Genomic DNA, 60,948 nt, shown 5'->3' with positions numbered 1-60,948 from the left:
TTTGATATGCAAAAAACACGCAAAATACCTATATACGGGGTGATAATAGGCACACTTTAATAATGTGCCCTGGAACAGTGGCTGAATGTCACAAATATACACAATATCCCTTTTCTTGTAGGAAAGCCTAGATAATAGACTCCAAATAGATAAACTTAATCCAAAAAAGCGGAGCTACTCAAAATTAGTGAATAAAATGTAAATCTTTATTGTCCACAAATCACAAGGTTAAAAAATACATAATTAAAAAGGAGGAAATATACACAGATAGGTGGTGAACCTCGAACCTGGTACATATCCATCCTCCTATCTCGACCTAATATCCCGACCTCATATCCCTTGTTTCGGTCTGCTGACCTTCGTCCAGGGTAGACCCTCCCTCCCCCTTCACCCCCTTCCTCCCCTTCCCCCCTCCCACTAAGGAGGTTTCCAAATGGATTAGTAATAACGGAATATGAATATATTCTTCTCCAATTTGATTAACATTATAATCCCCCCCCCCCCCCCCCCCGGGACATACAAGTGCTTAGAGCATAAACAGGGTGCAAAGAGTGCTGGCACAGGATAAGATGATGTTTATAACTGCTGAGATTATAAAACTACTACAGGCTCAAGTCTAACCAGGGAGACATAGAGCTGGGTAAAAGTGCAAGTGTATATACATATATAACTTAAAGTAGAGAATCACATAATACATGATCAGGCTAATAGATACATACCACAGTGCAGAGTAACTACCACAAATCGCAGGATGCCGCCACCCCTATACATGGACTGCCCAGAACACTGCTCCTCCCCTTCAGACTGTATTAAATATAGCCTTCCCACTAATTTATAGCACACTCGACAACATTTAACCTTTTAACTGGACTGAGGTGGTCGGTCACAGCTATTTATTAATATAAAATCTTAACAACAATTTAAATGTAAACAACTGCTTAGCAGTTAACATATTAACATAAAAACTCCGGCTCGACCTACTGCTTCTCGCTGAATCAGTATGCCAGCTGCCGAGTCCCCAACGGGCATTTGTGCCTTCAGCTTCCCTGATCGTAGGCCATTTTCCATCGCCAGCTGTGACTTGAAGATAAAACCTATTATACCAGAAAAAAAAGAGAGAAAAACAGTACAGCAAAATACCAAATAAACAGTGCACAGAGAAATAAAGTGACATGGCAAAACCACAAATACTGGAATGTAGATAGATATATGTTCCCCCCCCCCCCCCCGTAGAAACAGGGTTAACAAAAGCAGGGGCGGACTAACAAAGAAACGCCCCGCAGAGTACAAACAGGTACAAAAAGAACAGAAAACAAGGGAGAGAGGGCGGAACAAGATTCTCCTACGCTGGTGAGTGATCAAAAGAGGGGGAGGGAAGTGCAGAGGGGGGAATATATAACCCCGTAAGAGTGCTCTAAAGTCCCCTCCCCCTGGACAGGATGTTAACCCACTAGTGGTCTGGCTGTTAACCCCTTCTTCTCCCAAACCGGGTCTCGGCAGTCAGAGTCACCTAGCCCTAAGTAGGCTGGAACACTGCTCCTCCCCTTCAGACCTTCAGACTGTGTTAAATATAGCCTTCCCACTAATAAACAGCACACTCAACATTTAACCTTTTAACTGGACTGAGGTGGTCGGTCACTGCTATTTATTAATGTAAAATCTTAACATAAAAACTCCGGCTCGACCTACTGCTTCTCGCTGAATCAGTATGCCAGCCCCTGACGGGCATGTGTGCCTTCATCAAAGGTCGTTCCCCCCAGCATGGATAACCAGTACCACAGGCGAATGTACAGTGCGAGCCAAATCTACCACCTCGGTGAGAACCCTCGACCATTTCATGCTGCCAATCCCCCTCCAGTGCACGGCAACATTGGGTAGTCCCAGACACCAACCACCAGGATGGCACTCCACCCTTTGCACCGCCCGGTGAATATAAGAATGGCCTAGGAAACACACCGTGGTCACTGGAGCATCTGCAAAGAAAAACAGTTAAAGCAACAGCTCAGGCCGAACATAGCCAGCATAACAATCAGACTTCCATCTCCCAATACCTTGAATGTCCACCACTGACAGGCCAGCCCGAGAAGCCTCCGTCGCCACGCCAATTCTAAAAGAACTAGGCACTCGGATACGGTGCTCAGGCTGAGCAACACCTTTAGTGGCCAAAGAAAGGCGCCTGGAAAACACTCGTCCCATGGGCATAACTCAACATGCAAAAACCAGATGACCCAAGAGAACCTGAATCTGCTGCAAGGAAACCTTACAGACACCACAAAAACTCTCCACCAAATCTAACAAGCTCTGCAACTTGTCAAAAGGCAAACGAAAAACCATGGAAACCAAATCAATTTCAATACCAAGGAAAGAAAGAACAGTGGATGGAACCTCAGTCATAGATTCAAACAACGGCACCCCAAAATGCCCCATAAAATAACGAAAGGTGTCTGACAAAAACTAACAATGCGAGGAATCACCAGAAGCATCAAACAAAAAATCATCAAGATAATGGATAATGGAGCGACAGCCAGTTTCATATTGCACCATCCACTCCAAGAATGTACTAAACATTTCAAAAAAGTGACACCGTATGGAACAGCCCATGGGAAGACAAGTGTCAAAATAAAATTGCCCATCGGCCCGGCAACCCAACAAGTGGTAAAATTCCGGTTGCACCGGCAAAAGCCGAAAAGCCGATATCCGATTTGGCCATCAGAGCCACTTGACCCGCTTCCCTAATAAGGGTAACCGCCCTGTTAAAGGAAACGTAAGACACAGAGGCATCCTCCTTAGGAAATCCATCATTCACAGAGGACCCTTTCAGATACAAAAGGTGGTGAATAAACTGAAACTTCCCTTGCTCCCACTTAGGAACCACCCCTAGGGGGGAAACACGAAAATTGGAGAAAGGGAGGAAGAAAAGGGGCCAGAAATATGACCTAAGGAAATCTCCTTGCCAACCTTATCCCTCAACACATCCGGCCGAACCCTGGCCGTCTTCAAATTATCAGGAAAAACATCAGAGGGAGGAAGCAAAAAAAAAGGGGATGAAAAAAATCATATGAAAAACCTTCAAACAAAATAACAGCATCCTCCTTGTTAAGGTACAGCTCCAACCAATGTGACATCATGCCCACGTCCACTGGTGTCTTTCCCATCAGCTGCACCCCCTGGCCTCGCCACAGGCTTAGCGGCCCAGGGACATCTGACGGCAAAATGTCCACAGCCATAGGAGGAACATTCATGTTTATACTTGCACAGGGAAAGGAACTTACAGTGTCCCTTGTTAAACAGCCAACAAGCGCCAGGACACCGAACGACCACTGGTCCCGGCTGGCCAGTGACCCAAAACTGAAAGAGAGGGGCCTTCTGCGCCATTATAAGATGCAGCCACACATCCGTGGCTTTAAAAGCCCAACCCACCTCCAGCTGCAGTGCCAACCTACGCCGAAACTCCTCATCATACCTCCACCAAGCACTGCCACCACGTGCCTTATATGCAGAATATACAGAATAGTGTTGAGCGGCATAGGCCATATTCGAATTCGCGAACTTTCGCGAATATATGGACGAATATTCGTCATATATTCGCTAAATTCGCATATTCGTAATATTCGCGTTTTATTTTTGCATATGCAAAAATTCGCATATGCGAACATTTGCATATGCAAAAATTAGCACAAATGAAAATTTGCATATGCAAAAAGTAGCATAAGCAAAAATTCGCATATGCGAAAATTAGCATATGCAAATTTTCACATGCCACGCCAGTCTCGCACAGTAGTATTAGAGCCTTCTTTACACCACACAAGCTGGAAGCAGAGAGGGATGATCACTGTGATGTGTACTGTGAAAAAAAAAAAGAATATTCGTAATTGCGAATATATAGTGCTTTATTCGCAAATATTCGTGAATTCGCGAATATGCGATATTCGCGAATAAAATTTGCATTGCGAATATTCGCGAGCAACACTAATACAGAATCTAAATAAATGAAAAGCTTGGAACAACACTCTTGGTGGCGCTGTCCCATAATACATCCCAGAACCAAAAAAGCCTGAAGCCAATTATTCATGGTCCGGGACACCCTGGGCCTCCTATCCTGCAATTTGTCAGCATTAGGCCTACAGTCTCTATCAACCGACACAAGAGACCAGATATCCACATACTGGTTAGACCATGTCTTTTCCTTCATGTCCACGTGAACTCCCAGGGGACTGATGCCACAGAAAGAGGATTCCTAATGGACACCAGACCACTGGGACACACGTGACAAGACCCAGAAACCATACGACGGTTCTCCAATTTTGCTAACAAAGCCCTAAGGGCTGGCAACACATAACCATTTACTATAGCAGAGCACGTGGAAGCAGGGGCAGAAGAAGCAGGAAACACTGCCCCAGGGTCACACTGTGGAGGGGGAGGGGCCAGAACACTAATGGCAAGTACTGCAGCAGAGGCTTCCACAGCACCCCCACGTGGTGTGAAGAGCACAGCCTTGCGACCCCTCTGTCTGCTGGCAGAAGAATGGGGAGGACTGGGGCTTTATCTAGCAGGTGGTCGGTACTGCTGGGTGGTACGGCAACTGACCAACCCAGAAACAGGGCTACTAACCTGGGAAAGATCTGCAGAAGAAGCAGCACCAGCAGGGGGAGAGTCTAGTTCAGCCAGAAGCCTTGTCATAAAGCCTGCATCATCCCTCAGCTGCTCCTGCTGGTAAGTGATCAAAAGTGGGGGAAGGAAGTGCAGAGGGGGAATATATAACCTGTAGGAGAGCTCTAGAGTCCCCTCCCTCAGGACAGGATGTTAACCCCTAGTGGTCTGGCTGTTAACCCCTTCTTCTCCCAAACCCAGGTCCTGGCAGTCAGAGTCACCTAGCCCTAAGCAGGCCGGTGACTATCATTTTGGTCTGCTGACCTTCGTCCAGGGCAGACCCCCCCTCCCCCTCCTTCCTATAAGTGATAACCCTAGCAAATGGCTTAGTCCTGGAGGGGCTTTAAGCCCTGAAGAGAATTGGTTTTGAATTTAAGTAAACCCTGGGTACTCTATCGGAGATTTGGAGATTATTATATTATGAACTACACTAACTTTACAGCCCCTGTAGCATAGTCAAATAAAGAAAAACCCTGAAAACCCATTTAACTGCAAATCTATCTATCTATCCATCTATCTATTTATATGTCATAAAGCAGATAGTGTGAGGTGTTCAATACTGTAAGTACTGTATAGGGAATATATAGGGATTTTTTTTTAAATATATGTATTGTTCTCAATGTAAATAGATACTAACTATAAGTCACTGGTGTTAATTGAAACATACACTTTACCCATCTCCCATTCCTGACAGTTCTTGATTTCTTCTTAATAATTAATATAAAGTAATAAAAAGCTCTGACAAATGACCTTGAACATAGATTTCTATAAAGGAGAAGAAATGCTCCCTCTGTGACCCTCAGAGATTACTTATCTACTTGTTCTGTAGGAAGCTAGAGAGGCCCCAGTGCTATTATACTTGCCCAAGACTAAACAACTATTATAAATAAATCATTCTGGCTGATATGTCTCTGTTACACAGGGCTCCTCAGGGGAAAGGATACTAGGAACAGAGTTTGAATTCTGTATTTTTGTAACATCCCTATAAATGTGCATGACACACCCTCTTGGGACCTCTCAATAATCAATGGTTACCAATGTACTGTATATTAACATCATAAAGCAAGTTAAGACGGTCTGTGTGCAAGTTGCTGATCCTTAAAAAAAATAAGTACAATTTGAGCAGCAAAGTTTATGAGTGTGCTTGCTACCTCTGTACACCATATAGGCATAAATTATAGATATGTCTCTAATAGATGTAGAACATTTTCCATGAGGCATAATTGATGATGATTCTGACATCTATATATGTATATATATATATATATATATATATATATATATATATATATATATATATATATATATATATATAAACTCAATGGCCCTCATTTAAGAGTGGAGTGGTGTTGGTTTTGTGTTTCTTTTTTGTTTTCAACCTTTTTTTCACTTGGTATTTACTAACTGTCAGGGAAAAAATTCTGTTGCAAGTTAATTTCTGTCGCATGGTTCTGTCGCACGTTAATTTCTGTCGCAGGGCTTTCTGTCGCACTGTAAATTCTTTCACAGGCAGGTTTATTTCTATCGCAGGATTCTGTTGCATGGTAATTTCTGTCACAGGGTTTTCTGTCGCACTGTAAATTCTGTCGCAGGCAGGATTATTTCTGTCGAAGGGTAGTACAGAAATACAGATGTGAGAGGTGGGAATCCCAGCAGGGGTTTTCCTTGACCTTCCTGTGAATATCCGACTTCAGCACTGGAGTGCTACACCGGCGTGGTGACACAGGAGTCGGGTATAGATTCGTAATAGCTTTTTATGGCCGGGTCTGAATGCCATTGGAGGCTGAGTATGATGTCAGCCTCCAGGGTCTATTGGTGGTGTATAGGAATGAGGCTAGATCTAGGACATTGTGATTTTCGGCCCATTGAAATCAATGGGCCTATTGTGGTCTATGGAGATCTTGCAGCAAATAGGGTAGAAAGTTAAACAGCAGGGTCCTGGTAGTAATGTGGATGGGAGACCCTGGTGTAGGTTCAATTCCTGAGTTGATATACACAGTGTTGGGATTCTACTTTAATTAGGATAGACATGATTTTTGAACCTGGGAACTAGGTCAATTGAATACCACACATTACCTCCTGTTTCAATTCACCTAGTTACCCATTTATGGTATCCAATTGTTCTAGGTCCCACGGTTCAAACACTTTCTTAGCTATCAATTGACCCATATATGTCTATCCTAATTAAAGTATAATCCCAACACTGTGTATCAACCCGGGAATTGGATCCACACCAGGGTCTCCCATCCACATTACTACCAGGACCCTGCTGTTTAGCTTTCTACCCCATTTGCCGCAAGATCTCCGTAGACAACAATGGGCAAAAAATCACAATGTTAGAGATCTAGCCCATTCATTCCTATACACCACCAACAGACCCTGGAGGCTGACGTCATACTCAGCCTCCAATGGCATTCAGACCTGGCAAATGTCAAATGTTTAATGGGTTAATGTATTCATGGAAATATGTATATATAAAGTACTGAATCCACACACTGTAACTCAGACCTGAGGAAGGAGGGAGACACATATAGATAGATGTACTAAATGAGAATATATATATATATATATATATATATATATATATATATATGTTTTCTTTTTTTTTTGGGAATCACCATCATTACTTAATCAATAGGGGAAAAAAAGCATTGAAAAGACTCATAAAAAAATTGTTAATAAAGCTGAAACCTTGCTTAAAAATTAAATTGTGCAAAAAAAATAATTTTTAAATTACAATTAAGACTTGCTTAAAAAAGACAAGGCAGGCAAAGGAGCAAACAGCCAGAGCATTTACTCCGCTTTCTGAAACTTTATACATGTTTTAAAGTGTCGGGTTTTCTTCCCAGATAATTCACATGAATTTCAGAGTTGTTTTAGAAAAAGACGAGTGATTTTGGCCGAAATGTAGGGAACACACCCCTTTTCCAGAAAACAACGCCCATTTTGTAGTTTTTTTTTTTCACTCTGAGTGATTTAGATTCTGTCGAGTTTTTTCTGTCCGTGCGACAGAATTTAGATGCAAAACCCGACAAAAAGAGTCGGAATCATGTTAGTAAAAGAGGGCCATAGTGTGTATGTGTGTGTGTGTGTTCATGTATGTGTGTATGGGTGTGTGTGTGTATGTTCCAGCATCATGTCCAAACATGTGTACCAAGTTTCATGTTTCATGTTACTTATATGTCAACAACAAACATAGGATAGGTAACTTAACCCTTACCCACCTCCATTTGCCAGGGTCGGGGTTTTTATTTAAAGTCCCATACAAGTCTATGGGAAATATATTTTACTGCATAACTTCTAAACGGCTGGAGATATTTTGATGATACTTATACTCATGATGATACTTGGTCACATGTTACTTATATGTCCACTTTAACTATAGGATAGTTAATTTAGCCCTTAACTACCCCCATCTGTGAGGGTCTGGGTTTTTGTTTAAAGTCCCATGCAAATCAATGGAAAATGTATGTTCCCACAACGACTTCCATATGGCTGGAGATATTTCAATCATACCTGGTACACATATTACTTACATGTCAAATAAAAAGATTTGATAGTTAAATTAACCCTTAGCTACACCCTTATATGCAAGATGGGGTTTTGTTTCAAGTCCCATGCAAATACTTCCAGTACCTTACTCCACAAGTTCCGCATCTCCTGCTAAATGTGTCAGTTTGGCTTGCAAAAAACACACCATCTCACAAAGACACGCCCACATTTTAAGCCCAACCCTTTTATTATCTACCCTTTTTGTGCATTGGTCTGGCTTGCAAATCACGCCCAGTCCCACAAAGCCACGTCCCCTTCTATTTTCAGCTTACAATATTTTCATCAAAAATCAGTCAGATGGGATATGAGGATGGCATATAAGGATGGTATATGAGGTCGGGATGTGAGGATGGGATATGAGGAGGGGATATGAGGTTGGATATGAGGTTGGATATGAGGACGGGATATGAGGTCGAGACAGGAGAACGGGAAATGAGGTTGGGATATGAGGACAGGATATGAGGTTGAGATATGAGGATGGAATATGAGGACGGGATAGGAGGTCGGGATAGGAGTTCGAGATATGAGGATGGGATATGAGGTTGGGATATGAGGACGGGATATGAGGTTGGGATATGAGGTTGAGATAGGAGGTTGGGATAGAGGTCGGGATAGAGCTCGGAATAGGAGGTCTAAATATGAGGTTGGGATATGAGGACGGGATATGAGGACAGGATATGAGGTCGAGATAGGAGGTCGGATATGAGGACAGGATATGAGGTCGGGATATGAGGACGGGATATGAGGTTGAGATATGAGGACAGGATATGGGGATGAGATATGGAGACATGATATGGGGTTGGGATATGAGAACAATATATGAGGATGGGATATGAAGTCAAAAGCTTCCTCCTTTGTTTATTTTCCTCCTTAACAAGGATTAGGAAGGAAAAACCAGGCAACGCCGGGTAATCAGCTAGTTATATATATAAAACTCAATGTGTATGTGTCAAATAAAAAGATATGATAGTTAAATTAACCCTTACCTACACCCTTATATAAAAGATGGTTTTTTGTTTCAAGTCCCATGCAAATATATGGGACTTCCAGTACTTTACTCCACAAACTCCGCTCTGCATCTCCTGGTGAATGTGTCAATCCGGCTTGCAAGCCACACCCATCTCACAAAGACATGCCCACATTTTAAGCCCCACCCCTTTTATTATCTACCCTTTTTGTGCATCGGTCTTGCTTGCAAATCGCGCCCAGTCCCACAAAGCCACGTCCCTTTCTATTTTCAGCTTACAATATCTTCAACACAAATCAGTCCAACCTGAGGACAGGATATGAGGATGGGACATAAAGACGGGATATGAGGTCGGGTTATCAGGACGGGATAGGAGGTTGGGATAGGAGGTCGGGATAGGAGGTTGAGATATGAGGATGGGATATGAGGTCGGGATATGAGGAGGGGATATGAGGTTGGCATATGAGGTCGGGATATGAGGACGGAATATGAGGTCGGGATATGAGGTCAGGATAGGAGATCGGGATAGGAGGATGGAATATGATGTCGAGATATGAGGATGGGATAGGAGGTCAGGATATGAGGCCGAGATATGAGGACAGTATATGAGGACAGGATATGAGGTTGAGATATGAAGTCGGGATATGAAGACGGGATATGAGGACAGGATATGAGGTAGAGATAGATGGACAGGATAGGAGGTCGGGATATGAGGACGGGATATGAGGTCGAGATAGGAGGTCAGGATAGGAGGACGGGATATGAGTTCAAGATATGAGGATGGGATAAGAGGTCAGGATATGAGGACGGGATATGAGATTGAGATATGAGGACGGGATATGAGGTTGAGATATGAGGATGGGATATGGGGTTGGGATATGACAACAAAATATGAGGACGGGATATGAAGTCAAAAGCTTCCTCCTTTGTTTATTTTCCTCCCCAACAAGGATTAGGAAGGAAAAAACGGGCAACGCTCGGTACTCAGCTATTTATAAATATAAAAAAGTTAAAAAGGAGATAAACACAAAGGGGTTTATGTATAATTGCAATTCTTTTTTAAGTATATATTCGCTCAGTTTTTGATAAAAACTCCAGATGTTTTGCAAATATGTGCCTATTTTGCTAGCATTTGCCGAATTGGTGTGACTTGCCGCAAATAGGGCATAGCTTAGGTGAAAGGGATGTGTTTGCACCAGTTTACCATATTTATGACAGTTTAAATTGCTATTGGGAAACCAATGTAAAATGCTATTGAAATTTCCGGTAGCTAAGAGCTAACAGAGATTTTAGCACAGGTGCACTGGCTTGCATCTGCCTCTACATAAATCCAGTGAGCCTCTGGACTGGTGGGGCATTTTTTTGACCACCATGGTCTTGATAAATGACTCAAAATCTTAATTTCTGATTAGTTTAAAAGTTTAAGGCTATAGACATGGGATTTTTTAAAATTGTTTATTTGTTTGCCAAGTGCAAAATCAAGAAACTTAAAATCATCTTCATGAAAAATTTCCTACCATTCAGCTTCTAATCAGAGAAAGATAAAATAAACTCATTAAACTCATTTCTAATCTTTCGTTGTTTGAGATAGCAGCAGGGAGTTACACATTAGCTTAGATACTGGAAATGGGGAAATAATACCTTGTAGGACAGTTCACATGGATAAAATATATATACATATATATATATATACCTAGCAGCTCTCTAACGACTGATGCTGTCTCCGCCTTTTCGTGTTGTATGCGATGATTTGTGGCTTTGACAATGTGGCTTCCTGCTAGTGGGGCTGGCAAGCCAATTGGTAAGTCTCATTAGCGTACTTTATTGAGTGCTGCCTTGCTGATATTATAATGCTCTGCCTGAAACTCTTTGTCTCTTGATTTGGACTCCCATGACTAGCTGATCCTGGATTTGCCTTGACCTCTGGAATTTTTGACGGCTTGAACACAACTCTGACAACACAATTTCTGCTAATTTTGTTACTTTGTGACCTCCTGGTACTGACCTTGATCGTTAGACCCTGTTTTCTTTTACTGTTAGTCTTTGCAACCCTTGCATTTAACTCGGGGATGAACCATCACAGTGGTTCAGGTTTCCCTTATCAAGGCAAGTGCTCCAAGTAAGCAGGAAAAGTGGTTCCTGTACAGAATAGGTTGGGCTGTAGATCTCTTTCCCATTATCACACACATAGGTTGCAGTTTGCAGTGGAGAATATTGTCTATGTACAAGTACAGAGAAAATAGAGCTCACGCAATAAATTGCAGAGGCTTTAGATGGGAAAGTTAGAAAGATCTATGGAAAATGTTTTTTGCTCCATACTTAGTACAAAGCAAAAAAAATAAAAAATCATTGGTGTCTATAGCTTTTAAAAGCGTTGTCCCATGTCGTAAGTTGGCCTTTTCTGTCCACTTCTGGCCTATCTATAGTCCTGAATCAAAATGTCACTCATTTCTTGCATCTATGGCCTATCAAGCATCTGAAAGCTCCTCAGATGGTGGTGCCCTTTAAGGGGAGCAACCCAGTCATCCATAGATATTTACGGGGAGGAGCCTATTCAAAGATTTCCTAGAAATTCATGGTGGAGGAACGTGCAGGAGAACCTCCAAGTTGTGCAGCCAAATAAGTCATATTCCAGAGAAATAATGCCATGATGGCCTATATGTGTGATTTCTGCCTTGTTTTGTATGCAAACCTGTCCATAGTGGAAAAAGAGATAATAGTAGAACAGCCCCCAAACAGTATGACATAGAATGTGGGTAAGAATGGTCCAAATAGCACAGAGGCTGGAGAGGCACCTCACATGTCAGCCCCGAAACTGGAAATCCGGACAATCCATTTAGTATGTGAACACATCCTAATAAGTCATTAGCCATTAATTTTATAATGTAATGGTCTTGTAACAGTAAATGCTTGAAGGACCATTGTAAAAAAGCTTTTATCATTTGTATTAATTTGTATGCATCTTAAGTTAAATTATTAAATCAATCACATTTATTTTAGTGGTGCTTTAGGCTTATTAGGGGATACAATAGAGATCTTCTCTTACAGTTTAAATATTTTACATTATAATTATTTGCATTAATTTGATTTGAGTCATTTTCACATGAAAAATTTATAAGGCTTAATTATATATAATTTGCCACCTTATGCTACTCTTAAGATACACGTGAGGACAGCCTTAAAGGGGTACTCCAGTGGTAAACTTTTTTTGTTCTTTTTTTAAATCAACTGGTGCCAAAAAGTTAAACAGATTTGTAAATTACTTCTATTAAAAAAAATCTTAATCCTTCCAGTACTTATTATCTGCTGAATACTACAGAGGAAATTATTTTCTTTTTGGAACACAGAGCTCTCTGCTGACATCACGAGCACAGTGCTCTCTGCTGACATCTCTGTCCATTTTAGGAACTGTCCAGAGCAGTTCTTAAAATGGACAGAGATATCAGCAGAGAGCACTGTGCTCGTGATTCAGCAGAGAGCTCTGTGTTCCAAAAGGAAACAATTCAGTAGCTAATAAGTACTGGAAGGGTTAAGATTTTTTATTAGAAGTAATTTACAAATCTGTTTAACTTTCTGGCACCAGTTGATTTAAAAAAAAAAGTTTTTCACTGTAGTACCCCTTTAATGAAGCCACTTCCAATATAACTTCAAACTATTTTAGTTAAAATTTGAGTATTATTTTAAATATCCAGAGATGTTGTTTATTATCATGCAGTAATAACTCAATTCTGAATTATTTTCAAAGATATGAATTATGAAAAATGTAAAATTTTGAAAATAATTACAAATATCAAAATTATGATCTGATGAAACAATACAATTCACATCTGAGTCCAACTTTTTCCTCAGATATCAACAACTTATTTTTATGACGGGATGACATAATGCTTAAGGTTGTAGTTTTGCAATATAAAATAATACACAGGTATTATAAAAGTATGCAGATTTATTGGTTATAAGATTATAAACATAAATGAGTAATAAAAACAATTATATATGCAAATGAATATAAATTAGATATATTAGTAAACATTACAAGCTTGTTAATTGACTACATATAGTAGAACAATACATGTAAGTAGTAAGTAACTTGTTACAATAAAACAAAAGCTACTAGGTTTGGATTATCATATAAGTAAAAGGTTACATATCACTGTGTCAAGATGAAACCTTATGATATCAAGGTGGGCAATATCTAATTATAGACATCTCAATATGGAAAGCTAAATACACTCCCTGTCCCCTTCTAACCAACTACAAATCACATGACTCCATGAATGGGGAAATCCATCTAAAGATATAAACATGGAAGACCTATGATATACTTCCGCCCCATTCTGGACTATTTTCTATACATGATCTTGGTAAGACTATTAAGACAAACAGCAGAGTTTTATGATCTTGCTAGACTATATTTTAGGAGGAAGAACTTGAAACAAGTTTCCTGTGTAGGAAATATACTTATAACACTTAGTTTGGAGAGTAGGAATTCTATCAATATGTGTAAGCAATTATTTAATGCTTTGATAGATTATGAGTCTTGATTCTTCTGCAGGTAGAATGAACTCTCGCAATATCCTAAAACTGTAATCTCAATGTGGAGATAATTTATTATTTTATTTTATTAATTTATTCACCAATCTAAATGGTATAATTCCATCCACATAATCCAAATTGGTCTTGAATGGAATACCATTTTTATGTCTGTTACCAAGTCTATGCAAGAACCTTGTTTCTGGTCCGAGGAAAGCTGAACGGTCCATCTCATCATCATGTATAGCCATTGGTCTGGTACCGTGTGATCAGTCCGGCTTGCTGGGATCTCACATGACTTTTCCACCTTGTTGAACCTCTTTCCTGTGTATGGGAGAGAGTTCTTTGTCTTTCTGTCTTACTTTTCTCCTTGTCTCTCTTCCTTTGTGTCTTTGTGTGTTTTACAGTGTCTAACATCTAGTTTACCAGACTTTTTAATTAGTTAGACACACCTCCCTAAATTGGAATTCCCCAATGACTGTAGGTTGGGCGTGTACATATGGTAATGACTATGACATCACTATATTACCCAGAATGGATTTATGGTTCGTGTAATGACAACTACCCATCCGCTAGGGGGTGCAATTGTAGAGTCAATTAGCATCATTACCATTAAGGGTTAACTGTCAATAACTGGTCTCAAACCCACATTCCACAATTGAAGTATGGAGCCTCAAATTATAAGTATCGGGATTAGCTTCTGACACTTCACATGGTCGATCCTCAGACATCTTGGGGCCTACGTAGTCATCCAATTTCATTGGAGAGATAAGAATACCACAGAGGTCTCTTTCACACAGACGTGTGAATCTCTCTGTGTCTAGTCAAATGGGTAATTAATTGTTAGAATAACATTCACAAGACTGGCTAACTAGCCTTGTACAAAGACTCATGATCAAAGTCTATACTTGAGACCTTCTTACCAGGTCTTAGGAATGCAAACACTGAGCAATGCTCCCTGTTAGAATCATATATAAGATAATATATATATATATATATATATATATGTATATATATATATATATATATATATATATATATATGTATATAATGATGTCCTTTACAATACTAACAGTATATGACAATATCATATATCCTACTGATTACCATATATATATATATATATATATATATATATATATATATAAAGAATTAATGTTCATTTGGATAAGACAATTATTTCACAGTTTCTTATCTCAACCCCCCTTCTGTTGTCTAGAGAGTGTAACTAGCCCCCTTATCTGTCTTATCTATACAGGCATAAATATCTAAAAAGACAAGAAGTATTCTTCTCCCAGACTGGTACTTGTAGAGAAGAACTTTAAAATACACTGTGGTCTATTTAGAACATACAACATTGTAGATACATCATGCTATTATTCTTTTAAATATAGTGATTAATTTTTTGGGCCTACAATAAGTATGACAAAATATTGTAATTTATAACAAGGAATAAGACAGGTGCCTGTGAGGGTAGATAAATATTCAAGACTATTACATAATTACCCAGTTACATAGCTAGCATGGTTGAAAAAAGACACATGGCGTAAAGGTGGACCAAGGGGTGGAGATCTGATACTATGCACAGCTAATTTTGTTGTTGAAATGGAAACCATATAAAATGCTGCTTGTATATATATATATATATATATATATATATATATATATATATATTTATATATATATATATATATATATCTTTTAAACTTAAAATTAAAATTTTGACAGCAGTACATATAGAGAGCAGTTTTTGTACAACTTTTTTTGTAGTTACATTAGTTACATTTTCACAAATACAAAATGTTGACAGAATGTTATGGACAAGTAGATCCAGTCTTGCACTATTGGTGCATAGACTCAGTTCACAATAGGGAACAAAAGGGCTATGCCAATTAATGATGAATCTGAAAATCACTTTTCTGAAGGTGCTCAGTTAAATAGCTCCAGAATACAGTATAGGCCTTATAATGAAGAAGAAAAGAAAACGGAATTACACTGATTTTTCGGGACTAGTTGACTACCTAACATATATGGAGGAATCCAATCAAGAAGGATAGAATATGTTGGTCTTCATGCCAGATCCCTTTATTTTTGCTAAATAAAATCTACCACCATAGATGTATGACTGCAGTTTTATTTCCTCTACCCTTTGAAAACACAGTAAAACTCTTCCTGATTTGCCTGCCATCATTGGTAACGTCCTCTTTTTTCTAAGTCATGTAGCTTATATCACTTTTTATCACTCTAAAAGTCTATTTATTTGTCTTAGACCTGGCAGGGTTCTGAATGGCAGTGATTATTGTTGATGCCTGGAATTATTCATGATTATTCTGAATGGCAGTGATTGTTGTTGATGCCTGGATTATTCATGATGCCAAATAGAGTTGATGGGTGTGTCAAAGTAAGTATGCAAAAACCAGCAAAACATATGAACATAGAAGAAAATGTGGTTAAAAAAAGTTACATGCATAGGACAAAAAAAAGCACTTGAAATGTAGCCAAAAAACACTAAACCATGCATCCTCTAATGAATTGTAAGGGCACCAGTAAAGGTAATGCAATAGCCCAGAAGTTCCTGAGGTACCTGAAAATTCTAAGTGTTCAACTCCATCCCATGGTCCAAGACTATGTTTCCAGGTAGTGATGCAATCTTGTATCGAGGAGCATGATGTTCAGCATCTTCCCTGGCTAGCCCAGTCACCAGATTTTATTGAGCTTTTGTGAGTAACTGTTGAGAACAAGTTTAGGATAGGCACTTGTATTAGTTGAGTGAAACAAAACTGACGAGAGAGAGAGAGAGAGAGAGAGAGAGAGAGAGAGAGAGAGAGAGAGAGGGAGAGAGAACCTGGTAATCTATCTATCTATATATCTATCTATCTAGCAACAAAAGCCTAGTAGCGTGCACCTGCAGGCCAGGTCCATATAATAGTTTGGTATCAACTAAAGTGCTGGCTGACTTATTCTTTGTCTGTATCTATCTATCTATCTATCTATCTATCTGCACATTATTTTTCATTTTGTCTCTATCACAGGTATTCAGTCTTAGTATAGGTATATAATGTGTCACTGTGTCACACACCTACGGTACTGTACTTTAAGCTCTTTTCTGGCAACATAAGGTGCTCCCACATTGCCAAATTATCCTTACACATTTTTCATCTCGGAACCAGCAATTAAATTTACTATGTGCTCAATTTCTTAGTCTCCCTATGGAGTTCCTACAACTAGCAGAGCAAAACCCATCAACGCTTATATGAGATCAGACAATCCAAGGTATGCAGGTACAGAATAGTGTGAAGAGGAGTAGATATTTAAAAGTTATACCTATGGGAAAGTCTATTCAAAATATTTGTTCCTGAATGGAAAAAACATTGGGGGAGATTTATCAAAACCTGTGCAGAGGAAAAGCTGCCCAGTTGCCCATAGCAACCAATCAGCTTGCTTCTTTCATTTTTAACAAGGCCTCTGCAAAATGAAAGAAGCAATCTGATTGGTTGCTATGGGCAACTGGGCAACTTTTCCTCTGCAAAGGTTTTGATAAATCTCCCTCATTGTCGGTGATCAGGATGTTTATCTCTAAAATACTGAGCTTCTATGTTAACTTGGGAAGCTACATAAATAAGTCTCTAATGTCATTAAGTTTAATTTACAGGGTACCAGGACCAGACTAAATAGATCAATTTTAAGGTAGAGGTTATCCCAACATTCTTAATGGGTACTCCCGTGGAAAACTTTTTTTTTTTTAATCAGCTGGTGCCAGAAAGTTAAACAGATTTATAAATCGCTTCTATTAAAAAATCTTAATCCTTCCAGTACTTTTTAGGGGCTGTATACTAAAGATAAATCCAAAAAAGAAATGCATTTCCTCTGATGTCATGACCACAGTGCTCTCTGCTGACCTCTGCTGTCCATTTTAGGAACTGTCCAGAGCAGCATATGTTTGCTATGGGGATTTTCTCCAGCTCTGAACAGTTCCTAAAATGGACAGCAGGGGTCAGCAGAGAGCACTGTGGTCATGACATCAGAGGAAATGCATTTCATTTTTGGATTTCTCCTTTAGTATACAGCCCCTAAAAAGTACTGGAAGGATTAAGATTTTTTAATAGAAGTGATTTACAAATCTGTTTAACTTTCTGGCACCAGTTGATTGAAAAAAAAAAAGTTTTCCACGGGAGTACCCCTTTAATTCTTTTTGATACCATAACAAATAATAGTTTTAAAAAACATAGGCTTCTACTATACGGGTGCATTTTAACTTTAGTTTTATTTGTGCCAAAAAAACAATACATTTCACATCCCTCTCTAGCCAACAAATTGGAAAGGGGAGGGGGACACAGGTCACAAGTATGTTTAATATGGATGCTCCATATGCTTATATCTTCTTTTTCCATATGCTTCTTATCTAGATTTTTTTTTTCTTTTTGTCAGATTTAAAAAAAAATGCTTTTAACTGTCTTTCTAATACAAAACTTCTTGGAGCACATAGAATTCCTTGCCCTGCCATACAGCCTCCTGCACCTAGCCCTTCTAAATAATTCAATGTTTACAAATATTTTTTACTCTATGTATAAGAATATGTCAGCAAAACACCATAATAATAAATCATTGTTCAGCAATAATACAATTGTGAGGCTACTACTGTCTGTCTGTCGATGTGCATGTATAAGAAACATTGCTTAGAATTCACATTACTAGCTATCTCCAAAATTCTCTCACATAGTACTCTTGTTTCCTAAAAGATATGTTTTTCTATTTGCTTTCAATGATGTTATCAACACAATTCTCAGTACATTTCCAGTTTTGCAGGTTTTTATTCGATCTTGCATTTCACTCACGGAAGATATACAGTACTCTAAAGCAATCTTGATCAATATGTTTTTTATGTGGTTTTCTGTAATAATAATAATGCCTGAACTATGACATGACTGTTTTTATTAAACCTTTGCATTGTCACATACCTACAGTATATTTATCACACAGCTACTGCCACATCACTGTATTATATGTACCTGTACTCAGAAGCGTAGCTTGTATCATTTGGGCCCCGATACAAAATCTGCAACAGGGCCCCATATGCCAAATATAATACTGGCCTCTTATGGGGCAGTTGTGCTTTGGGGCCCCCTTAGGCACCAGGGCCCTGGTGTGACTGCTACCTCTGCTACCTACTGAAAATGCAACCCCAGTACAATAGTGCCATTTCCTACGATTACAATAAAAAAAAGAATATATATATATATATATATATATATGTGGTATCCCTTGGGGGGTGTATGGTAGTGGTGGTATGGTATAGGTATATAAGGGGTTAATATTAACCCTAGAGTTCGTGACGCCAGGCTGAGGGCTGGTATGCAGAATCAATGATCCGGCCTATCGCCGCCCTTCCCAGTAACGATAGGTGCATAAAATAACTTGAATAACTTTTACTGAAGTGCTTGCAATATCCACGGCACAGTAACGGTCTCATACAAACAGTCTTTAGGTTGCTTAGTGACTGACAGTAGTTGTGGACCTTGAGCTAGATATACAGTCTCTGAATTTAGGAAGAGATTTGCAGATCCGTCCGGATTTAGGGGAGTTATTAGGTCCGGTGATGCTGCAGAGTGTTTGGGAAGTGATACACTCTATAATTAGATTGTTCAGCCGTTGCCGCAAGGCTCAGGCCTAACTCACTGCGATAACTGCTGCGCAGATCCTTCTCTCATGACAGCCCACGAGGTAAGAGAGAGAAACATGGCTGCCGCTCCCTTATATGGGCAGGGGGCATGGCGAATCTGATTGGTCCGAACGTCCGCCATTCACCATTACATGGTGTGATGGGATTGCTTACGTCACAGGGCCTCCAAAGGTCCTTAAGCCTAAAACCATAGAGTTCACCCAGTCACATGACCCGCAGGTCCTGCAACGCTAATGGAAACAAGTAATTAACCATTTATTTACACATATTATTCTATTTACATTAACCTATGAATAAATTACTTTATAAAGTACAATAGAGGCGACTAGGGGTAGACTGGCTGACAGGGATCCCTACGTCCTAGGGATTCTGGCTATGGGGACCCATACATAAATAAGTACCGTATAGAATGCGGTACTGGGACACCACAAACCCCCTTACTAAAGATAAGTCGGCCTCGACATCTGTCCCCTGAGACAGAGGGACTAGGACTAGAACAGGAGGGTCTATAGAACAGGATGATCTGAACATTTGCTATACATCCTAAGTAGACTAAACACATTTTGATGCTATCTAGACATTTGAATGCTATCTAGACAATTGAATGTTATCTAGACATTTAAATGCTATCTAGACATTTAACCCCTTAAGGACTCAGGGTTTTTCCGTTTTGCACTTTCGTATTTTCCTCCTTACCTTTTAAAAATCATAGCCCTTTCAATTTTCCACCTAAAAATCCATATTATAGCTTATTTTTTGCATCGCCAATTCTACTTTGCAGTGACATTAGTCATTTTACCCAAAAATGCACGGCGAAATGGAAAAAAAAATCATTGTGCGAAAAAATCGAAAAAAAAACGCCATTTTGTAAATTTTGGGGGCTTCCGTTTCTACGCAGTGCATATTGCGGTAAAAATTACACCTTATCATTATTCTGTAGGTCCATATGGTTAAAATGATACCCTACTTATATAGGTTTGATTTTGTCGCACTTCTGGAAAAAATCATAACTACATGCAGTAAAATTTATACGTTTAAAAATGTCATCTTCTGACCCCTATAACTTTTTTATTTTTCCACGTACAGGGCGGTATGAGGACTCATTTTTTGCGCCGTGATCTGAAGTTTTTACTGGTATGATTTTTGTTTTGATCGGACTTTTTGATCACTTTTTATTCATTTTTTTAATGGTATAAAAAGTGACCAAAATACGCTTTTTTGGACTTTGGAATTTTTTTGCGCGTACGCCATTGACCGTGCAGTTTAATTAATGATATATTTTTATAGTTCGGACATTTACACATGCGGCGATACCACATATGTTTATTTATTTTTATTTTTTACACTGTTTTATTTTTTTTTTATGGGAAAAGGGGGGTGATTCAAACTTTTATTAGGAAAGGGGTTAAATGACCTTTATTAACACTTTTTTTTTACATTTTTTTTGCAGTGTTATAGGTCCCATAGGGACCTATAACACTGCACACACTTATCTCCTATGCTGATCACTGGATCTCAGGCACGGAGCAGTCATTCGTCGATCGGACACCTAGGAGGCAGGAAAGGGCCCTCCCGGTGTCCGATCAGCTGTTCGGGAAGCCGCGATTTCACCGCGGCGGTCCCGAACAGCCCGACTGAGCAGCCGGGTCACTTGCAGTTTCACTTTAGAAGCGGCGGTCAGCTTTGACCGCCGCTTCTAAAGGGTTAATACCGCACATCGCCGCTATCGGCGATGTGTGGTATTAGCCGCGGGTCCCGGCTTTGATGAGCGCCGGGACCGACGCGATATGATGCAGGATCACGGCGCGATCCCGCTTCATATCGCGGGAGCCGGCGCAGGACGTAAATATACGTCCTGCGTTATTAAGGGGTTAAAGAAGCTATCTATCCTTTAGTTTCTAGCTTCCTATACAACTCTATAAAACTTATGATACATTTTGAAGCTTACTGGGCAATTAGGTCTTCCTAGACAATTAGATAGCTGCCTCAGACATTTTATTAGCTCTCTGCACATTTTAATGAGGCTAAACTGAACAGTAGCACAGCTCTATTTACCTTTTGCATCAAGCTGCCTAGACATTTGTATTATCTCACACATTCTATGTGCCAAACAATAAGTTACTTGTTAGTTAGTACACAAAGGGTATACTGGCTAGCCGGAAGCTAGGTCACAGTAAGGGTGGCTGCTAGGGTCTATCGACTACACAGCAAGCAGAAAGACACTGGTAGACGACACTCACAGGTAAAAACTTGCGGTTCCTTTATTGTGACAAGCTGGATACAAAGCAACGTGTAGTCAAGCGGCCGGTTTCGTGCTGCACAGAGCGCTTAGATGTGACCTCTGACCTTAACAATCCCCTCCTCCCTTAAATACAAACAACTTTAATGACATCAAGTGGTGTGTACACACCTATAATAAAATCAATGACTATAATAATAAAGAAAAAGAAAGGGTTAAAAACACAATTAGTTACCATATTATAGGAGATACTACAAGTACATAATAGTTACAATGTATTACGAAACAGATACTTTTAATAACATGCAGTGTGAGCCAGCGCAGGGCGTGCACCGTAATTATTACGGAAACACATTCAAATCCTCGCGTTGGTTCAGACCGAGCGGTCCTAGTGCGTCCGTGCGTATAATAAGCTCTGTTTCTTTTTGCAAAATATATTTATGGCGTTGTAATGGTTATCATTCATGTAGGCGACAAACTGGTCGAACTGGTCCGGTGTCCCGGACCAGACGATCAGGACGTCATCCACATAGCGTACATATAGAGCTAGGTCTTGTATGAAGGGGTTACTACCAGAATAGATTAGTTCATCATCGAGGACTCCGAGAAAAATATTTGCAAAAGTGGGGGCCACTGGGGTCCCCATCGCAGTCCCCGCCCTCTGGTTATAACAGGAGTTATTGAATTGGAAAGAATTGTGATTTAACACAAATCACAACAATTCACAAATATAATCAATGAACTTGTCATTATGTTGTTGTGTCTGTGCTAGTCGACGTCGGACCGCCTCCACACCCGCATCCTGAGGAATGCGAGTGTAGAGACTTTCCACGTCGATACTAGCAAGTGTCCAACCCTCTTGCCACCCAAAGTCCTCCAGGATGTGTATTAAGTGCTGGGTGTCTTTTAGGAATGCAGGAATAGTGGATAATAGTGGTCGCAAGACCCAGTCCAAGTATTGGGACAGGGGCTCAGTAATTGAGCCCCTGCCCGCAACAATGGGGCGGCCTGGTGGCAACCTAACATCCTTATGGACCTTAGGTGTCCAATACCAATAGGGTTTTGTAGGAAATTCCACGAATAGTATTTTTTGCAAAATTCTCTGAGAAAATATTACTTTCTACCCCTTTTCTTAATAATGTTCTAACCTGATTTTGGTAATGCATAGTGGGATCCTTAGTCAATACAGTGTAGGTAGTTGTGTCTTGCAACTGTCGGGAAGCTTCTTGTATGTTGCCCCCCTTATCGGCAGGCTTCACCACAATGTCGGATTGCTCCGATAACCAGTTTAAGGCTACTTTTTCTTTATCAGTAATATTAGGAACTGATTTTGGATATATTAGAGCCTTAACGTCCCGAATGACGTTTTCCATGAAATTATGGATGGTGGAGCCTGCGGGCAAGGGGGGACTAAAAGTGGAAGGTACACCTGCCATAAATGGTCCATGGGTATCACTAACATCACTAGTTGTGTCTCCCGACAATTGCAATAACACATCAACCACATCTTTGTCTTGTTCTGTCCACAAGGGGTTAACCATAAATCCTAACGGACCTATCTGAACTGGTACCTGACCCTCTAACTGCATATTACCACTTTTTTTTTTACAAAACTGTTCTGTGAGAAAGAAACGGTGTAAATTTTCTGTGCACAGAACCTCATACAAATTTACTATACATTTATCAACACTCCAACCTCTTTCAGGTGCATTCACCCGATAAGTGCAACATTTGTCATAAGAGTTCTTATGAAGTTGGTGGTATATCCATGAAGCAGGCGTGTAAGGATCAGCAGTCCACCTACACTAGGAGTCCAAGACAATATACAAGTTGGCGTGTAAGGATCAGCAGTCCACCTACACTAGGAGTTCAATTGAAAAGTGAACACGGCCTTATCCACAACTCATCCTGGTACAGTCCTTGATGAATCTCCTACAGGCTAGGAGTCTCTTGACTTAATAGTCAGGCACAAGCTTAGTGGTTACGTTGTTGAACTTTAAACTGAAACAAACTTAGCACAGTCCTGCTAGGCACTTTTCTTGAACTTGGTTCCTGTAAGACAAAATGGTTAGACAGAAAAACAATATGACATTACTTTAGAGTCTCTTTAGAAGATGTTCTTCTTCACTCTTGTAGTGCCTCTCTTGGTTCCTCTATATCTGCCAACATCAGGGTCTGGATCAGACTTGACATAGCTTTGCCACACCACATTGGTGAGGATAGAGTGGTGGGAAGCAGCTTGAGAAGGGGTTATAGGCTTACTAGCCTGGATCACAGTGGAACAATAGGGCTTGAGCACCATCTCCAAATTAGGAGCAACCCATGACCCTTTCGTTAGTACCTTAGGAATTGGCAAACTCTCACTGCTCCGAGAGGGCCTTTGTACATCTGTGGGTACCCCAGGGTTAGACAAACTCTCACTGCTCCGAGAGGGTCTAGGTACCGACTTGGGTGGCCGCAATTTTGGCCTGTTTTCTTCACCCTGTGTAGAACTTGACTCTCGATGGTATGAAGAAGATGATGCGCTTGACTCTTTACTGTACATAGAAGATGATTAACTTGACTCTTTGTTGTACAAAGAAGATGATGAACTTGACTCTTTAGGCTCCTCCTCCTTGGGTATGTTGGTGGAGGCTTTAGGAGCAGACCTTGTCGGCCTCAAGTTGAAGGGATCGGACTTCCAATCCGTTGACGGGAAATATTTGAAAGGAAGCTGTGTTTGGGCTGTTGGTCTGGTGACCGCTGCAGCCCATTCTCCACGAAGGCTCTGGACAGGGGTGTACTCCACAATTTCACCCACCTCCAAGGTGTTGAACTTCTTATGGAGATATGGCCTTTGCACTGCTTGCCGGTTTACGAGGATGGTCTGCCCAGTGTGGCAGTCAAGAAGTGTCCCATAACCTCTGACCTTGTCGAACTTGGCCACAGTTGCTCTTCTCCTTTCTAATGGCTCCTCCCCTTCTCGGGGGTGATCCCATTTACGGATGTACAATGCCTCCATTTCTTTGGTATTTTCTTGATACCACACTCTTTCTTCATGAGGCAAGTGTACGTGCTTTGGAGCATAGAGTTCCTTGTGTCGGGCCTTTAACTTTTCCATCAATTGGGCCAGCTCGGATTCTTGACGGGCCCTTTCCCTTTCTGCAATTGGGATTGGTGGGAGTGTTTTCCCAGGTAACCGTTGAAGTACTCTGTGCATGTACTCGATCAGCTCCAGCTCATCTCCGAACACCCATTGCGGCAATTTTGGTGAGCACGGACGTGCACTTGGCAAGCTTGATCGAGAAATGACCTCAGGGCTGGAGGAGGAATAATAGGCCACCTCTGGCGGGGTACTCACAGCAGACTCCTCTGATGGGATCTCGGCCCACGAGCCCCAGGTTCTGTGGTGAGGGGACAATCTCACCGGTGACGCACTTCCAGGTGTGCCTGCACTGTTCGCTGGAGGTGTTTCTGGCCAATCGTCATCATCATCAGGCAGAGGGGGAAGATTGCAGGCCCCCTCTTCGTCCAATGACAACCACTGCAGATGGTCAGCAAGCTCTTGAAAAAGTTGGGCTGCGACTGCCACAACTTTCCATGTTTCCGGCGCCATTTTGCCAACTTGACCACGTGGAACGCTGCTCTCCGCCATGTCTGTACTCTCCGGCTCTCTCTGCAGACTGAAGAGGTTGTTCTGCGTGGCGTCTTTTATAGTAGGCTTCTCCAAAATGGCACTGGGCAGGAAGGATGCTATCGGTGCAGCCCCGACTTCCGGTCCCTCCAGAAACAACTCCTGCATCTCTGAGTTCCCTTTCGGCTGGGATACAGAAACTTGGCATCCACGCCCAGGGGCGGGGCGTGGTGCAGGGCGGGCTTTCTTCGTGCGCTTTTCCGGCAGCAGTTCGGCTCCGCCTGTGCCGACCGGACCAGAGGATCGCAGCATGAGCTCATTACGCAGTCTACACATTTCAGCTGTAGACAAATCTTCGCCTCCCCCTTACTTTTCTCTTGGCCCCCTTGTATGATGCACCACAAGCACCGTTCCTGTACACAGCAACACATGAATAAAGTTTGCTTTCTGGGGAGGAGTACACTATCGCTAGTGGCAATGGTAGGCACACACGCGAATCCTGTTCGTGCAATGCCAAAAAGGCTTTATGGTAGCCCTTGGGGGGTGTATGGTAGTGGTGGTATGGTATAGGTATATAAGGGGTTAATGTTAACCCTAGAGTTTGTGACGCCAGGCTGAGGGCTGGTATGCTGAATCAATGTTCTGGCCTATCGCCGCCCTTCCCAGTAACGATAGGTGCATAAAATAACTGAAGGTCCACAAGGAGATTTTGAACTTGAACTTGAATAACTTTTACTGAAGTGCTTGCAATATCCACGACACAGTAACAGTCTTATACAAACAGTCTTTAGGTTGCTTAGTGACTGGCAGTAGTTGCGGACCTTGAGCTAGACATACCGGGGGACATGTATCAAAGATTTTACCCCTGTTTTGTGTGTATTTTTTGCGCAAAATTTTGCGCAAGCCCTTTTTTTGCGCATTTTTTTGCGCACATTTTGGTAGAGCATGTCCTCCAGATGTGGCTGAATCAGGGTACCTGGTACCTTGGAGTAACATCTATAGTACACATGGATTTATTAACGGCGTACTTTTCCTTTACACCAAAAATTTCGCCGCAAGAGCTGTTTTTTTTGAGCAAATATAAGCCATCTTGGACTTAGCAAGATGCTCTAAATCATCAATTCTATTTTCCAAAGAGTGGATTGAGGAGATGACTACATTTACCCGTAATTTATGAAGCTCATTGCGCTTGATTGATAAATTTAGCGCTTCTGCACATAATTTAGAATTCGGGAAAAGGGGTAAACTGCTTCTACCATAAACAAATAATGATACATGTCTCCCACAGTCTCTGAATTTAGGAAGAGATTTGCAGATCTGTCCAGATTTAGGGGAGTTATTAGGTCCGGTGATGCTGCAGAGTGTTTGGTAAGTGATACACTCTATAATTAGATTTTTCAGCCGTTGCCGCAAGGCTCAGGCCTAACTCACGGCGATAACTGCTGCGCAGATCCTTTTCTCATGACAGCCCACGAGGTAAGAGAGAGAAACACGGCCGCCGCTCCCTTATATGGGCAGGGGGCGTGGAGAATCTGATTGGTCCCAACGTCCGCCATTGGTCCCAACGTCCGCCAGTGTGATGGGATTGCTTACGTCACAGGGCCTCCAAAGGTCCTTAAGCCTTATACCATAGAGTTCACCCAGTCACATGACCCGCAGGTCCTGCGATAATGGAAACAAGTAATTAACCGCTTATTTACACGTATTATTCTATTTACATTAACCTATGAATAAATTACTGATTATAAACTAGAATAGAGGGGACTAGGGGTAGACTGGCTGACAGGGATCCCTACGTCCTAGGGACTCTGGCTATGGGGACCCATACATAAATAAGTACCGTATAGAATGGGGTACTGGGACACCACATATATATATATATATATATATATATATATGTATATACACACACACAGTATTTTTCATGAAAATTAAGTATTTCTCACAGAAAAGGATTGTAGTAACACTTGTTTTGCTATACACATGTTTATTCCCTTTGTGTATTGAAACTAAACCAAAAAAGGGAGGAAAAAAAGAAAATTGGACATAATGTCACACCAAGCTCCAAAAATGGTCTGGACAAAATTATTGGCATCCTTAACTTAATATTTGGTTTTACACCCTTTGGAAAAAAATTACTGAAATCAGTCGCTTCCTATAACCATCAATAAGCTTCTTACACCTCTCAGCCGGAATGTTGGACCACTCTTCCTTTGCAAACTGCTCCAGGTCTATCTTATTGGAAGGACGCCTTTTCCCAACAGCAATTTTATAATCTCTCCAAAGGTGTTCAATGGGATTTGGATCTGGACTCTTTGCTGGCCACTTCAGAATTCTCCAGCGCTTTGTTCCCATCCATTTCCAGGTGCTTTTTGACATATGTTTGGGGTCATTGTCCCACTGGAAGACCCAAGATCTTGGACGCAAACCCAACTTTCTGACACTGGGCTGTACAGTGTGACCCAAAATCCGTTGGTAAAACCTCAGATTTCATGATGCCTTGCACACATTCAAGGCACCCAGTGCCAGAGGCAGCAAAACAATCCCAAAACATCAGTGAACCTCCACCATATTTCACTGTAGGTACTGTGTTCTTCTCTTTGTAGGCCTCATTCCATTTTTGGTAAACAGTAGAATGATGTGCTCTACCAAAAAGCTCGATCTTGGTCTCATCCGTCCACAATACCTTTTCCCCAGAAGGATTTTGGCTTACTCAAGTTCATTTTGGCAAAATGTAGTCTTGTTTTTTATGTCTCTGTGTCAGCAGTGTGGTCCCCCTGGGTCTCCTGCCATAGCGTTTCATTTCATTTAAATGTTGACGGATAGTTTGCACTGACACTGATGCTCCCTGAGCCTGCAGAACAGCTTGAATATGTTTGGGACTTGTTTGGGGCTGCTTATCCACCATCCAGGCTATCCTGCATTGACACCTTTCATCAATTTTTCTCTTCCGCACAAGCCCAGGGAGATTAGCTACAGTACCAGTGCTTCTTGACAATGTTGCGCACTGTGGACAAAGGCAAATCAAGATCTCTGGAGATGGACTTGTAACCCTGAGATTGTTGATATTTTTCCACAATTTTGGTTATCAAGTCCTCAGACAGTTCTCTTCTCCTCTTTCTGTGGTCCATGCTTAGTGTGGCACACACAGACACACAATGAAAAGACCAAGTGAACTTTCAGGTGTGATTTTTATATTGTCTGCACCTGTTACTTGCCCCAGGTGAGTTTAAAGGAGCATCACATGCTTGAAATAATCTAATTGATCCAAAATTTTGAAAGGGTTCCAAAAATCTTGTCCAGCCCATTTTTGGAGTTTGATGTGACATTATGTACAATTTGTTTTTTTCCCTCCATTTTTGGTTTAGTTCCAATACGCACAAAGGAAACAAACATGTGTATAGCAAAACTTGTGTTTGTCATGCCAACATTTACAGCCATGACTGTATATTATTATTAATCTCTTTTAACCCCTTAAAGGAGTAATCCAGTGTAGAACAGCTTACCCACCAGTGGACGGACCCCCCGCGATCTGAAACTTATCCCCTATCTTTAGGATAGGGGATAAGTTGTTTTACATTGGACTACTCATTTAAGGACACAGCACATTTTGGCCTCAAAGGGGTACTCCGGTGGAAAACTTTTTTATTTTTTTTAAATCAACTGGTGCCAGAAAGTTAAACAGATTTGTAATTTACTTCTATTTAATCTATTTAATCTTAATCCTTTCAGTACTTTTTAGCAGCTGTTTGCTACAGAGGAAAATCTTTATTTTTTTAATTACTTTTTTGTCTTGTCCACAGTGCTCTCTGCTGACACCTTATGCCCGTATCAGGTACTGTCCAGAGCAGGAGAAAATCCCCATAGCAAACCTATGCTACTCCGGAAAGTTCCTGACACAGACAGAGGTGTCAGCAGAGAACATTGTGGACAACACAAAAAAGAAATTCATAAAGTAAAGAATCTCCTCTGTAGCATACAGCCTCTAAAAAGTACTAAAAGGATTAAGATTTTTTAATAGAAGTAATTTACAAATCGGTTTACCTTTCTGGCACCAGTTCATAAAAAAAGAAAAGTTTTCCACCGGAGTACCCCTTTAAGGACTGGGCCAATTTTATTTTTGTGTTTTCATTTTTTCCTCCTCGCCTTCTAAAAATCATAACATTTTATATTTCCATCCACAGACCCATATAAGGGCTTGTTTCTTGCGTGACCAATTGTAAAATGGAATGACAACACTTATTTTACCATAAAATGTACGGAAAACCAAAAAAAAATATTATTTGAGTGAGGGAGTTTATGAGAAAACTGAAATTTTGCAAATTGTGAAGGGTTTCATTTTCCTGCTCTCTTCCGCTGCACAGTGCACACTGCATGATTTCTGCGGTAGAGTTTCCGTTCCCGAAAAAAATGATCTCGGTAATTATATCTTGGATCCACCTAGAATACATTGAGGTCTATTAAAATCAACCTTCATTTTGCCATAAATTGGACGGCAAAACAAAAAAATGTTACAGGCTTAATAAAACAAAAACAAATAAGGTAAAACTGATGTGTCATCTTTATTCTACAGGTCAATACAATTACAGCGAGGCCCAGTTTATTTAATTTTGTTATGTTGTACTCCTTTAAAAAATGTAAACCATATAAAAAATATTTGAATTACCATATTCTTAGATGTTAAAATTTCTCACAGCTAAAGTAAGTTTTAATACAAATGTGTCCAGGCAATCACCTGTTAGCTTAACCAGTTATTTAGGTGTGGCTCTATTTCACTATTTCCCAATATGTGTGTCTCCTGCAGTTGTAAAACTACAACTTTCAGCTTGACTGGACACTACAGTACAATAGTGAGAGAGGCCTTTGTGGCCAGTGGCTGTATTACACCCCTGTACTCGTCTAGTCACAGACAGACAAGGGGTTGGTTACAATGTATCAGAAAAATCATGATTCTCTAATTATGGACTCCTGGCTGTAATCTTAATTGCTCAGATACATAACAAACTGCAGCTTAGTAAGGGGGGGTCAGCCATCAATCATAGCATGTCTATAAAAAGCCACAATGGAATTTGGCACAAATTTTGGCATAATGTGTGGTGCAATGCGACACATTTTGGAGCACAACACAACAAAACAGGTCGGGTTTACAATAGTAAATCAGGGCCACTATTTTTAAAAAACACAACAAAACTGCATCCTGGGAGTGCAAAATGACAGGGCAGGTTTATGTGTCATTTTCCTTCAGGTAGAAAAAAAAAAAAAAAGACCAGAAAAAAAACAAGTGGAAATGTTAAGGGCTACTCCAACATTTAAAAATGTATCCCTAACCACAGGATAAGGGAAGGTGGATTAAAGAAGCTATAAGCATGTCCTTTCAGAGTAGGGTCACACTAGGCATAAACGCTGCGTATTTGAAGCCCATGCATATTTCTGTGTTAGCAAAGTCTATGGAAGTAATAATTAGATATGAGTGAATTTCTGAAGAATTCAATTGGGCCGATTCGCTGAAAAATTTGGTTCGGTCCAAATTTATTTGCAGCAAAAACTGCTACAGAGAGGCTCAATAGGGGTATAGAACACTTTGCTTTGTCCTAACAAGCATAGGGAGTGTGCTGTGTTAGTGAAATAATACTGTTATTCTGTATGACATGCAGATTACAGGCATCGCTATTAGAATCACTGCCACTGAGCATATGGATGTGGCAGATTTTTTATGTAATTTTTATTTAATTTAAATTCATTTAAATGTTTTGATTATCCATTCTGGTGAGCATCGAGCTGGTAGTCCTCCGCCAAGCGAGATACCACCTGTTCCAGCCCCTGACTCTCAGCTCCCCCCTGACTGTGAAAGTGTGAATGTTTCATTTAATCAGTTATGGTTCATTGTAATCGCTCCAAGCTGTTTCATTGGATTCTTGTGATAATTCCACAGATATATAGGTACTCAGTCTTGAAAAGATTACATCGATTTTTTTAAATTTAAATTTAAGATTTATATTAGATTCCCAAGTTTAATGTCCCAGTGTTTACTTTGAACTAATACAGTATGACCACAAAACCCAATCTAACAAGGAGTCACATGGCGGCACAATGACAGAGCCAGAGACAGAGGTGGCGGCAGCATGAGGAGACCATAATCTGATAGAGTGATAAAGCCTGGAATTGGCAGCAGCAAGAGGAGACCATATAGTGGCTGAATGACACAGCCTGGAGTTGGCGACAGCATGAGGAGACCATAGGGCCTCACAATCCCTAAGATAAAAAGATGAATATTTAAATTGAAGATTTATGGTAGCTAGTCCTACCACAAAAAGGTTTAGGTAATGTTTCAGCAGCATGAGGAGACAATAGGGCCTCACAATCCCTAAGCTTAAAATATGAATTTTCAAATTTAAATTAAAGATTTATGGTAGCTAGTGCTACCATAAAATGTTTTAGGTAATGTCCCAGCATCATATAGTGGCTGCATATAGTGGCTGCATGACACAGCCTGGAGCTGGTGGCAGCATGAGGAGACAATAGGGCTTCACAATCCCTAAGATTAAAAGATGAATTTTCAAATTTAAATGGAAAATTTATGGTAGCTAGTGCTACCTTAACATTTTTTAGGTAGTGTCCAAGTAGCATAAGGAGACCATATAGTGGTTGAATGACACAGCCTGGAGGTGGCTGAAGCATGAGGAGACCATATAGTGGCTGAATGGCACAGCCTGGAGGTAACGGCAGCATGAGGAGAACATTTAGTGGCTGAATGAACCAGCGTGGAGGTGGGAGCATGAGGAGACCATATAGTGGCTTAATGGCACAGCATGGAGGTGGCGCCAGCATGAGGAGAACATATGGTGGCATGTTGAGATAGCCTGGAGGTGGTAGCAGCAGCATCGGGAGTCCTGAAAGTGACCTGACACGGGAGTCCTGAAACTGACCAGAGTGGTGCAGTGGATGGCAATACCAGTACCCGGTGATGAAGGTGGGTGAAAAAAGTTCTGATGCAGAGAAATGTTTGTTACTGGGGAGCAGCACCTTAAATCTGTTTGGCACTATCCATATTTGTGAAGTTTTGGTGTGGCACCATGGTCAACTACTCTGATGCATCAGACATCGGTGGGTAGAAATCCTGGCTGATCCATGCCTGATTCATCTTCACAAAAGTCAGTCTCTCCAAATTTTTTGTGGACAGACGAGTTCTCCTTGAGGTGACTATGGCCCTGCCACAGTAAACACCCATTTTGATGGCACACTACTGGCCGGGCAGGACAGCTTTTCCAGGGTAAACTCTGCTAGTTGCGGCCACAAATCAAGTTTGGCTTCCCAGAAGTCCAGCGGATCTTCAAGGTGTGTGCATGGGCATGTCAACGTATGCACCCACCTGCTGGTTCAGGTCCTGCTCCAGGTCTACCTACTGCTGATGTGTTGCTTCACTATGCAGGTGAAGAAAGGTACTCATCAGAGACTGTAGACTCAGGATGCTGCTGATGGAACTGGTACTGCTCCTGCCAACCCATCCCTCCCCAGCAGCCATGGCAGTGGAAGGGGAGTGCAGAGGGCCCCCCCAGTCAGACCTCTCTGCAGTGTAAGGATATAATGACTGGCCGCAATATGGCTGCCGATTATACAGGGCTGTGACATCACAGGGGTGACTGACTGCTGATAGGCTGCATCCTGCATGGTATTCAGGGTCATACCGCATACCCTTGTTCCCGCCTTCCCAGGATTCCTTGCCTCATGTCCTTACATGTGGATCTGCCATTTCAGATGCCCTGGAGCCTGGACCACACTAAATGGAGTTTAATAAAGCGACTCACGTGATAGAATCTCATCAATATTCGCAGCAATATTCGCATTGGTTGCGAAACGAATTTTTCCTGATTTGATTCGCTCATCCCTAGTAATAATAGACACCCATATACTTTGCAAGCACTGAAGTGCACAAATATGCAGCATTTACGCTACATCTGACCCTACCCTTAATCTGAAAACTTGGACCACCCTCATTTGTTCGAGCTCCTGTGATGTCCTGGTTGGAGAGATCGCTAACATCTCTAGTGGTAATCTTCAACCTTCCACCTGCTTAACAGTACACAGGACAGAATTACCCTACATTCTTGTGCCGTTGTTAGGACTAAAAGAAAACAGATTGATGTTAGATATCAATGCTTTCACAGGCACTAAGGGTTTATTGACACAGCATAAAATATGCTGACTTTTATTTTATGAGCACATTTTCATCTATAATCTGCAAAAATGTGGGTGCAAAAATAAAAAAAAGCAGATTATGGACAAAAATGCGCATGTAAAATAAAAGGCGTCAGCAAATTTAGCACCATGTTAAACATACCCTAAAATTGTAAGCTAAAAGAAGACAGGGGGCACTCACGATTTCCTCATGTCCGGACTTTATTCAGGAGGTTGTTACAGCAGCAGGGATGCCAGGTAGATGTTAAAATGCATCTCTGATGCATTTTAACATCTACCTGGCGTCTCTGCTGCTGTAACAACCTCCTGAATAAAGTCCGGACAAGAGGAAATCGTGAGTGCCCCCTGTCTTCTTTTTTGCTTATGGTGTATTCTGCTTTGTGCTGTGGGGATTCTCTGCACCGCGATCAATCTTAGGACTGTAGCCACACTAGAGATGTCGCGAACATTAAATTTTCCGTTCGCAAACGCGAATTTCCGCAAATGTTCGCGAACGTGCGAACCAAGCAAACCGCCATAGACTTCAATAGGCAAGTGAATTTTAACACCCACAGGGACTCTTTCTGGCCACAATAGTGATGGAAAAGTTTTTTCAAGGGGATTAACACCTGGACTGTGGCATGCCGGAAGGGGATCCATGGCAAAACTCCCAGGGAAAATTACATAGTTGATGCAGAGTCTGGTTTTAATCCATAAAGGGCATAAATCTCCTACCATTCCTAAATTGTTTGGAATAATGTGCTTTAAAACATCAGGTATGATGTTGTATCAATCAGGTAGTTTAAGGGTTACGCCCACTTCACAGTGACAGACCAAACTCCCCGTTTAACACACCGCAAACAACCGCAAACAGTCCATTTGCACAACCGCAAACTCCCCATTTGCACAAGGTTGGATACCAAGCTAGCCATGTCCCGTTCTTTGTCCTCACTGATGTAATTGAAGGTCTCTTCCTCCACCCAGCCACGTACAACACCAAGGGTCCCCGAAAGGTGACAACAAGACGCCTGCTGTGTTTGGCCTTCCACCTCCTCAAAGCCACCTTCCTCCTCTGACTCTTCTTCTTCAGACTCCTCTCTCTGCGTTGCCTCTCTCTGCATTATTATAAGGTGTGTTAAGTAGTACTATTCCTGTCAGTTTAATCCCTGTTACGTCCCCTATCAGGGGACGTGTATATGGCATCAATTTTAGGAACCGGGAGATAGAAAAAGATGCTTTGTTGGTCCTCCTACTTCAAATTTGGGGCACTGCGCATGCAATCTAATGTGCCACCAGACAGGAGTGGTGTGTTAAGTAGTACTATTCTTATCAGTTTAATCCCTGTTATGTCCCCTATCAGGGGACATGTATATGGCATCGATTTTAGGAAACAGGAGATGGAAAAAGATGCTTTGTTGGTCCTCCTACTTCAAATTTTGGGCACTGCACGAGCAATCTAATGTGCCACCAGATAGGAGTGATGTGTTAAGTAGTACTATTCTTATCAGATTAATCCCTGTTACGTCCCCTATCAGGGGACATGTATATGGCAACGATTTTTAGGAACCGGGAGATGAAAAAAGATGCTTGGTCGGTCCTCCTACTTCAAATTTTGGGCACTGCGCGTGCAATCTAATGTGCCACCAGATAGGAGTGGTGTGTTAAGTAGTACTATTCCTTTCAGTTTAATCCCTGTTATGTGCCTTTTTTTTGTATAACTGTTTATTTAAAGAATTTTGTATTTTAATACAGAAGAAAAATACATGTACATATGTGTACAGTGAGCATGAGTACTTTGCAATATATAAAGCAAAATTTGCAACCTTATATATAAAGGAGAAACACTGTAGAGATGAAGTAGGAGGAGAGAAAGGGAAAGGAAGTAAAATTAAAAGATAAATTATGATGAAACAAATAATAAAAATAAAAAATAAAAAAAAAGAATATAAAATAAAGAGAGAATCTTGCATGACCATGGTACATCAGTGGTTATTCAGATGTGGTAGGCCTCAGGGGTAGGGGTAGTACAGTCAGGGATTTGCTTTGGTATATCAGGGGTTAATGTTAACCCTATAGTTCGTGACGCCAGGCTGAGGGCTAGTATGCTGAGATGACTCTCCGGCCTATCGCCGCCCTTCCCAGTAACGATAGGTGCATAAGGATAAAGACTGAAGGTCCACAAGGTAGTTGAATTTGAACTTGCATAAACTTTACTTAACGGCTTGCGGTACATCCACAGAGTAGTAACCGCCTCAATAAAACAGTCTCCATATACTTCAATGACTGACAGATATTGCGGACCCTGACTTTAGATAATAGTCTCTGAATTCATGGTACATTGCGTAGATCCGTCCGGATTTAGGGGATAGATAAGGTCCGGTGGTCTTGCAGAGTGTTTAGGGATTGATACACTCACAATTTGGAATAGAACAGCAGTTGCCGCAAGGCTAAGGCCTAGACTCACTGATGACAGCAGCGCAGATCCTTTCTCGTCAACAGCCAGGAACCAAGAGTGAGATTAATGGCCGCCGCGCCCTTATATGGGCAGGGGCGGGGCCGTCCTGATTGGCCCAGCCATCTGTCACTCACCGTCACAAAGGAAATGAGTGCATTACGTCACAAGGACCTCCAAAGGTCCTCAAGCAGAAATACCATAGAGTTTCTCACAGGTAACTAACTATTTATATACATTTTATACAGTTAAACTTCCACAAATAAGGAGCATATGACTAGAGCAATGACTGTAGGGGTGAAAGGTGACTAGGGGTGGACTATACAAAAGGACCCCGACGTCCTAGGGACTCTGGCTATGGGGACCTATAAACAGGTACCGTATAGGATGTGGTACCAGGACATCACACAGAGAATCATCATAATCCTCCCAAAGCCTCCATATCTTCTGAAAGACATGGAGCTTATTATCTAGTACTGCTGAAAGACGTTCCATCCTATACACCTCTTTAATTTTGAAGCCACAGTGCAGCACCAGAGGCCAGAAAAATTAGGCATGTACACATGCCTGTAAATTAGGTATTGTTGCAGCCGCTGTAGCAGCGGCCAAAAAAAAATGATGTTTGTTTCCCAGGCAGAAAGTGCCCTAAAACATTGCGGCTTGAACCCTAGTTGGTTGCGGATAAGTCACACAAGTCATCTGGCATTCAGAGATAAAATACAGCAGCGTGTGGACCATTTTTAACTCAAGGCAGCTCATCTCATCAGGCCTTTTTTAGTCGAATGTATCGCCCACTGTCAGTCCCTTCGGGATCCATCCCTCATTCATCTTAATAAAGCTGAGGTAATCTTAACTTTTTATACCTGGGCGACTTCTCTTCTCAGTGACAATACCTCCTACTGCACTGAAGGTCCTTTCTGACAGGACACTTGAAGCGGGGCAGGCCAGAAGTTCCATCGCAAATTGGGATAGCTCAGGCCACAGGTCAAGCCTGCACACCCAGTAGTCAAGGGGTTCATCGCTCCTCAGAGTGTCGATATCTGCAGTTAAGGCGAGGTAGTCTGCTACCTGTCGGTCGAGTCTTCCTCTGAGGGTGGACCCCGATGGGCTGTGGCGATGCATAGGACTTAAAAAGCTCTGTATGTCCTCCGTCAACAACACATCTGTAAAGCGTCCTGTCCTTGCTGGCGTGGTCGTGGGAGGATTACTTTCACCTCTTCCCATGTTAGATTCCCGTTGTGCTGTGACATGACCCTTATACGCTGTGTAAGGCATACTTTTTTATTTATTTTGGAACTGCTGCATCCTTTCCGACTTGCGGTAATTCAGTAACATTTCAGGCACTTTCTACTTATACCGGCGGTCTAGTAGTGTGGACACCCAGTACAGGTCGTTCTCCTTCAGCCTTTTTATACGAGGGTCCCTAAACAGGCACGACAGCATGAAAGACCCCATTTGCACAAAGTTGGATGCCGAGCTACTCATGTCCAGTTCCTCATCCTCAGTGATCTCACTGAAGGTATGTTCTTCCCCCCAGCCACGTACAACACCACGGGTATCAGATAGGTGACAACGAGCACCCTGGATGCCTGTTGTGGTTGGTCTTCCTCCTCCTCCTCAAAGCCACATTCCTCCTCTGACTCCTCTTCCTCACAATCCTCTTCCAGCATTGCCGCAGGTCCAGCAAGCGATGGTGATAAGGCTGTTTCTGGTTGTGATGGTGACCACAACTCTTCCTCTTCACACTCATTTACGGCCTTATTCAGCACTCTTCGCAGGGCACGCTCCAGGAAGAAAACAAATGGTATGATGTCGCTGATGGTGTCTTCGGTGCGACTGACTAGGTTTGTCACCTCCTCAAAAGGACGCATGAGCCTACAGGAATTGCGCATGAGCGTCCAGTAACGTGGCAAAAAAATTCCCAGCTCTGCAGAGGCTGTCCTAGCACCCCGGTCATACAAATAGTCGTTAACGGCTTTTTCTTGTTGGAGCAGGCGGTTGAACATTAGGAGTGTTGAATTCCAAAGTGTCAGGCTGTCGCAAATCAAGCGCCTCACTGGCATGTTGTTTCGCCCCTGGATATCTGAAAAGTGCGCCATGGCCGTGTAGGAACACCTAAAATGGCCACACACCTTCCTGGCCTGCTTCAGAACGTCCTGTAAGCCTGGGTACTTATGTACAAAGCATTGTACGATCAGATTACACACATGTGCCATGCACAGCACATGTGTCAACTTGCCCAAATTCAATGCCGCAAACAAATTTGTTCCGTTATCACAAACCACTTTGCCGATCTCCAGTTGGTGTGGAGTCAGCCACTGATCCACCTGTGCGTTCAGGGCAGACAGGAGTGCTGGTCCGGTGTGACTCTCTGCTTTCAGGCAAGTCAACCCCAAGATGGCGTGACACTGTCGTATCCGGGATGTGGAATAGTACCTGGGGAGCTGGGGGGGGGGGGGTGCCGTTGATGTGGAGCAAGACGCAGAAGAGGACTCAGCTGAGGAGGTTATGGAAGAGGATGGAGTAGGAGGAGTAGAGGAGGTGGCAGCAGGCCTGCCTGCAAATCGTGGTGGTGTCACCAACTCCTCTGAAGAGCCACACATTCCATGCTTGGCAGCCGTCACCAGGTTTGCCCAATGCACAGTGTAGGTGATATACCTGCCCTGACCATGCTTTGCAGACCAGGAATCAGTGGTCAGATGGACCCTTGCCCATACACTGTGTGCTAGACATGCCATTACTTCCTTTTGCACAATCGAGTACAGGTTGGGCATTTATTTTTGTGCAAAGAAATTTCAGCCGGGTACCTTTCACTGCGGTATCCCAATAGCTACAAATTTTTGAATGCCTAAGACTCGTATGGTAAAAGCTGGTGGGCTAAGAGTTCAGACAAGCCAGCTGTCAGACGCCGGGCAAGGGGGTGACTTTGTGAGATTGGCTTCTTACGCTCAAACATGTCCTTGACAGACACTTGACTGTGGGCAGATGAGCAGGAACTGCTCAAGGTGAGAGATGGAGTGGCGGAAGGTTGAGAGGGGGCAAGAAGGACAGCAGTGGTTGACATGGCTGAAGATGCTGGACCAGGAGGAGGATGGCGGCTTTGACTTTGTGTGCTGCTTGTACTCATGTGTTGATCCCATAGGCTTTTGTGATGTGAGATCATGTGCCTACGCAAAGCAGTTGTACCTAGGTCGGTGTTGGACTTCCCACGGCTCAGTTTCTTTTGGCACAGGTTGCAAATGGCATTGCTGTTGTCAGAGGCAGACACACAAAAAAATCCCACACTGCTGAGCTCTGCAATGACAGCATTCTGGTGGTGGCAACAGCATGCATTTATTGGCGTGCTGTCTGGCTGACCCGGGTGCCGATGCATGCTGTCTGACTGTGCCACTAGCTCCTTGCAACGACCTCCCCCTGCTTCCAACTTGTCTCCTCCTCCTCTCTGTCTCCCCATCTGAACTTTCCCCCTGTTCTTCTTCTCTTCTAGCGGGCACCCACGTGACATCCACGAACGCATCGTCATCATCAACCGTCATCACTTGTATCTGACAGCTCAGCAAAGGAAGCAGCAGCGGGTACAACATCATCATCATCACACCGTAGGTCCATGTGTGTAATGCTGCCTGACTAGGCCATATCCCTGTTATCTACATCCTCTGGCAATAATGATTGCGCATCACTCATTTACGCAGCTTTTTTACCTCATAGGAAATTAGGAATTTTTTTTATTCTTCTTAGAAAAGCATTACATTCCTTTTCGTGTTGTGTTATGTAAATATGAGAACAACATAAATTATTTCACTGAACTGAATTCTAAACTGCTAGAAAAAAATAAAATAAAAACACAGTGCTGGTACTCATCAACCTTGCATTTTAGTGTAATTTTAGATAACATTTTGACACCTTTTAAAATATGTGAGTATTGTGTTTTATTTAACAACCCACTGCTTCTTTTTATTTTAGTCAACAATAGATAGGAAATTAAAGCAGGAAATATTTGGAAGCAAATGTATTGCTGGTATAGAGGCATAATAGATCCTGCAGGGAATTAATAAAATAAGCAACCATAAAAGCATTCTAGGATTTCATTTTCAAACAAATACCTTTGTGTTATGCTTGTTACTTATCAATTATTTTATAAGCAGTATTTTTTTCTATTATTTCAAAGTCTACAGTCTCAATTTCGTAAAAAAGAAAATCTGATTATGACTATATAAATATATAACTATTCGGCAACACCTAAAATGGAAATGTTTTGCATTTGCCAGATTTCTACTAATACATTGTCCTCAAATTATAACTTTACTAAGGTCTTCTTCATTTGCCCTTTTCTTTATGATATTTTTTGCTTGTAAAAATTTCATTGGCATTTCTGGTGGACTGTAATTAACCCTTTAAGGACAGTTTTTTTTTAATTTTGCACTTTTTTTTTCTTCCTCCTTGAATTTTTAACCTACAGTTTAATATGGAAGTTTGTTTCTTTTTTGTGCCACCAATTGCAATTTGCAATGACATCACACATTTTACCACAAAATCTACGGTAAAACAAGAAAAAAAAATTGTGGTTTTCACACTATGGTGTACTAGTGTGGTGTGCCGGTACCATATTGCATACCGTACCTTGGTAGAGGTCCCCAAAGTCAGAGTTCCTAGGAATGGCGGGGTCCCTCTTTTCTAGTTAGCCCCTCGTCACCCCTCAGTTAGCTAATATTCATATAAATATCAGTGTAAATATGTATATTTAAATGCCTACCTGTTAGCGTTGCGGGACCTTAGGTCATGTGACTCGATGTTCAGAACTCTATGGTTTGTTGAAGGACCTTCGGTGGTTCTTGTGTCAGGTGTTCACCCACAAAGCCATGTAACGGTGAGTGACAGCTGTTATGGACCAATCCAAAAACCGCTCAGCCCCTGCTCATATAAGCGAGCTGCAGCCAATAATCGCTCTCTTGGTTTGCTGACACTGGATGAGATAGGACCTCCGCAACTTCCAAAGACAATTACTAGGCCAAAGCCTTGCGGCCTCGGCCTACGCTAAAGACTTTGAGTTCTTACAATTCCCCGCTAACTCCGCAAGATCACTGGACCTAGACCTACCCCTAAATCCAGTGGATCTATGCTACAAAATCCTCCTAAACTAAAGAGAACTTACCCGGTCCCAACCACTGTCCATCGCTGCTCAGCTGTATATAGACTTTGTTATCTGGACTGTTACTGCATGTTACAGAAAATCTTCAGTAAAGTTTCAACAAGTTTTCAGCTAATAATTGGTTGTGGACAATCTGTTATTCTGCACTCACCTATCGCTCTTGGGAAGGGTGGCGATAGGCCCAGCATTACCTCAGCATTTAACCCTCACCCTGGCATCACGAGTGACAAGGGTTAATAAAAACCTGATACCTGCACAGCAACACCCCAGCTACCCTACACCCCCAGGCTTACCACAAAGCCTTTTTGGCATCTGACGAACAGGATTCGGGTGTGTGCCTGCTGCTGTTGCCACTAGTGAAAGTGTACTCCCCCAATATAACGGACTTTATTCATGTGCTGCAAACCGCATTACAGTGTACAAGAGCGGTGCGTGTGGTGTGCATTACAAGGGGGCCACGCGAAAAGTAAGGGGGGAGGCGAGGATTTATTCTCTGCAAGAATGTGTAAACTGCAAAATGAATACATGTTACGATCCTCTGGTCCGGTCACCACAGGAACAGTTAACCTGCTGTTGGAGAAGCGTGCAAAAAAGTTCCGCGCTGCGCCACGTCCCACCCCTGGGCGTGGCTGTCAAGTTGCTGTAACGCAGCCGAAAGGGAACTTAGAGACTGAGGAGTTGTTTCTGGGAGGACCGGCTGCACCGATGATGTTCTTCCTGCCGGCAGCCATTTTGGGGAAGCCCAGTATGAAGGAAACCCTGCACAGTGACCTCTTCATTCTGCACAGAGAGCCGGAGAGTACAGACATGGAGCAGAGCAGCATTCCACATGGTGAGAGCACCAAGATGGCGCTGGAGCAACGGAAAGTTGTGGCGGTCACAGCCCAACTGTTCCACGAACTTGCCGACCATCTGCAGCGGTTGTCGTTGGACGAAGAGGGGGCCTGCAATCTTCCCCGCTCCTGACATGGAGATGGGGCTAAAACCTTTGGCACCAACCTTGATCCCAGTAACCAGGGCGACCAGTAAACCCCTGGTCACTTTGAATCCCACTGTAAACCACTCTACTCTCACCAATGTGGTGTGGGAGAGTTATATTAACTCCCAGCCAGCCCCTGATGTTGGAAGAGCTAGGGGTCTAGAAGAGGAACAGGAAGAGTTCGGAAGAATGTCTTCTGAAGGACTGTCATGTGATGACTGTTATGTTTCTTTTTGCTAACCTCTTTTATTTTTCAGTAACAGTTCAAGACAAATGTGCCTAGCAGGACTATGCTAAGACTGTTCCAGTTCCAAGTTCAGCAACGTAACCACTAAGCTTTGTGCCTGACCATTAGGTCAAGAGACTCCTAACCAGTAGGAGATTCGTAAGTTGTGTGCCCGGCTGATTGTGGTAAGGCCGTGTTTATCACTGGACTCCTAGTGTAGGTGGACTGCAGATCCTTACACACCTGTTTTGTGTATATATCCCGATATTCATAAGACTTTCTTGCTAAAAATTGCACTTATCAGGTGTATGTACCTGAACTTTGTTGGAGTGTTAATAAATATGTAAGTCTGTGTAATAAAAATGTAAATGGTTCTTGTACACCGAAAAAATTGCTTTGTGTCTGTGTACATAAAAAGTAAGTAAGTGTTAGACACGGAAAAATGTCCGCTAGATGCACGTGTACACAAAGGGAACAATTGTAAGTAATTCTTGTACACAAGTACATACACTAGAAACATTTAAAAGGTGTTTTAGCAGTTGCTAAATGGGTGACTCTCCTGGCTCCTCTGAGAGTAGCATTACAGTCGCCAATCGCTAGCACCAGTCTCAAAGGACTACTCAGGGTAAACAACCCTTAAGGTATCAAGACTAACTTTTAAGCAGTACTTGCACACATAGTACCTTAAATAGCTCACTTAAATGTACTACCTCAGTCTTTTCAGTACACAAAACAAAAATATATCTCACACTCAAGAAACACTTTAGGAATTGTAGCCTATTGATATTCAATTCCTGCCACTGTTATGTACACTAACTTTCTCTTTTCTCTTTATTACGTGTGTGAGATGCACTACCTGGCCAGTAGGTGCTCTTGCGAGCTAAAAATTATACATGTATTTCTAAAGATAACCTAGGTAAGGTTATTCTGTAGTGTTCTAGGGGTAAGTAGCGTGTAGCCGATAGACCCTAGCTTATTGGTAGATAGCCTCAGGCAAGCTAGTATAACTTTTGTGTACTAACAGGTGACTCATCGTGGACAAAAAAAAGAAAAAAGAAAATGTGGTAAGATTTCTAAAATGTCTAGACAGCGTGAGACTAAATGTATAGAGAGCTGTATAAAAATCTAGGGAGCTTGAGACTAAATGTTAGACAGCTTCATAAATGTCTAGTGAGCTTCAAATATGTCTAGGGAGCTTTATCAATGTCTAGTGAGCTTCATAAATATCTAGTAAGATTTAAAGGAAAAAAATGTCTAGAAGGCTTTAAAGTGTCAAATGTTTTACTCTCATTATCTTTGGAGGGAGGAATTATCTCTAGTCAGAGAAAAATTTTGTCAGGATGTGTAATATGTTTAATAATCCTGTCCTAGTCCTAGTCCCTCTGCCTTAGGGGACAGGCGTCGGGGTCGACTTGTTTTAAGTAAGGGGGTTTGTGGTGTCCCGGTACTGTATTGCATACCGTACCTTGGTAGAGGTCCCCAAAGTGCTGGGGACCCCCGGGATCTCCGCTGCGGCACCCCGCTATCATTACTGCACAGAGCAGACTCGCTCCATGCATAATGACCAGCGATACAGGGGCCGGAGCATCGTGGCCATCATGCCCCCTCCCATAGACTTGTATTGAGGGGGCGGGCCTTTACATCATGAGGGGGCGGAGCCGTGATGTAACGATGCTCCAGCCCCTGTATTGCCCGTCATTACGCATGGAGCGAATCTGCTCTGTGCATTAATGATAGCGGTGTGCCATATTATCCCCTATCCTACAACTCAATCCATCCATCCATACTTGGGAACACACAACAAGAAAACAAAACAGAAACATAACAAGCACACCTCTCAAAAAAATGTTTTCCCCTTTTTCCCTTTATATATATATATATATATATATATATATATATATATATATATTTTTTTTTTTTTTTTTTTTTTTTTTTTTTAGATTTTTTTTTTTTTTTTTTATCAACTGGTGCCGGAAAGTTAAAAAGATTTGTAAACTATTCTATTAAAAAATATTAATTCTTCCAGTACTTATTAATGGCTGTATACCACAGAGGAAATGATTTTCTTTTTGGATTTCTTTTCTGTCATGACCACAGTGTTGTCTGCTGAATCACGAGCACAATGCTCTCTGCTGACACCTCTGTCCATGGCAAGAACTGTCCAGAGCAGGGGAAAATCCCCATAGCAAACATATGCTGCTCTGGACAGTTCCTAAAATGGACTGAGATGTCAGCAGAGAGAACTGTGCTTGTGACAGAAAATAAATCCAAAAAGAAAAGATTTTCCTCGGTAGTATACAGCCGCTAATAAATACTGAAAGGATTAAGATTTTTTAATAGAAGAAATTTACAAATCTGTTTAACTTTCTGGCACCAGTTGATTTAAGAAAATAAAGTTTTCCACCAGAGTACCCCTGTAACTTTCTGGCACCAGTTGATCAGTTGACTTAAAAAAAAAGTTTTCCACGGGAGTACCTCTTTAATCACCGTTGTACTGGAAGTAAAAAGGTAAGTGCATATTGTTAATAAACGGCAGTTTGTACATACACATTGAGTGCCTGTAAACATATCACACATATAAAAAGGATCTCAAATAGATGCTTAACTGCACTAATGATGTCTTTAGAGATTTCAAAAGCCTATATCTTGGCCTCCTGGATCATTATTTGAAATGTTTCCTACCATAATGCATGCATAATTGATTCATTATTCATGCATTATATTATTATACTTGAAGCTTTTAAATATACAATGGACATTGCATCAAGTAAATATAAATGTACCCCATGCATGATTTAAAATTCAGAGCAGATCACAAAACATTATTATTGGTAAGAAAAAGGAATTGTATGTCATGTACATCCCGATGATTATTTTTCTGTTCTCTGCTATGAAAAAGGAGGAAATCTTTTAATTGTGCTTCAAACATGTTTTATACTTTTGTATGGTCTATCAAAACAAGTGGCAAGGGAACACAAGACAAAAAAGAGGTCACAAGAAGGCATAAAATGGGAGCAAAGCAAAAGCACAAAAGGGAACATTAGGTAAATAAAAGCGCTGAATCTGGGAACAAGGGCATAATCAAAACACTTAGAGAGCATTCCCAGAGTCTAAATTAAACTTCATTTCCATTTTTTTTTCAAAACAAATAATGTTTCTAAGTATAATCAATTTAATAAAAACAAACAAAACATGTATTGCTCTGCCCCACAAAACACTCATTCGGATCTAAACGTTCATCACCATGAAACCCATGCAAGTCTACCCAGACTATCTCAATGGCTCCTAAGATATTTTGAAAAGTGGAGAGTAATATGATGTTAAATACTGCAATGGAGGTCCTAGAACTTACTGATATTTAAACTGAATACTTTTGAATTTTACTAGGTTTCACTTGTGTTTTATAGGAATTTTTTTTTTTTTAAATCTACTGGTGCCAGAAAGTTAAACAGATTTGTAAATTACTTCTACTTCAGCCCATTTTCACCTTAACCCCTTAAGGACCCATGACGTACCGGTACATCATGAGTCCACTCCCGTTCTATAATAGTGGGTCGGGCCCGGCCTCTAACAACCGAGGCCGGGACCCGTGGCTAATCACGTGCACTGATCACGGTGCTGTGCACTATTAACCCTTTAGACGCGGCGTTCAAAGTTGAACGCCACGTCTAAAGTGAAAGTAAATCATTGCCGGTTAGCTCAGGGGGCTGTTCTGGATGTCCGCAGCGAAATCACGGCATTCCGGACAGCTGTGAGACAGCTGGAGGGTCCCTTTCCTTGCCTCCTGGTGTCCGATCACCGAATGACTGCTCGGTGCCTGAGATCCAGGCATGAGCAGTCAAGCGGCAGAATCATTGATCAATGGTTTCCTATGAGAAAGTGAATAAAGATCATTTAAAGGGGTACTCCAGCGCTTAGACATCTTATCCCCTATCCAAAGGATAGGGGATAAGATGCCTGATCGCGGAGGTCCCGCAGCTGGGGACCCCCGTGATCTTGCACGCAGCACCCCAGTTAAAATCAGTCCCTGGAGCATGTTCGCTCCTGGTCTGATTACCGGCGACCACGGGGCAGACGCCTCCGCCCCGTGTGACATCACGCTCTGCCCCTCAATGCAAGCCTATGGGAGGGGGCGTGACAGCTGCACCAAAATGAGTATGTTTAAAATTGTCATCTTATGATCCCTATAACTTTTTGATTTTCCACGTATGGGGCGGTATGAGGGCTACGTTTTTTGTGCCGTGGTCTGTAGTTTTTATATTTGTAGTTCATTTTTTTGTACTTCATTTTTGTTTTGATGGGACTTTTTGATCGCTTTTTATTAATATTTTTATGGTATATGAAGTGACCAAAAATTCCCAATTTTGGACTTTGGTATTTTTTATGTGTATGCCATCAACCGTGCGGTTTAGCTAACCTTATTTTTTAATAGTTCGGACATTTACGCACGCGGCGGTGCCACATATGATTATATTTTTATATTACATTATTTTATTTAAAAAATAGGAAAAGGGGGTTGATTATTCACATTTATTCTCTTATTTTTTTTTAACCACTTTTAAAAAATCAGTGTTACTGACGCTCTGCTGTGCAGGCATGGAGCTGTAGATCATTGATCGGACGATGAGGAGGCAGGTGAGGACCCTCCCATCGTCCAGTAAGCTGGTTGGGACATCACGATTCTGTCGCGATAGTCCTGATCTGCTCCACTGAGCTGCCGGGATAGTTTCACTTTCAGTTTAGACGCTGCGATCAACTTTGATTGTGGCGTCTAAAGGGTTAATGCTGGGCATCGGCCAGACCGGTGGTGCCTGGCAATAGTCGTCGGCCCCATGGGGTTTAACCCATTCTTCGCTCATGAGAACGGTTTAAAACCCGTTAGCGGGATCAGGGCATACAGGTATGCCCTCAGTCCTTAAGGACTTGGGAATGGGGTTGTACCGGTACACCCTGCATCCTTAAGGGGTTAAAAATGTCCTCTTCTGACCCCTATAACTTTTTTATTTATCCGCATACAGGCCGATATGAGGGCTTATTTTTTGCGCCGTAATCTGAAGTTTTTATCGGTACCATTTTTCTCCTTTTAATTTCTTTATTTTCCTTTATATTTAATTACAAAAAAGAACAATTATCCCACCCATCATTATCAGTACATTAAGTTACCCTCACCCACCTTCCTACACTCACCATTTGTACATTTATTACCACTAAGGTGGCAGGGAGCCAGGAGGTCAAGAACATATATTCTTTAATAACCCAACCTATAAAAATGTATATTTTGAATTTTAAAGGGGTTCTTCGGTGCTTAGACATCTTACCCCCTATCCAAAGGATAGGGGATAAGATGCCTGATCGAGGGAGTCCCGCCGCTGGGGACCCCCGTGATCTTGCATGCGGCACCCCATATGTAATCAATCCCCGGAGCGTGTCCGCTCCGGGACTGATTACCGGCGACTACAGGGCGGGCGGCGTGTGATGCCACGCCCCTGCCCCCGTGTGATGTTACGCTCTGCCCCTCAATGCAAGCCTACGGGAGGGGGCGTGACAGCTATCACGCCCCCTCCCGTAGGCTTGCATTGAGGGGCGGAGCGTGACATCACACGGGGCGGGGCCGTGACGTCACACGCCGCCCGCCCTTTAGTTGCCGGTAATCAGTCCCGGAGCGAACACGCTCCGGGGAGTGATTACAAACGGGGTGCCGCGTGCAAGATCACAGGGGTCCACAGCGGCGGGACTCCCTCGATCAGGCATCTTATCCCCTATCCTTTGGATAGGGGATAAGATGTCTAAGCACCGGAGTACCCCTTTAATCACCCTTTAAACATTCCCCTTCCTATTTAATTCTACATTCCATCTCCTCTCCTGTCCTCCTGTTTCCCCGCCCCTTCACATTCCCCCCCCCCCCCAAAAAAAAATGAAATGTATTCCTCCTCTCGTCCCCTTTCCGAAAATAACCTTCAATCTTCTGCATATTATTATACCATTCAACACAGTTAGGACTCTAAGGGGATATCCAATTTTTCATAATCAACAATCGGGCATAAAAAAACATTCTCATTTTTGCTAGCTTTTATATGAAATGTTGGGCGGAGGATGATATCTTTTATATCAGTATCATCTCCCAAAATTGCAAACAGGGGGGAAAAACTATTTGTACACCAATTTTCCCCTCAACGCTGCCATGTACTTCTTCCCAATATTTAACAATCTCAGGGCAACTCCATAATATTTGCATATGTCCTGCCTTCTATATATTACATCTATTACAATTACTTCTTCTTATACCAATCTTTTCCAAATAAAGGGGCGTGTAATTAAGTCTATAAACTATATTAAACTGCATTATCCAATTTTTCTCAATATAGTATCCCACTTTGTCACCATTTGTGTTTTGATGGGACTTTTTCATCAGTTTTTATACATTTTCATAGGGTATACAAAGTGACCCAAAAATACGCAATTTTGGACTGTGGATTTTTTTTTACGTGTACGCCATTGACCGTGCAGTTTAATCAACATTATATTTTTATAGTTCTGATATTTATGTATGTGGCGATACCACATATGTTTATATTTATTTTTGTTTACATTTTTTTTTTAATGGGAAAAGGGGGTGATTTTTTTTTACTCATTTATAGCCCCCATAAGTGACTGATTGCAGACACTGATTAATGCTAGGCCATAGCATAGCATTGATCAGTGTTATCGGTGCTCAGCTGCTCCAGCCTGGCTCTCAGGAATGGAGCAATAGATTGCCAATCGGACGGAGAGGAGGAAGTTAGGGACCCTCCTCGCATCCTCTAAGCTGATCGGGGCATCACGGTTTTACCGCGGTGATCCCGATCAGCCCGACTTAGCTGCCGGGAAGCATTTATTCTTTTCATTTTAGATTTGGTGATCAAGTTGAGTCTAATGGGTTAATACCGGACATCACCCCTATCGGTGATGTCCGGTATTAGCCATGGGTCCCGGCTATTGCTAGATGCCGGGACCGACCCACTAAGATGCGGGGTCAGCTCGTGACCCCGTGTCATAGTGGGATAGCGGGGGCAGGGCACGCAGGTTTGCCCTGTGTCCTTTACAGGTTAAATATTGGTTTTAGACACCATGTATCTAATTACTTGCCATTTAACCCCTCCAGGATGGGACCCTCCGCTGATCGGGACACCGCGCTTTTATTGTGGTGATCCCGATCAGCCCGACTGAGCTGCAAGGAAGCATTTTTCTTTCATTCTATACGCGGTGATCAACTTTGATCGCCTTGTCTAAGAGGTTAATACCGGACATCACTGTGATCGGTGATGTCCGGTATTAGCCATGGGTCCCGGCTGTTGATAGACGCAGGGACCGACCCACTAAGAGGCGGGGTCAGCTCGTGACCCTGCGTCATAGCGGAGGAGCAGGCGCAGGGCGTACAGGTTCGCCCTGCTTCCTTAACAGGTTAAATATTGGTTTTAGACACCATGGGGGATATTTATCAAAGTTGTCTATGTCCCGCATCAATATAGACCAAACTACAGAGTGTTTGGCTGGTCTATTGTGCACCTAATTTATCAAAAGCGCACGGCTCTTGATAAATTCTGTGCACAGACTTCGGGATCTAAGGTTTAGGCTATATTTAAACCTGCTCCAACATCGTCTGACATTTCGGCGTACTTTCAGCCTATGCGACTTATCGCTGAAAAGTCGCTTTTGATAAATTCAGCACCAATGCATTTTTCAATGCATTTCAGTCTAAAATAGACTAGCATGCATCATGTTCTAAAAATCCTATAGAGCAAAAGTCACAGAAAAGTTGCACGTATTTAGACTGCGACTTTCTGTGCGACAAATTTAGACAAGAAAAACCAGTCTAAATCCTTTGATAAATCTCCCCCCATGTATCTAATTACTTGCTATTTAACCCCTCCAGGACAGAGGAATTGAAATGGGTTTACAAATTCTGGGGAGTATTTTCTCAAATTTTCACATCCCACATTAATGAACATTTTTCAAACACCTGTGGGGCGTAACGGCTCACTGTACTGCTTATTCTGTTCTTTGAGGGGTGTAGTTTCCAAAATAGTGTGCCATTTTTTTTTCCTGTTCTGGCACCATGGGGGCTTCCTAAATGCAACATTCCCCCCAAAAACCATTTCAGCAAAATTTGCTCTCCAAAAGCCAAATGTGGCTCCATCTCTTCTGAGCATTGTAATGCTCTCGCAGTGCACTTTACGTCTACATATGGGGTAGTTCCATATTTAGAAGAGATGGGGTTACAAATTTTGGAGGGCATTTTCTCCTATTACTCCTTGTGAAAATGAACAATTTGAGGCAAAAACAGCATTTTTGTGTATTTTTTTTTATTTCTACATCCCATTTTAACAAAAGTTTGTCAAACACCTGTGGGGTGTTTAGGCTCAGTGTACCCATTGTTACGTTACTTGAGGGGTGTAGTTTCCCAAATAGTATGCCATGTGGTTTTTTTTTCTGGCACCATGGGGGCTTCCTACATGCGACAAGGCCCCCAAAAACCATTTCAGCAAATTTCTCTCTCACATAGCCCATTGTTGCTCCTTCCTATCTGAGCCCTCTACTGCACCCAAAGAGCACTTTACATCCACATGAGAGATATTTCAATACTCAAGAAAAATTGGGTTACAAATTTTGGGGTGCTTTTACTCCTTTTACCCCTTGTAAAAATAAAAAAATATATAGGGCTACAAAAACATGTTAGTGTGTAAAATAGAGATAATTTTATTTTCTCCTCCTGTTTTCTGCTATTCCTGTGAAACACCTAAAGGGTTAACAAGCTTTCTGAATGTCATTTTGAATACATTGAGGGTTGAAGTTTTCATAATGGTGTCCATTATTGGGTATCTCTAACCTAAAGACCCCAAATTCCCTTGAAAACTGAACTGGTTCCTTAAAAATTCAGATGTTGAAATTTTCGTAAAAAATTTGAAAATGGCTGCTGAACTTTGAAGCCCTCTGAGGTCTTCAAAAAGTAAAAACATGTCAACTTTATAATGCCAACATAAAGTAGACATATTGTATTTGTAATATATATATATATATATATATATATATATATATATATATATATATAAAATTTATTTGATATGTCCATTTTCCTTACAAGCAGAGAGTTTCAAAGTTATAAAAATGCAAATGTATAATATGTCATGAAAACAAATCTCAGAATCAAATTCATAAGTAAAAGCATTCCAGAGTTATTAATGCATAAAGGGACAGAGGTCAGATTTGCAAAAAATACTCTGGTCCTTAAAGGAAAACGGTCACCCGTTTACCCGCACTATAATCCGATAAACCGGGTTATAGTGTGGGTGAACAGGAGACCTATGCGGGGTGTCAGACTGCTATACCTACCTGCAGTTTGGAGCCCCGATCCTCCAAAGTCCCCCCTCTTCCAGCGCTGACTTGCGCTTTGAGGCGGGCCAGCCAGCTGGATTTATATATTCATAAGCGCTGGTCACATGACTGGCGCTTATGAATATTTTAATCTAGCAGGCGGGCCCGCCTCAAAGTGCAAGTCAGCACTGGAAGAGGGGGACCTTTGGACAAACGGGTATATCAGTCTGAGACCCTGCATCAGTCTCCTGTTCACCCACACTATAACCCAGTGTATCGGGTTATAGTGCAGGTAAACAGGTGACCGTTTTCCTTTAAGGTCAAAATGGGCTTTGTCCTATTGATACTTGTGACTGTTAGTATGTATTTTTCCCGATTCACTAATTATGTAACAATAGAAGGTTTGTTTATTTGGTTATATCTGGAAATTGGGTGAAATTTTTGTTTCCATTATTTGTCTTTCAGATTGTTTTAACCACAAATAAGGGTGCATGGGCACAAGGGCATCCGAATTGCATTTATTTCTGGTACTAAACTGTATGTGAAATAAAACATTAAAGTTGCATTTTTGGAGCTGGAAGTTTTCTTTTATCCCACTGAAGATTACAGTTGCATTCAAAACAGATAACCCACCCTTATTTCCAAACTTACTTTGCAGTACTTTCAAACTTTATTCTGTTACTTTTTGTCTTTCTGATCTCTGAACTGGTGATGAGAACACTTCTGTTCTTGTTTTTCTTACAGATCCAATTGGAAACATTACCACAATATTACAATAACATAGAATAATCATTCATCTGATGTGTTTTTAATTTAAAGGGTTCTTTGAGATTTAAAAGCATTTATTGCACAATAGTGCCACTCATGTCCATGGTCTTTATCTGTTTTTGCAGCTTTAGCTTACGGAGCAAAAAACGTTTTATGTTACCCTCTGTATTTTCAAAGGTCTCTGCAGTGGCTTTGAATATTTGACAGGGTTAATTTTCATGGAAAAATTCATATTTTTTTGCACCAAATTTTTTACGCAATTTAAAATATATATCAGAGATACCTGGATTGTGACTTAATCACAGTGTCCCATAGTAAAGAAGCATGGAGCAACCAGGTAATATAAGAAAATCAAGCTAGTAGTTCCAGGATATATATCTTTATATGGCAGTAATGTAAGAACAATTTATTACACATTGCCAATGTGTCAACTTATGTACACTTACCATCTACCAGTAGTGAGATGCAAATAAACTTAATGTTTTGTCCTCTGAGGGTGAATTAACTGATTCCAATGGCATAAGAGATAGCAACAGAATTTTTCAAAAAGCCACAAATTTTGGAGCAAACTAGGGGAAATGTATCAAAACCTGTGTAGAGGAAGTGTTGCAGTTGCCCATAGTAACCAGGCAGATTGCTTCCTTTAATTTTCACAGGCCTCTTTAAACATTTAAGAAGCAATCTGATTGGTTGCTATGGGCAACTGCCCCACTCTTTTTCTGCACAGGTTTTGGTAAATCTCGCCCTTACACCATGATCCAAGCTCTGCATAACATAGGGGTCATGACATAATTAATATGATTTACATCTGTAAAAATGTCTGAAATCATAGCCGCAATCTAATGGCAACAATATTTTACTTAACCTCTTCTCGCCCTAGGACGTATGCATACGTCCCAGTTGGTGACATGTTTGTGCAACTGGAATATGCATATGTCCTGGTGATATCCTGCACAGCCGAGGTCCCGCCGCTGCTGCTGAGACCAGGATCGTGCCAATCTCGGCAGCATTAAAGGGGAAATCCACTGGCCAGCCTTTCATCTGTGTTCAGAAAATTTAGTTCTGAATGCTGTGCACGCTCTGCGGGGGTCGACCATGCCCCTCGTGACATCAGGCAACGCCTCTTCAATGCAAGTCTATGGAAGGGGGCATAGCGGGCACCACACTCCCTCCCATAGACTTGTATTGAGAGGGAATGGCCTGACATCATGAGGGGGCTTGGCCGACCCCCACAGCACTTGCACAGTATTCGGATCTAAATGTTCCGAACGCAGCCGGAAGGCTGGCCAGTGGAGTACCCCTTTAACCGCATAGATGCCTTGAAGAGTCCTGATCACGGCATTGACAGGGGGAGAGCATGGCAGCCTGTGAGGTCCAGCCATAGGCTGGAAAACACAGGCTGCATATCAGTGCAGTACTGAAAAGTTAAATTATGCTGAAGTACAGATGTACTGAAACACAGTATTCCCTGTAAAAAGTGAAAAATATGAAAATAAAAGTTATTTCAATGAATTGAAAAATAAAATAAATGCCCCCTTCCCAATAAGGGCTAATTCACATACATGTTTTTTTTTTCAATCCCGTAGTGGGTCCCACATGTGACTTGAACAATAAAACTGATAATAATGGTATTTATCCCCCCTACAGTGAACCCCATAAAAAACACAAAAACGTGGTCCAAAACGTGGAGTAAAAAAGATCAAAAGGTATCATGCATCGTAAAAATGGTACTGATAAAAAGTACAGCTCGTCCTGCAAAAAAATAATCCCTCATACAATGGCATTGGACAAAAAAAATAAGCTATAGCTGTCAGAACATGGCAACACAAAAAAGTGAAAAAAAGATTTTGATGTGAAAAAAACATAAAAAGCTATTTAAATTGGGTATCGCCATAATCATACTGACCCGCAGCCACTTATGAATGAATAATTTGTCTGAGCGACAACAAGTTTATTAAACATATATGAAAAACATTTACATACATTATAAAAAATGAATTAATTATGATAGGAATACAGAATCAACAAGGTGATATCGCCGGCCCTGTGTACAATCTATCAGTAAATGGTAAAAAAAAATAGGTCACAAGCTATAGCAGAAAATTAGACAGGATTCAGGTATACTGGCACACTATTGCACTAAAGGGTAAGGTATAACATAACCACCCTACATACTCAAAGTGAGAGTAAAGTGCCAAATAAATAAACAAAGTGACAAGTGCATATCGGCTGACTACGCTAGATAAAGACTTAATGAAGGGTAAACAGAGGATCAGTATTAGCAGGAGCCGGGATAGCACCACTCCAACACACGTTTCAGTACGTCACCTTCGTCTGGGAGTGGCCCTATCCTGGTCAGACTGTCCATTTACACAAAGGAACACCGATCAACATGCAGAACAATTGGAGCATGAACGCCGTCACGGACTGCTGCCCGTAAGCCAGAGCAGCTGCGGCACATGACCACAGCACGTGTTCAATCATGTGACTGTGTCATGATGCAGACGTGACTTCCCGGATCCCCGACAGATGCTGGACCGGCGCATGCGCACATGCGACAGGCGCAGTAGCTGCGCTAGACAGCATACTGAGAATGCCAATGATAGACGCCGACTAATGGCACGGAGGGGAATTTGCACTATAATGAAAATATAATAAAAATGGGCAGACAAATATGAATTTAAACCATAAGGATTAAGGATTGATAATAAAGCAAAATAATGAAATGATGGAAACTAAATATGAAATATCTTTAATATATATATATATATATATATATATATATATATATATATATATATGTATATATATATATATATATATATATATATATATATATATATATATATGTACCGTATATACTCGAGTATAAGCCGAGTTTTTCAGCACGATTTTTCGTGCTGAAAACACCCCCCTCGGCTTATACTCGAGTGAACTCTCCACCCGCAGTGGTCTTCAACCTGCGGACCTCCAGAGGTTTCAAAACTACAACTCCCAGCAAGCCCGGGCAGCCATCGGCTGTCCGGGCTTGCTGGGAGTTGTAGTTTTGAAACCTCCGGAGGTCCGCAGGTTGAAGACCACTGCGGCCTTCAACATCATCCAGCCCCCTCTCACCCCCCTTTAGTTCTGTACAGTACTCACCTCCGCTCGGCGCTGGTCCGGTGCTGCAGGACTGTCCGGAGAGGAGGTAGTCCGGTGGGATAGTGGTTCCGGGCTGCTATCTTCACCGGGGAGGCCTCTTCTAAGCGCTTCGGGCCCGGCCCCAGAATAGTCACGTTGCCTTGACAACGACGCAGAGGTACGTTCATTGTCAAGGCAACGCCTCTATTCCGGGCCCGCAGCGCGGAGAAGAGGCGCCCCCAGTGAAGATAGCAGCCCGGAACCACTTCTGCGTCATTGTCAAGGCAACGCCTCTATTCCGGGCCCGCAGCGCGGAGAAGAGGCGCCCCCAGTGAAGATAGCAGCCCGGAACCACTATCCCACCGGACCACCTCCTCTCCGGACAGTCCTGCAGCACCGGACCAGCGCCGAGCGGAGGTGAGTACTGTACAGAACTAAAGGGGGGTGAGAGGGGGCTGGATGGTGTCGAAGGCCGCAGTGGTCTTCAACCTGCGGACCTTAGGAGGTTTCTAAACTACAACTCCCAGCAAGCCCGGACAGCCGATGGCTGCCCGGGCTTGCTGGGAGTTGTAGTTTTGAAACCTCTGGAGGTCCGCAGGTTGAAGACCACTGAGGGTGGATGATGAGAAGAGGATGATGAAGGGGGGGTGTGGGATGATGACAAGAGGATGATGAAGGGGGGGGGTGTGGGATGATGAAGGGGGGTGGGGATGATGACAAGGGGATGATGAGGGGGGGTGTGGGATGATTACAAGGGGATGATGAAGGGGGGTGGGGATGATGGGGTGGGGATGATGACAAGGGGATGATGAAGGGGGGATGTGTGGGATGATGACAAGGGGATGATGACAGGTGATGATGATGAGGGTCTGGATGATGACAGGCGGTGATGATGATGAGGATGTTAATGACGGGTCTGGATGATGACAGGGGGGGGATGATGTATTTCCCACCCTAGGCTTATACTCGAGTCAATAACTTTTCCTGGGATTTTGGGTTGAAATTAGGGGTCTCGGCTTATACTCGAGTATATACGGTACTATAAATGGATAAATAATAAATAAAGGGGAAACATGTGCCAAATAAAATATAAATGTACACAGTGTATAAGAAATCATGTTCACTATAATTGTGAACATTAGTCCAACACAGAAGATAATGAAAATAAAGCCGGCACTCACCATTCTTCTTAAAATTCTTGCTTTATTGTGCTTCACACGTGTTCAGGGGTAGGGAACAGACGTGGGGGGGTTACAAAGGCAAACCCCCCCCCCCCACGTCTGTTCCCTACCCCTGAACACATGTGAAGCACAATAAAGAATTTTAAGAATTTTAAGAAGAATGGTGAGTGCCGGCTTTATTTTCATTATCTTCTGTGTTGGACTACTGTGATTACCTATCTATAAGCCAGAGCACCACAGTACACTCGCCAGCGTTTCCCAGTATACTGTAGAGGTCCCTCCACATCCTCAGTGCCGTATGCACACCTAAGAGTGATAATTGTGAACATGCACAAGAAGACCGATTTTGTGACCAAGAGAAGTGAAAAATTATGGCATGTGACCAATTACAGTGAAAGGACATCATAATCATGAAATACACCATACAAAATTTATTGCATAGTGGTAAAAGTGCAGGATTGTGAGTGAAAATAACATAGTATAAAAGGTAATATACAAAATATGTGTATAATGTGAAGAATGTGAAGTTAAAATAAAAAGGGAGAACATTTTTGGGTTATATTGTGGAAAAACAAAATATAAACTATCACAGCAAAACAAAAAAGAAAAACTATATATGAGGTGCTCAAAAAAGTGTACGTACATAAAAATCTGTATAAAGAAAAATGGGAGTGAATAAGGGGTCCGCTTGATATCTTTAAATAGTTATTAGTAATATCAGGAGATACAATGCGATATACAGTGACCCCCCGACCTACGATGGCCCCAACATATGATGAAATCGACATACGATGGCTTCTCAGAGGCCATCACATGTCGATGTCAGCATCGACATACGATGCTTTTTTATGTCGGGGCCATCGCATTAAGTGCTATCCGGCAGCGCCAAATGCTTAACCCCTTAAGGACCCGGGCTTTTTCCATTTTTTCATTTTAAATTTTTCCTCCTTAACTTTAAAAAATCATAACTCTTTAAAATGTTCACCTAAAATTCTATATGATGGCTTATTTTTTGCATCACTAATTCTACTTTGTAATGACATTAGTCATTTTACCCAAAAATCTACGGTGAAACGGGGAAAAAAATCAATGTGTGACAAAATTGATGAAAAAACACTATTTTGTAAGTTTTGGGGAGCTTCCGTTTTTACGCAGTACATTTTTCGGCAAAAATGATACCAAATCTTTATTCTGTAGGTCCATACGGTTAAAATGATACCCTATTTGTATAGGTTTGATTTTGTATCACTTCAGAAAAAAATCATGAACACATGCAGGAAAATTTATACGTTTAAAATAGTCATCTTCTGACCCCTATAACTATTTTATTTTTCTGTGTTCAGGGCGCTATGAGGGCTAATTTTTTGCGCCATGATCTGAAGTTTTTAGCAGTACAATTTTTGTTCTGATCAGACTTTTTGATCACTTTTTATTCACTTTTTTGTGGTAGAAAAAGTGATAAAAAATGCGCTATTTTGGACTTTGGAATTTTTTTGCGCGTACGCCATTGAACGTGCGGTTTAAAAAGCAGTATATTTTTATAATTCGGACATTTACGCACGTGGCAATACCACATATGTTTATTTTTATTTACACTGTGTTTTTTTTATTCTTGGAAATGCCGGGTGATTCAAACTTTTATTAGGGGAAGGGATAATTGATAGGGTTAATGATTTTTTTTACACTTTTTTAATGCAATATTATAGCTCCTATAGGGGGCTATAACATTGCATTAACTGATCTTTAACACTGATTGATCCATCTCCATAGGAATGGATCAATCAGTGTTTTCGGCGATTGAATGCTCAAGCCTGGATCTCAGGTTTGAAGCATTCAATCGGCGATCGGACTGCAGGAAGGAAGGTAAGAGACCTTCCTCCTGTGCTACAGCTGTTCGGGATGCCGTGATTATACCGCGGCGATCCCGAACAGCTCCCTGAGCTAACCGGCACTTTTTACTTTCACTTTTAGCCGCGTGGCTCAGCTTTGAGCGCACGGCTAAAGGGTTAATAGCGCGCGGCACCGCGATCAGTGCCGCGCGCTATTAGAGGCGGGTCCCGGCTTCACTATGACGCCGGGCCCGCCACGATATGATGCGGGGTCACCGTGTGACCCCGCATTATATCGCAGGACCGGGACCCAGGACGTACCCATACGTCCTGGGTCCTTAAGAGGTTAAGCTGCTGCCGGATAGCAGCTGTTACGCCGAGCGCTCCGGGTCCCCGCTCCTCCCCGGAGCGCTCGCTTCACTCTCCCCGCGGCAGCGCTCCGGTCACGTCCTCTGACCCGGGGCGCTGCGATTCCGCTGCCAGCCGGGATGCGATTCGCGATGCGGGTAGCGCCCGCTCGCGATGCGCACCCCGGCTCCCCTACCTGACTCGCTCTCCGTCTGTTCTGTCCCGGCGCGCGCGGCCCCGCTCCCTAGGGCGCGCGCGCGCCGGGTCTCTGCGATTTAAAGGGCCACTGCGCCGCTGATTGGCGCAGTGGTTCCAATTAGTGTGTTCACCTGTGCACTTCCCTATATCACCTCACTTCCCCTGCACTCCCTTGCCGGATCTTGTTGCCTTAGTGCCAGTGAAAGCGTTCCTTGTGTGTTCCTTGCCTGTGTTTCCAGACCTTCTGCCGTTGCCCCTGACTACGATCCTTGCTGCCTGCCCCGACCTTCTGCTACGTCCGACCTTGCTTTTGCCTACTCCCTTGTACCGCGCCTATCTTCAGCAGCCAGAGAGGTGAGCCGTTGCTAGTGGATACGACCTGGTCACTACCGCCGCAGCAAGACCATCCCGCTTTGCGGCGGGCTCTGGTGAAAACCAGTAGTGGCTTAGAACCGGTCCACTAGCACGGTCCACGCCAATCCCTCTCTGGCACAGAGGATCCACTACCTGCCAGCCGGCATCGTGACAGTAGATCCGGCCATGGATCCCGCTGAAGTTCCTCTGCCAGTTGTCGCTGACCTCACCACGGTGGTCGCCCAGCAGTCACAACAGATAGCGCAACAAGGCCAACAGCTGTCTCAACTGACCGTTATGCTACAACAGTTACTACCACAGCTTCAGCAGTCATCTCCTCCGCCAGCTCCTGCACCTCCTCCGCAGCGAGTGGCTGCTCCTGGGATACGCTTATCCTTGCCGGATAAATTTGATGGGGACTCTAAGTTTTGCCGTGGCTTTCTTTCCCAATGTTCCCTGCATCTGGAGATGATGTCGGACCTGTTTCCCACTGAAAGGTCTAAGGTGGCTTTCGTAGTCAGCCTTCTGTCCGGAAAAGCCCTGTCATGGGCCACACCGCTCTGGGACCGCAATGACCCCGTCACTGCCTCTGTACACTCCTTCTTCTCGGAAATCCGAAGTGTCTTTGAGGAACCTGCCCGAGCCTCTTCTGCTGAGACTGCCCTGTTGAACCTGGTCCAGGGTAATTCTTCCGTTGGCGAGTATGCCGTACAATTCCGTACTCTTGCTTCAGAATTGTCCTGGAATAATGAGGCCCTCTGCGCGACCTTCAAAAAAGGCCTATCCAGCAACATTAAAGATGTTCTGGCCGCACGAGAAATTCCTGCTAATCTACATGAACTTATTCACCTAGCCACTCGCATTGACATGCGTTTTTCCGAAAGGCGTCAGGAACTCCGCCAAGATATGGACTCTGTTCGCACGAGGCGTTTCTTCTCCTCGGCTCCTCTCTCCTCTGGTCCCCTGCAATCTGTTCCTGTGCCTCCCGCCGTGGAGGCTATGCAGATCGACCGGTCTCGCCTGACACCTCAAGAGAGGACACGACGCCGTATGGAGAACCTCTGCCTGTACTGTGCTAGTACCGAACACTTCCTGAGAGATTGTCCTATCCGTCCTCCCCGCCTGGAAGGACGTACGCTGACTCCGCACAAAGGTGAGACAGTCCTTGATGTCTACTCTGCTTCTCCACGTCTTACTGTGCCTGTGCGGATGTCTGCCTCTGCCTTCTCCTTCTCTACAGTGGCCTTCTTGGACTCTGGATCTGCAGGAAATTTTATTTTGGCCTCTCTCGTCAACAGGTTCAACATCCCGGTGACCAGTCTCGCCAGACCCCTCTACATCAATTGTGTAAATAATGAAAGATTGGACTGTACCATACGTTTCCGCACGGAGCCCCTTCTTATGAGCATCGGATCTCATCATGAGAGGATTGAACTTTTGGTCCTCCCCAATTGCACCTCGGAAATTCTCCTTGGACTTCCCTGGCTTCAACTTCATTCCCCTACCCTGGATTGGTCCACTGGGGAGATCAAGAGTTGGGGGTCCTCTTGTTCCAAGAACTGTCTAAAACCGGTTCCCAGTAAC

At 42.4% G+C, this 60,948-nt stretch overlaps 1 long non-coding RNA gene across 1 annotated transcript; it reads right to left on the bottom strand.

Annotated features, from left to right (window-relative positions):
• Positions 1-988: 988 nt before the first annotated feature.
• LOC130287698 (uncharacterized) lies at positions 989-17,115 on the bottom strand. The gene is made up of 3 exons (XR_008847437.1): positions 17,027-17,115; positions 16,287-16,430; positions 989-1,094 (listed from the first exon to the last, which is right to left on the bottom strand). It is a non-coding gene; the product is annotated as an uncharacterized LOC130287698 (long non-coding RNA).
• Positions 17,116-60,948: the final 43,833 nt, after the last annotated feature.

This window comes from Hyla sarda, chromosome 1 (assembly GCF_029499605.1).
Source record: "Hyla sarda isolate aHylSar1 chromosome 1, aHylSar1.hap1, whole genome shotgun sequence".
NCBI classification, from domain to species: Eukaryota; Metazoa; Chordata; class Amphibia; order Anura; family Hylidae; genus Hyla; species Hyla sarda.
Note: the sequence above shows the minus strand (reverse complement) of the source record. Positions and strands in the feature narration are given on the sequence as shown.